Source organism: Lathyrus oleraceus, chromosome 7, assembly GCF_024323335.1.
Source record: "Lathyrus oleraceus cultivar Zhongwan6 chromosome 7, CAAS_Psat_ZW6_1.0, whole genome shotgun sequence".
NCBI classification, from domain to species: Eukaryota; Viridiplantae; Streptophyta; class Magnoliopsida; order Fabales; family Fabaceae; genus Lathyrus; species Lathyrus oleraceus.
This window is the reverse complement of record NC_066585.1, coordinates 176,002,448-176,074,536: the sequence shown is the minus strand read 5'-3', so window position 1 is coordinate 176,074,536 and position 72,089 is coordinate 176,002,448. Positions and strand designations below refer to the sequence as shown.

The 72,089-nt window shown below is 36.1% G+C and overlaps 2 protein-coding genes and 1 long non-coding RNA gene across 3 annotated transcripts; all 3 read right to left on the bottom strand.

The window, feature by feature from the left end:
• Positions 1-30,795: 30,795 nt before the first annotated feature.
• Positions 30,796-32,631, bottom strand: LOC127102615 (uncharacterized). The gene is made up of 2 exons (XR_007794713.1): positions 32,260-32,631; positions 30,796-31,545 (listed from the first exon to the last, which is right to left on the bottom strand). It is a non-coding gene; the product is annotated as an uncharacterized LOC127102615 (long non-coding RNA).
• A 4,115-nt stretch (positions 32,632-36,746) lies between these two features.
• Positions 36,747-39,258, bottom strand: LOC127100554 (uncharacterized protein C6C3.02c). Its single transcript, XM_051037779.1, has 5 exons — positions 39,033-39,258; positions 38,520-38,567; positions 38,226-38,306; positions 37,958-38,133; positions 36,747-37,121 (listed from the first exon to the last, which is right to left on the bottom strand). The coding sequence occupies exons 1-5, from the start codon at positions 39,052-39,054 to the stop codon at positions 37,023-37,025; spliced, it is 426 nt and encodes a 141-aa protein (XP_050893736.1). The 5' UTR covers positions 39,055-39,258; the 3' UTR covers positions 36,747-37,022.
• A 19,357-nt stretch (positions 39,259-58,615) lies between these two features.
• Positions 58,616-62,923, bottom strand: LOC127106498 (GATA transcription factor 19). The gene is made up of 11 exons (XM_051043782.1): positions 62,519-62,923; positions 62,337-62,432; positions 62,121-62,254; positions 61,618-61,719; positions 61,378-61,492; positions 61,067-61,123; positions 60,278-60,346; positions 59,889-59,942; positions 59,202-59,282; positions 58,973-59,044; positions 58,616-58,896 (listed from the first exon to the last, which is right to left on the bottom strand). The coding sequence occupies exons 1-11, from the start codon at positions 62,684-62,686 to the stop codon at positions 58,855-58,857; spliced, it is 990 nt and encodes a 329-aa protein (XP_050899739.1). The 5' UTR covers positions 62,687-62,923; the 3' UTR covers positions 58,616-58,854.
• Between the last annotated feature and the right edge of the window lie 9,166 nt (positions 62,924-72,089).

Genomic DNA, 72,089 nt, shown 5'->3' with positions numbered 1-72,089 from the left:
TGAAGGTGGGAGTTGGTTTGAAAGGCTTCATTCATGTCCATACAAGTCTCATTTGACATTTCAAAGATCAAGATTGAAGAATTTGAGGTCAGATGAAAAGTTTCCAAAAATAGTAAGTGACTTGTAATTTCAAATTGCCAAAAATGGAAAGTTCTTCTCCTCAAAAAGTCCAAGAACACTCATTTCTCATGTGTGGTTGGCAAGTTATGATCAAATCATTTTCAAGAAAAGTTGAACTTCAAAGTGGCATAACTCATGACCCATTTGGCCAATTTGGGTGATTCTTTTTTGAGCAAGTCACATTTGACATGTACTATCATGATTCATCATCACATTTCATCAAAAATCATCACATCAAAAGTCCATTTTTCAAGTGTTCATTTTGCATTTTGGTGGGAAAAATAGTCAATTTGAAAAATACACATGATTTTCACTCCAAACCACTTCCAACAGCTGCAAAATAGGAATTTGGACTTGCTTCAACTGATATTTCACTGTTACATTGGTTCTAATTGAAAAAGGGCATTTTGGCCAATTTAGCATAAAACTCCATTTCCTTTAATCACTTTCATTTTGCTAATCATGCTTAACAATTGGATTAGGAAGAGGAGTATATATGCTTAATTGTAACAGAAATCAGATTAACACAACACAATCTCAGATCCAAACTGAGAATCATCTCAATTCTCTCAAAATTCTCTCAAATTTTTCCAAGCTTTTTGCACTTTGTTCATCAAATTTCACCATTGCCTTTGCTTTATGCTTGATTGAATCTTCATCTACATGTACTTTTGAGCATCTGTTGCAGCAAACATTGGAAGATCATCGCAGAATCGCATCTGTTGGAGCCTTGCACCTTTCATGGCATTTTGAGATTCCTTCGAGCTGGAGCACAATTGAGCTAAAGAACCTACTTCATTCATCTTCCTCAAGATTATTGTGCATCTGTTTCAGCATTTCAGGCCTTGATCTGCACGAATTCAACATCTGCAACTTCAAGAGGTTGGATCTCGAATCTTTTAATTGCTAGAATTATGATGTGGCTTTTGTAGATCCTAGTTCATAGATCACAATGCAATTCGAATCGTGCATTTTCATTAAGAATTGAAGAAGATATGCTGATTTGAATCTTTGATGTTGAAACTTGTTTGGATCGGTTCTTTTAATACAGCTAGAATTAGGTGAAATTGATGTTAGATTAATGATCTATGTGGAAAGGCGATTCGATCCATATAGCCTTTGTCCATTTCTGTGAGATTTCGTTCATAAGCATGATGAACATGAAGAACGCGTGATGAACTTGTTCAATTTCCTTTCCAGAACGTGTTTTAATCTGTTTTGGTTGTGTTGCATGAGGATTCCGTGTTTTCCTCCCATGAGCCCTGTCATGTGATGCCACATCACTTAGTGAAACGCGGCGTTTCACTAAGTGGCGCTCCTTGTGTAATTTGGACACGGTTCGATTGCGTGTAGTAGCATTCTCTCTTTTGGACTTTGGTATTATTTCAAATAGGATCACATGTTCATCCATGCTTCATTCTACATTTTTTATTTTTTCTTCCATAATCAAAAATCAATAACTCACTCAATTTTAATTCAAATTTCATGATTCTTTTTTTGGAATGTTCCTTATCATGTCTTTGATTTTCTGGTGATTTTTAATAATATTGTGCACGGATGGATTTTGAAATTGGCTAGGGTTTGTTTTCACATGTCCTTGTGTGCACCATGCTTACTCTTTTGATCATAAAATGATGATGCTTCATTAGAAATTCTTGAAATTTTGCATGCATGTTCTAGACTCATTTCTGGTCATTTTGATATATGATTTGTGATTTTTGAGTTCCTGGATTGAGAGATATGACATGATCTTTAAAGGTGTGACAATTTGTGTCACACCATGTCTTGTGCAAATTCATGATTTTTGATACCATGCCATATGATCTTGAAATGAATTGAATTTTTTCATATTGGATCTTCTGGATGTTAACTTTGAATGTGAATTTTTCTGGAATTTTTGAATCCATTTCCCATTTGATTGGAATTTTCTTTGCTGTTTAGTCATTTGTGAACCTTTTGTGAGACATGTTTTTATTTGATTTGTGAAATTCTGGTTATTAATTGGATGGACTTGAAATTTGGCATGTGTATTATAGACATCTTGAAGTTTGCCATGGCTTTGATTTCATTCATTTATCATGCTTGGTCTCTGTTTTATGATTGCTTGAAGTGGATGCATGTTTTGATGCTTTGTATGAGCTTGTTTGAACTTGGCTTGACTTCATGAATTTAATTGACTTGCTTCCCTTGGTCCAAATAACTTGAAATTTGGTGTGATTGTCATGTTATGAATGTTGTTTGACCATGAATATTTTGGTGATTTATTGAAATGTTTATGAATTGATTTGAGTTGAATCTTTCTGTTTGGTTCTTTGAGGTTCTAAATTGCATGCTTTGCACTCTTTGCCTTATGAAATGATCTTAGTGAATGATATGAATGTGAAACCATTTGGATTGGATTCTTAGTTGATTGATCTTGATTTTGGATAAGTTTCATGTTCTGTTTTGACTTTTTGTTCTCATTTTGACCCTAGTCTTGTACTAGTGGTCTTGTGCTCTCACATTTGAGATTTGTTTCAGGTTAAGAGCACAATTGCTTATGCTTGATGATGTGCACTCAATTGGAGTTGGCTTGTAGTTTGTTTATGACTAACTTTGAGTTTATTTTGTAGGCATTGAAACTTGAGTTTGTGCCATGTGGCTTGCACCTTTGTGCATTGACTGTTGTTTGACTGTATAGTTAACTGTTGACCATTGTCTGTTTGCTTATTATTTGAGCTGAGTACTGATTATATTGGATTGATTTCAGGTACCTTAGTTGCTATAGTTCCTTTGTGAACTTGATTGTGCTTTGCTTGCTAGCTTGAGCACTGAGGTATAATGATCTCTTCTCCATGTAGTCTGGAAGACCTGGCCTGTTACTTGGCCAGGCACCTGTCTGAAGTCCTCCTTAAGAGGCAATGTTTGTGCTTGTTTATTTTTTGTCCCCAAGCAGGAAAAGACCTTTGTTAAGGCAATTGGCAGACACAAGAGGTGTGTAGTCCACCTCCTGCTATTCTGTTGAGTCGTCCCTTGGCTCACATCACATGTTGATGCCTTGTGGACATTAACCCAAGATCAGTTGAGTCAGTGTCGCAAGTGTAGAAGGGTTCCCACTTTCTGGACCCACACTTCATTGTCTGAAGCTCTCCCTGACCAGGGATAAGAGCTGTGAAGTCTAATCTTCACTCACCTTTCATCTGGCTTCATCTTGACTCTCAATGTCAAGGTTAAGAGCTAACATTACCCTTCCAGTTGGCTTGCTCTTGCAGCCTAACCTTTTGATTGAGCCCCACTTGGTGTGTATATAGTGTGTGCTATCTGTAATTGTTTGCTTTGCTATTGCATGTGCTTTAGGTTTAGCTTGCTTCCTGTGCAAGTTAGATAGTAACCTTGACTTAGGGATGATTATGCATGATAACATCTAGGCTCGAGTTAGTCTCCCTAGTTGTGTCTCCCTCTGTTATCTGGTTAGGCTAGTCCTGTGTCCCTTCGTAGGGGAACTACGTCGCCCTGATCCTCATACCAGATGAGGTACGTAGGCAGGAGATGAGCAGATCTCTCTGGGCGCCCTTTTTGTTTTGTCTTTGTGTGTGTCAGGAGATGGATGTAAGCCCAGCGATTGGCATTCCGTATCCTCTTGTAGTGTGCTTGGAAGCTGATATAAGTCCAGCGATTGGCATTCGGGTTCCAGTGTGGGTGTGTTTGGTTCGGAAGCTGATGTAAGTCCAGCGATTGGCATTCGGGTTCCATGTTTGCCCGTGTTTGTGTTGTTTTGTTTGGTGTGCGTGAGCCGAGCTACGAATGCTCTGATTCTTCTTCGTCCGAGAAGATACGTATGCAGAGGATGCGACATCCTCGCGAGCATGTTTTCCCCCAGTCCGAACTACTTAGACTCTGATGTCTATGCTTGATAGACTAAGTAGGCCCAGGATGCGATGTCCTGCCGAGTCAGTCTTGTTTGTTTTCTTGTGTCTCTCTCAGCCAGTATGTTTGATTGTGAGCAGTGTTTTAGCAACCATTTTCCATCCTATTGTGCGTGGATCCCGTCGAGTACGACGGATGCGTAGGGGTGCTAATACCTTCCCTTCGTATAACCGACTCCCGATCCCATTCTCTTTGGTCGCGAGACCATGCTTTTTCCAGGTTTACTCTGAGCGTTTCCTTTCCCTCTTTTGGGATAAATAACGCACGGTGGCGGCTCTGTTGTTCTTGTTTCCCGCCGGTTTTTCGCGTAATGCGACAGCAACTTCCTGTTGAGGAGACAATTATTTGGAAAGATAGCTCTGCAGGGAACACATGCCTATTCCGCTGGAGATTCTTACTCATGCTGGGAAAAGACAATCTTCCTCGTGAGTAGACAATCAGGATAATGAGACAAGGAATATTCTCAACTCAAAGCATATCAACTTTTATCAATATATAACGGATTTTAGGTCAGTCCACACAAGGGATGACAACCATACAAATGATAAAACAAAAATGCTAGTGCCTGATATAAAGGGATACACATCTCTAAAATATCGAGGCAAAAATTTGAACCGAAGGGATCATTCACAAATCAATCATAACCAATCATGGATTGCTAAAACTTCGCGGGAGAAACAAGTATGCATACACAAACAAACTATCGGGAATGCGTTGGATGAAAATCCATCTAGGGGAAAGCAATCCAATAAGACAGATCAATCCACTGCCACCAAGGAGAACTTCGCATACCAGACTCTCTGGGAAACTGATGATGTATTATTCTTTCTGTGCTCGCTAGGGAGACAACTTGAAATCTTATGAAGAGGATATAAGAATGCCAGAATATGAACGAATGTCTTACCCTTTGGTGATCATACTATCATTGGGAAAGCACTGAGGACATTCCCCTTATCCTTTCAGTCATTGTGAATGTTCACTTTGTTTTAAACAGTTTATTTATGAAAACTTTATTTGTTTAAAACAATGATATTCATCAATTAAAACATGCAAACGTTTGTTAAACAGAAACAAATAAGAGTGCAAAGAATTGGATAAAGGTTCAAATTTATTTAAGAGAATGGTAGTCCGTAAATGGCGAGACTCCATGGATCATTACAAATTTGAAATTGGTGATATACATGGAAAATGCGCTACATTGAACATGATGATCGTTTCTCCACCAACTTTGAATCCACTGTATTCGAAACTAAAGTTGATGATGACTGAGCGAGAATCTTTGACGAACGACAGTTGTAGAACAAAGTATTGTCAGAATGAAGTTACTTGCCAAATCCCTAATTTTTGCCTACATTGCCCTAGGGTGAGGTACTCAATCTAGCGGGATATATATATTCCTTTTTTTTCATGTCTCTAACTTTTGCCTGGACTGCCCTTTCGGGTTTTCAATCCACCGAGACGCTCATTTTTGCCTAAAGCCTCCCTTTCGGGTTTTCAACTTAGCGAGTTATTCTGCTTTTATTTTTAGGCGAAGTATTTCTTGATTGCATCTGAATTCACAGGACGAGTGAAATCCTCCTCATCCATAGTTGTGAGCAACAGAGCACCGCCTGAAAAGGCTCTCTTAACAACGTATGGACCTTCATAGTTTGGAGTCCACTTGCCCCTGGAATCGGGCGCGAAAGACAAGACTTTCTTGAGTACGAGGTCACCTTCTCGGAACACACGAGGCATAACCTTCTTATCAAAGGCTTTCTTCATCCTCTGTTGATATAGCTAACCATGGCACATGGCAGTTCATATCTTCTCTTCAATCAAATTCAGTTGGTCATAACGACTTTGAACCCATTCAGCCTCAGTTAACTTGGCTTCCATCAAGACTCTCATTGATGGGATCTCGACCTCTATGGGGAGCACAACCTCCATGCCATATACAAGAGAGAAAGGGGTTGCCCCTGTTGAAGTGCGGACGGATGTGTCATAGCCATGCAAAGCAAATGGCAGCATCTCATGCCAATCTTTGTATGTGATAACCATCTTCTGAATGATCTTCTTGATGTTCTTGTTAACAGCTTCAACAGCCCCATTCATCTTGGGTCTATAGGGAGAAGAATTATGATGTGCAATCTTGAACTCGCTACACAGCTCTTTCATCATCTTATTGTTTAAGTTAGATCCATTATCAGTAATGATCTTGTCTGGCACACCATATCGGCATATGAGTTGGTGCTTGATAAACTTCACAACCACCTGCCTGGTCACATTTGCATACGATGCTGCTTCAACCCACTTAGTGAAGTATTCAATGGCTACGAGAATAAAACAATGACGGTTCGACGCCTTAGGCTCAACCATGCCAATCACGTCAATTCCCCACATGGAGAAAGGCCATGGTGAGGAAATAACATTCAGAAGTGTCGGGGGAACATGAATCTTATCCGCATAAATCTGATACTTATGCCATTTCTTCACAAACTTGCAGCAGTCAGACTCCATTGTCAGCCAATAGTAGTCTGCTCTCAACATCTTTTTCTCCATGGCATGTCCATTGGAATGAGTACCAAATGAACCCTCATGGACTTCACTCATCAACAGGTCTACTTCGTGTCTATCCACGCACCTGAGCAGAACCATGTCAAAATTCCTCTAGTAAAGCACATCACCATCAAGGTAGAAACTGCCAGATAATCTCCTCAAAGTCTTCTTATCTTTAACAGATGCCCCATACGGGTAAGTCTGACTTTAGAGAAAACACTTGATATCATAATACCATGGCTTATCATCTTTCACCTCCTCAACTACAAACACGTGAGTTGGTCCATCCAAGCGCATCATGGTAATATTTGGGACTTCATTCCAATAATTAACAGCAATCATTGAAGCAAGCGTAACGAGAGCATCCGCCATTCGGTTCTCATCTCGAGGAATATGATGGAAGTCGACTTTAGTAAAGAAAGTTGAAATCCTCCTCGCATAATCTCTATATGGGATGAGGCCAGGCTGATTCGTCTCCCATTCACCCTTAATCTGATTAACAACAAGCGCCGAATCGCCATAAACATCAAGATGTTTGACCCTACGATCAATACATTCTTCCAAACCCATAATGCAAGCCTCATACTCCGCCATATTATTCGTGCATTTGAAAGTTAGCCTTGCTGTAAAAGGAAAATGTGTGCCTTGAGGAGTAATAATCACTGCCCCAATACCATTTCCATACTGATTGACAGCGCCATCGAACACCATACCCCACCGGGAACCAGGCTCTGGCCCTTCATCGAGTGATCGTTCATCATAATCTTTCATCTTCAAATACAGAATCTCCTCATCAGGGAAGTCATATTGCACAGACCGGTAATCTTCAATTGGTTGATGCGTCAAATGGTCAGCCAAGATACTACCTTTAATAGCTTTTTGAGCTCAATACTCAATATCATACTTAGATAACAACATCTACCAACGGGCAATTCTCCCAGTTAAAGCAGACTTCTCAAAGATATACTTGATTGGATCCATTTTAGATATCAACCAAGTTGTATGATTCAACATATACTGGCGTAAACGCTTAGCAGCCCAAGCCAAAGCACAGCATGTCTTCTCAAGCATTGAGTACCGAGGCTCACAGTCAGTGAACTTTGTGAGCAAATTCTTTACTTTGAATAAGTTTTGAATGATAGAAAATTGTGTGATCATTGTCTAATTGTTGGTTGTGCATTATTTTACATGTTTCATTTGTGTTTTTAGCCTATACTATTGTTTCGTGTCTATACATAAAGATCCACATTGATACATTTCTTAAAAGAACTCATAAAAACTGTTTTGTGTCAGTATGTATCGATACATGTTCATCTGCATTGATACATAAATTTGTTTTAAATCACAAAACGTTTTTGCTTCAGTATGTATCGATACATACGAGCTTTGTATCGATACATGCTTAGTTAAAATGTTCTATGTATCGATACATACGAGCTTTGTATCGATACATGCTTGTATTAATTCTCTAAAATTAATCAAAGCTACAGTATGTATCGATGCATAATCTTTTGTATCAATACATAATTCTGTTTTGTCTACTAACAACTTCTGTCTTTCACATATAAGAAGTATTTTGACAGCTCAGTAAAAGTACGAATTCAGAAGTGAAAAAAAGTTGAAACACAAATCAAAGGAGTGTGTAGCAGCAATTGTTTTGAGCAGTTAGAAACCTGAAAGAGACTTCATCTTCTTCATCTTCTCAATCTCTTTTCTTCAAGAACATCAACACATAATCATTCTTGTTCTTTGGATTAAAGGATCAACGAGATAACATTCAGTGGAACGATCAAGGATCTAGCTGAGGTGTTCAGTGGAACGATCGAGGATCTAGCTGAGTTGAAGGTTGAAGGGGGTTTCGAGGAAAAACCAAATGGTTTGTCCTTCAAGAACTGGAGTGTTCTTGCGGGTTTTTTAGTCACGTTTGCAGAACAGATTCAGCCGTAGCGTAGGGTTTGGAAATTGGGTAATTTTGCAAACAGGTCGTGGAACCGGTGAATTGTTTGCAATTTCTTGCAGGAAATTCTTGATCGAGCTCAGATCAAGTGGAGGTTTTATACAAGAAGAAGATCTTGGAATTTAGATTTCTGTCTTTGTATTGTAACCTTGTATCAACGAATTCGGCATTATTGATAACAACAGTTCTCAATTTCATTTGAAATTGAGAGGGAGACGTACCCACACGCGAGGACGACAGTGGGGAACTTCCTTACCAAATCTCTGCGTATCGTATTCTTTCCTTATCTATCTTTACGTTTTCAACAGTTTTGTGATTTCAGTTGGTGTATTGTGGCTGTACATTTCGTGATACAATAGTGGCAAGAAAACTTCTTTATCTAAACTCCACCATTGTTCATCATTGATCACATACACACCAATTGTTTGACAAAACTGTCAGTTGAGTTTTATTCATTGGAATTAGAATTTAGTGATAAGTGCATTTGATTTGATAATATTCTGGTGTTAATAATCTCTATCGTTCCTATTCAAATCCAGCAATAAATTCTCGTGTCTGGTTTTCTAGTAGCGGTTCAGATTAGACGGAAGTCGATTCGGGACTGTAATTTTCCGCTAAGTTTCAATAACTCTGATAAGATTTTTTTTAATCCGTTTATTTAAAAGAGGTGATCTATTCACCCCCCCCCCTCTCGATCACTAGCCACACCGTCTAACAAGTGGTATCAGAGCGCCGGTTCGCTGGTGTTCTGTGGCTTCCTGTAACGATATGGATTCTGAACCAAAGGGGGCGTATAATAGAGCGCCGATTTTCAACGGTGAAAATTACGGCTACTGGAAAGACTGCATGCGAGTTCGTATAAACTCTGTTGATAGGCTAGTATGGGCTGCCATTGAAAATGGTCCTTTTCAAATTACTATGACAAATGCGGCTGGCGCCATAGTTCCTAAACTAGAAGGTGATTGGAATGAGAAAGATGAGGAAAAGTGGTCGAGTGATTGGAGAGCTCGAAATATGCTAATTTCAGCACTTGGTGTTGATGAGTATTATCGGGTATCCCATTGCATGATAGCTAAAGAAATGTGGGATGCTTTAGGAGTTGCCCATGAGGGTACTACTGAAGTAAAACAGTCCCGCATTAACACACTCAATCAAGAGTTTGAGCTCTTTCGCATGAAACAAGGAGAATCTATCTCCGACATGCAAAAGAGATTTACTCATCTCACTAATCGTTTGAATGCACTTGGAAAACCTGTTTCCAATGAAATAGCTACTAATAAAATTCTGAGATGTCTTAGCAGGGAATGGCAACCTAAAGTAACAGCTATTAAGGAAGCCAACGATCTAACGACACTTACGATTACAACTCTGTTTGGAAAGCTGGAAGAACATCAGCAAGCATTAGAAAGTCTTGAAAAGTTTGAGAACAAAAGTAAGAAAGAAAAGGAGAAGAAGAGAGACAAAGAGGGAGAGAAGAAGCCAATAGCTCTTGTGGCCTCTAGCTCTAAGTCCTCACGAAAAGAGCAAAGTGACAATGATTCTAGTAGTGACAAAGATTCGGATGATGAGGAAATGGGACTTTTTGTAAGGAGATATAATAGATTCATTCGAAAGAATGGAGTCAAGCATTCCGACAAAAACCTCATGAAGTTTCGAAGACAATCTACAGATTCAAAACAGGAAGAGAATAAGAAGAGTAGAGGAAAAGGATCTTGTTTTAATTGTGGTAAATATGGACATTATAAAACAGATTGTCCTATGAAGTATAAGGATCAAGGAAAAGCTCCACCAAAAGGGTACAGCAAACAAAGAAGAGCTTACATTGCATGGGAAAGTGATAGTGATTCATCAAGCACACAAAGTTCAAGTGATAGTGATGAAACCGTAAATTTGTGCCTTATGGCTCACACCAAAAATCTGTCCTACCACAAGAAGAAAATCAATGATAAAAAGGTAAAACAAGCCTATTATAATAATTTCTCTTCTATGTCTTTTTTTGAACTGAAAATAGCTTTTGAAAAACTGCATAACAAAGTTGTAGATGCTTTTAAAAGATTATCTTCCGATAAACAAATTTTTTCATTTCTGGAAGGTAAAGTATACAAAGCTGAAAAAGATTTAGAATGGTTAAAAGCTAGTATTGCAGAAAATTCAAAAAATATTGACATTGATGGATGTAGTAAAGTTGGGTATTGTGAAGCTTGTCATATTTGGCAACAAGAGGTAAACACTCTCAAGGTCAAATTGGAAAAAGCTTTACAACCTAAGGTTACTTATGTCGTTGACTCTAGGTTGTTTAAGAAGTCATTAAATCCACCATATGCAAAATACTCTTTTATTCCAAAGGATTTAATGAACAAGAATAAACAAACACATCATCATGGTTTATGTCATTATTGTTGTCGTGCTGGCCATACCATTGAGAAATGCAAGTTTAGGAGATTTCTTGTTCCTAAAGGTATTTATCAATGGAAGCCAAAAGGCAACCATGTTAGCACTTACCCACTTGGACCCAATGAAAATTGGGTACCAACTTCTCTCTTTTGATATTGTAGGATGAGTGTCTTGCTTCCGTAGATAGGAGATGGTTTCTTGACAGCGGTTGCTCAAGGCACATGACCGGTGACATATCGCTTTTTATAGACTTCAAAGCAAAGAAGAAGGGATATGTTACTTATGAAGACAATAATAAAGGAGCTATACTTGGCAAAGGTAGTGTAGGTAATCCCTCTACCACTACTATTTCTAATGTCCATTTAGTAGAGGGGCTTAAACACAATTTGTTAAGCATAAGTCAATTGTGTGACAAGGGTTATAAAGTTTCTTTCACAAAAAATTGCTGCATAATTGAACATGCTGAACAGAACGTTGTGTTTAAGGGTGTAAGAGTAAACAATATCTATATGCTTGACCTTTTTGATGTATCTTTAACAAGTACTAAATGTCTAGTTACCTTGAATGATGATTCTTGGCTTTGGCATAGACGTTTAGCGCATGTTAATTTCGATTTGCTTAATAAGGTTGTATATAAGGATCTAGTAGTCGGTCTTCCAAAAATAAAATTTTCAAAAGACCACCTATGTGACGCGTGCTAAATGGGAAAACAAACGAGGGTCTCTTTTAAATCTAAAAATGTAATTTCAACTTCACGACCCCTTGAGCTTCTCCATATGGATTTCTTTGGACCTTCTAGGACAAAGAGCTTAGGTGGAAATTATTATGGTTTTGTAATCGTTGATGACTATTCTAGATTTACTTGGACTATATTCCTTCATAGCAAAGATGAAACCTTTTCTGCTTTTAAGAATTTTGCAAATCTGTCCCAAAACAAAATGAATTCCAAAATAGTTACAATTCGTAGCGATCATGGTGGTGAATTTCAAAACTATCACTTTGATAAGTACTGTGACAAGTATGGTATTGAGCATAACTTTTCAGCTCCTCGAACTCCACAACAAAATAGCGTTGTGGAGCGTAAAAATCGTGTTTTAGAGGAGTTGGCAAGAACAATGCTAAATGAGGGTGGATTACCAAAATATTTTTGGGCTGATGCAGTTAGCACAGCTTGTTATGTTTTAAACAGGATCTTAATTCGTCCTATTTTAAATAAAACTCCTTATGAGCTTTTAAAAGGAAGAAAGCCAAACTTGTCACATCTTCACGTATTCGGTTGTAAGTGTTTTGTTTTGAATAATGGTAAGGAAAATATTGGGAAGTTTGATGCAAAAGCGGATGAAGGTATCTTTCTTGGATACTCACAATCAAGTAAAGCATATAGTGTATATAATAAGCGTTTACTTACTGTTGAAGAATCTGTCCATGTTTCTTTTGATGAGTCTTATCCGAAAAGTGTCAGAAAAGGTATTTCTTTTGATGACGCAGGTGTATCTACAGAAGACATACTCAAGGAAGCTGTTACGGAAACTGATCAGCCCAGAACAGTTGCCCATGAGAAGGAGGAAGATACTAGTCATGAAGAAGATGAGGAAGAAAGGACAGCTGAAGTGAATGACCTTCCACCAGCTTGGAAATCTTCAAAAGACCATCCTATTGACAACATCTTGGGAGATATTTCAAAGGGAGTAATGACTCGTTCTAAGATAAGTAATTTTTGTTCTCACTTCGCTTTTGTTTCACAAGTAGAACCTAAAAATGCCAAAGAGGCCTTGATTGATGAATGTTGGCTAATGGCCATGCAAGAAGAGCTTAATCAATTTAAAAGAAATGACGTTTGGGAACTTGTCCCTCGTCCGCGAGATCATCATATCATAGGTACTAAATGGGTTTTTAGAAATAAGCTTGATGAAAACAGAGTGATAAATAGGAACAAGGCACGTTTAGTAGCACAAGGGTATAACCAAGAGGAGGGCATAGACTATGAGGAAACTTATGCTCCAGTTGCTCGCCTTGAAGCTATACGTCTCTTGCTTGCCTATGCGTGTTCTAATAATTTTAAGCTTTACCAAATGGACGTAAAGAGTGCGTTTCTAAATGGTGTCATAAATGAAGAGGTATATGTCTCACAACCTCTTGGTTTTGAGAATGCTGAAAATCCAGATTATGTTTACAAATTAAAACGAGCTTTGTATGGTCTTAAACAAGCCCCTCGGGTTTGGTATGAAAGGCTTAGCAAATTTCTAATTGATCATGGATATTCAAGAGGTAAAGTGGATAATACTCTCTTTATTAAACACAAGGGAAAGCACATTCTTTTAGTTCAAGTTTATGTAGACGATATAATTTTTGGTTCAACTAACACACACTTGGTCGAAGAATTTTCTAAGGTTATGCAGGGTGAATTTGAGATGAGTCTTATGGGGGAGCTGAATTACTTCCTAGGTCTTCAGATAAAGCAACTTGATAAGGGTACAGCAGTATGTCAAACAAAGTACTGCAGAGAACTACTCAAGCGCTTTGGAATGAACGACTCAAAATCAATTGACACCCCTATGCCTACCAACAGAAATCTAGATAAAGATGAGCATGGTAAGAGTGTAGATGTCAAAAAGCTTAGAGGTATGATTGGGTCTCTTCTGTATCTTTCTGCTTCTAGACCCGATATCATGTTTAGTGTTTGTATGTGTGCACGATATCAATCAAATCCTAAGGAATCACACCTGAAAGTTGTTAAGCGTATATTTAGATATCTTCATGGAACATCTAAATATGGGCTTTGGTATTCCAAAGGAAGTGATTGTAGCTTAGTAGGTTACTCCGATTCTGATTTTGCTGGCTGCAAATCAGATAGGAAAAGCACGAGTGGTACATGTCACTTGTTTTCAAACTCCTTGGTAAGTTGGCATAGCAAAAAGCAGGTATCTGTGGCTTTGTCAACTGCAGAGGCTGAGTACGTTGCAGCCGGTAGTTGTTGCGCTCAGATTTTGTGGCTAAAGCAACAACTACAAGACTTTAACATTCAACTCAAACGTATTCCAATAAAATGTGACAACACTAGTGCCATAAACCTTACTAAAAATCTTGTTTTACACTCACGCACTAAACACATAGAGATTAGACATCACTTTCCTCACGATCATGTTGAAAAAGAAAACGTTGTATTTGAGTATGTTGATACTAAAAACCAGCTTGCTGACATTTTCACTAAACCTTTGGCAACGGAACCGTTCTTCAACATTCGTCGTGAATTAGGGATCTTAGATCTCTCTCCATTGTTGTCTTAAGCATGTTTGTTATTATTTATATTATGCCTCACCTTGGTTGATGAGATTTGTTTTAGATTTCATTTATACCTCACAAGGTTACATCAACAGAGGTAATATCACTCCTTTCTATATCTCTTTTAGAACTATGTGATTGTGTATGTTAGAACAAAATTCCTTATTTTCGTTTATGTGAATTTCTTTGCATATATTGTTTGAACATTAATATCTGATTTGTGAATTATACTTGGGGATCATTATCATGACATACTTCATAATGCATAACCATACTGCATAAAAATTAATTAAAATTTGGTTTGGCATCAGTATGTATCGATTCAAAAATGTATGTATCGATTCATGTCTTCTTCATTTCACATCTGTCAAAATTGGTTCATTATGTATCGATTCATTCGTCGTTTGTATCGATACATAGACCCTTTAAAAACCAAAAATGCGTGACATGGATCGATCCATTCCCATATGCATCGACACATACTGATTGTTATTTGGATTAAATGCATTTTATTTCACTCATGGATCGACACATCAGCAATTCTTATCACATCTTTTCACAAACTTGGTATCAGCAGTTCCCCTACCTCTCAAAACCTGCGGCTAACCCTAATCTCCTTCATCATCATTCTCTCCAAAACCCTAAATTCATCTCACTTTTCTTCAATTTTTCATCACCATGCCTCCAAGAAACATTCCGGCTAGAGCAAGGGGAAAAGGAAAAGGAAAGGAACCGGTTGGCACTTCTCAGCAGTTACCAGAAATTCCTCCTAATGCCTTAGATTTGCTTCATCCTGCAATTGCTACTGAGTTTAAGGATTCTTTTAAGACAAGGTTAGTTATGAAACCCCATGTCTTCGATAAACATGATGATATTCATCTGCATCTCAATGATGTGGTTGAACTCCTTAATGCACAAAAACTTGGTTCATTTTTTACTACAAAGGATGATTACCATGAGGATTTTATCCGTGCATTTTATGCTGGCTTACAGTCTGGTAAAGGATATATGTTTAAGTGTTCTATTGGTGTCAGAACCTATACTTTTGAGGCTACTGATTGGGAAACAGTGTTTCAAATTCCGCTTTCGTCGCATAATTTCAAGACTTGGCATGACTTGAAGTTTGATACTGACTTTAACCTGAAGGAGTTTACTCTATCTATCTTGAAATTGGACAGACCGCTGGGTGAGGATGAACAGGTTACGTCTGGTATGATTAAGAAAATTCCTCGTATACTTCAGTGGATTATCTCGCACATTCTGCGTCCAGCAAACAGTGGACATTCTAGGTTAGACAGGGCAGGCATTCATCTCTTGTATACTCTTCAAAATAAGGTTCCCTTGAATTGGGCAAATTACTTTGTGAAGCGTCTCTTTTTCGTGTGTAACAGTGCCAATAATGTTGCTCTTGGTTATGCGTCTCAAATCATGAAAATTCTTACGTTCTGGAATGTTGCAATCCCTTTAGTTCCTCTCATATCACCATCTGCTGCTCAAGAGTTTGACTCTTCCACTTTATCTCATATGGGATATCGGTGGGACAAGGAACGTCAATGTTTCTATTTCTTTGAAAGGAAATCCAAAACAAGGATCTATAATTTTGATGTGCCTTCTGAACAAATTCATGTAGTTGAAGACCAACCTGATGAAGAAATGCATGATGTGAACGAAGCAGATGTGCCTGCAGCTGATGACAATGCTGGTTGGGGTGATTGGGTGCCACAAAGGTGGTCTCCAACCAACTATGTACCTGAACCAACGGTTCCTCCGTTCTCCGGCGGTGCTTCATCTTCAACACCTACTGCGCACCTAACTCATATGCTTCAACAAATGGAGCTTGCCAACCAAGAACGTCATGAAGAGGCACGGTCTTGGCATGTACAATAAAGTGAGTGGCATAAGGAGCATCGTGAGTGGCATGACGATCATACACGGATGTACCATAACCAACACTCTTGGCACACAGACTTGGTTAAGTGGCACCAAGTCTTCTACAATGAAATGTCTGGTTTTATGGACGACTACCGTGCCAATCCTGGTATTATGGACAGATTCAGAAGTGTTGAAGTTCAGGACCGGTTCAGGCACTACACCTTCATGGGCCACAATCCAGATGCAATGCCTCCTCCTCCGCCTCCGCCAAGCTTCAGAGATCCTGATAGAGATGACGAGGAGTCCTGTGGTGGCTATAATCCACATTAAACCATCATCATTTCATTTCACTGCATTTCATTGCATGTTGCTTGAGTTTTTTTCTTTTCAGATTAGTTGCACCTTATATGTCTTGGCTTATGTAATTTTTAAATACTTTCTACTAGTTAAATGCTTATTTCCTTCTGCTTACTTCTGGTGTTATTGCCCTTATTTGTCATTCTTTGTGAGTAATTCTTTACTTTTTAAGCTTCCTTCTTTGTGATTGTTAGCTTCTTTATCATTTTTGATGTGTCCTGCTACAACATGTTGCCTTGATAAAACTGTTTTTTTCTTCTTTTTGATGTTGACAAAGGGGGAGAAATGCAGATGTTGACAGATATGCACAAACTCAGGGGGAGTATCACACATCTTGCTAAAAATTTGCCATCATCAAAAAGGGGGAGTTTGTGAGCAAATTCTTTACTTTGAATAAGTTTTGAATGATAGCAAATTGTGTGATCATTGTCTAATTGTTGGTTGTGCATTACTTTACATGTTTCATTTGTGTTTTTAGCCTATACTATTGTTTCGTGTCTATACATAAAGATCTACATTGATACATTTCTTAAAAGAACTCATAAAAACTGTTTTGTGTCAGTATGTATCGATACATGTTCATCTGCATCGATACATAAATTTGTTTTAAATCACAAAACGTTTTTGCTTCAGTATGTATCGATACATACGAGCTTTGTATCAATACATGCTTAGTTAAAATGTTCTATGTATCGATACATACGAGTTTTGTATCGATACATGCTTGTATTAATTCTCTAAAATCAATCAAAGCTACAGTATGTATCGATGCATAATCTTTTGTATCAATACATAATTCTGTTTTGTCTACTAACAGCTTCTGTCTTTCACATATAAGAAGTATTTTGACAGCTCAGTAAAAGTACGAATTCAGAAGTGAAAAAAAGTTGAAACACAAATCAAAGGAGTGTGTAGCAGCAATTGTTTTGAGCAGTTAGAAACCTGAAAGAGACTTCATCTTCTTCATTTTCTCAATCTCTTTTCTTCAAGAACATCAACACATAATCATTCTTGTTCTTTGGATTAAAGGATCAACGAGATAACGTTCAGTGGAACGATCAAGGATCTAGCTGAGGTGTTCAGTGGAACGATCGAGGATCTAGCTGAGTTGAAGGTTGAAGGGGGTTTCGAGGAAAAACCAAATGGTTTGTCCTTCAAGAACTAGAGTGTTCTTGCGGGTTTGTTAGTCACGTTTGCAGAACAGATTCAGCCGTAGCGTAGGGTTTGGAAATTGGGTAATTTTGCAAACAGGTCGTGGAACCGGTGAATTGTTTGCAATTTCTTGCAGGAAATTCTTGATCGAGCTCAGATCAAGTGGAGGTTTTATACAAGAAGAAGATCTTGGGATTTAGATTTTTGTCTTTGTATTTTAACCTTGTATCAACGAATTCGGCATTATTGATAACAACAGTTCTCAATTTCATTTGAAATTGAGAGGGAGACGTACCCACACGCGAGGACGACAATGGGGAACTTCCTTACCAAATCTCTGCGTATCGTATTCTTTCCTTATCTATCTTTACATTTTCAACAGTTTTGTGATTTCAGTTGGTGTATTGTGGCTGTACATTTCGTGATACAATAGTGGCAAGAAAACTTCTTTATCTAAACTCCACCATTGTTCATCATTGATCACATACACACCAATTGTTTGATAAAACTGTTAGCTAAGTTTTATTCATTGGAATTAGAATTTAGTGATAAGTGCATTTGATTTGATAATATTCTGGTGTTAATAATCTCTATCGTTCCTATTCAAATCCAGCAATAAATTCTCGTGTCTGGTTTTCTAGTAGCGGTTCAGATTAGACGGAAGTCGATTCGGGACTGTAATTTTCCGCTAAGTTTCAATAACTCTGATAAGATTTTTTTTAATCCGTTTATTTAAAAGAGGTGATCTATTCACCCCCCCCCCCCCCCCCCTCTCGATCACTAGCCACACCGTCTAACAAACTTTTTACTCAAGTAGTATATTGCATATTCTTTCTTTCCTGATTCATCTTGCTAACCAAGGACACAACCCATGGAATCATCAAGCACGGTCAAGTACATAATCAATGGTCTCCCTTCAACAGGCGGAGACAGAATCGGAGGTTCGGACAAATACTCTTTGATACTGTCAAAGGCCTTTTTGAAATCCTCAATCCAATCATGACATTGATCTTTCCGGAGGATCTTGAATATAGGCGCACATGTTGCAGTCATGTGGGATATAAATCTCGAAATGTAATTCAAGCGGCCAAGAAAACCTCGGACTTGCTTCTCAGTTTTGGGCGCAGGCATCTCTTGTATCGCTTTGACCTTGGAAGGATCAACCTCAATACCTCTCTCGTTGACAATAAAGCCCAATAACTTGCCGGAACGGACTCCAAATGTACACTTGTTCGGATTCAAGCGGAGTTTGTACTTCCTCAAATGTTGGAAAAGCTTCAACAAGTGTTCTACATGTTCAACTTCCGTTTTCGACTTTGCAATCATATCATCGACATACACCTCGATCTCTTTGTGCATCATGTCATGAAACAAGGTAGTCATAGCACGTTGATACGTGGCCCCGACGTTCTTCAAACCGAAGGGCATCACTCGATAACATAATGTTCCCTAAGGTGTGATAAATGTTGTTTTCTCCATATCCTCGGGTGCCATTTTAATCTGATTATAACCGGAAAATCCGTCCATAAATGAAAAGACATTGAATTTAGCCATATTGTCTACCAACATATCAATGTGTGGTAGAGGAAAATCATCTTTTGGACTAGCTTTATTCAAGTCACGGTAATCCACACACATTCGTACTTTTCCGTCTTTCTTAGGTACAGGCACAATATTGGCCACCCATTAAGGATATGTAGAAGTCACCAGAAACCCCGCATCAATTTTCTTCTGAACTTCTTCTTTAATCTTCACTTCCATATCAGGATGAATTCTTCTGAGCTTTTGCTTCACACGCACACACTCAGGCTTCAACGGCAAGAAATGTTGCACAATATCAGTATCTAGACCAGGCATATCTTCATACGATCAGGAAAAGACGTCAACATATTATCGTAGCAACTCAATCAACCCCTTCTTAACATACTCTTCAAGGAGTGCCCTAATCTTCACTTACCACAAATGCAGTCTTTAGACCCCAAGTCGATTGTTTCCAGATTCTCAAGATGTGGCTGAATGATCTTCTCCTCGTACTCAAGTAGATGGGTAATCTCATCAGGAATCTCTTCAACATCATCTTCTTCTGCTTCAAATACAGGGAACTCAAAGTTGGGAGATGGTGTTGGATCATTATATTCAATGGGTTAGATTAACCTGCATAATGATTTTAAGTATAAAAGAGATTTCAGAATTCAAACAAGGCAAATCATTATGCAGATGTAAAATTGATTTTATTCTCTCTTTTTTTTAGGGTTTTATGGTGATCACCAATTTCATGCGAAAAACAAAAAATGAAAAATAATTTGAAAAACAAACTTTTAACGTGCGATTATTGAATGAATATCATTGTATTAATCAATTATGCCAGCAATGTCTTCACTTCTCCCTTTGGCATGGGAGAAGGGTTTTTTAAACAAAATGAACATATTACGTTGACTTATGGATAACTGTTGGAACATCAACAGCGGCCCAATTATTGCAGATTCCTCCAGGTATGACAAAGTTATTGAGGTCTTCCTCTTCATCTTCTCCAATTATGGCAGCCGCCTCTTGATCTTCATTGGTGTGGATGAAACCTCCACTCTAAAACAGTCCAAGATCATTAGAAACACCGGAAGAGTACCCTATACCAGCCCGGGATTTATTATCTTCCACCTTTATCATCTTCCCCAAACCACTAGTTGTGCCATGCTCGATATCCAACTTCGCATCATTATAGGAGACAAATGAAGAAAGTCATTTCCTAGAAGGCTCAGCAATAGATAAGGCTTGGAACGGAGTTCCAACCTCATCCTCGGCATCAATGTAGGAAAAGGAAGATAAATGGCTGACCAAGAGAGCCTTCTCTCCCCCTATCACCACCAACTTCTTGTTCTTGACGAACTTTAACTTTTGGTGTAGAGTGGATGTCACGGCACCTGCCTCGTGAATCCATGGTCTACCAAGTAAACAGTTGTATGACGGATGTATGTCCATAACTTGGAAAGTGATCTGGAAGTCACTAGGTCCAATCTTGATCGGGAGGTCTAATTCACTGATCACGGTCTTACGCGATCCATCAAAAGCTTTTACTACCACTCCATTCTGCCTCATGGGAGGCCCCTGATACGAAAGTTTGGCCAGAGTGGACTTTGGCAATACATTAAGGGATGACCATGTGTCCACCAACACATTGGACAGGGCTTTATCTTTATAATTCATAGAAATATGTAAGGCAAAATTGTGGTCTTTTCCCTCCTCAGGAAGATCATCATCACAGAAGCTCAAATTGTTGCAGGCGGTTATATTTGCAATAATGCTATCAAACTTTTCAATCATGACATCGTGATCCACATATGCCACATCTAACACCCTTTGCAACGCTTCACGGTGTGGCTCTGAATTCATCAGCAAAGATAGGACAAATATATTTGATGGAGTTTGAAGCAACTTCTCCACAAAATTGTACTCGCTCCTCTTGATGAACCTTAGCATCTCATCACCATTCTCACTCAATATGCCAGACTGGCCAACCAGGATAGGAGCTTTATCAGCTTTGACAACAACAGGGTCAACATCCTTCATAGCAGGAATAGAATGATTTGAAGAAGAAGTCCCCACGGGACCGGAAGGACTGACAACATCTCTCTTCACGACGTCTTCGGGTCACTCCACTAACATCGGATATGCTTACAACAGAGGTTGAGGGAAACGGCGCCTCCTTCCCATCTTCCAGCATGACAGCATTATAACGGTACGGAACCGCTTTGTCTGACACATACGGGACAGGGACCGCTGGCTTAATCACAAGAGTTGGCACCACCTTCTTCTTGCTGCCATCATACTTAATGACAACAAGATCAGGAATATTGAATACTGGGGTAATAACATCGACTTCATCCTCATTACGATTCTGAAGTATCTCAATCATCCCTTGGTCTAGTATCTCTTGGATGTCCTTTCTTACTTGACGACATCCTCTTTCATTGATAGTGCACACATGGCATCTATCATGATCATGCTCATAATGAATGTGCTCACACAACAAGTTATGCATCTCTACCAAGGATTGCCTTATGTCATTCACATAAAGGACTTTATATTTGCCAGAGCAACCCTGAACCATATTGACAATCGCTTTCCCATGCTCGGGCAATGGGTTCTTCTTGACATTCGGGCCTACATCCTCAAAGAATAGTATCCCACTCCTCACAAGGTCTTGCACATTGGTCTTCAACGGAAAACAATTCTCCATATCATGTTCGTGTCAAAAGTCACCCTCTTCCTCTCATAGTTGTTGGTGTTGTTGTTGTTATTGTTGCGAGGCTGGTAAGCATGTTGTTGACGAGGTTGTTGTTGTGGTTGTTAAGCTTCTCTGAAAGCAGGTGCTATATGAGCCACCTGGTGTTAGTTGACGACCAGCCGGACTTCCTTCCTCCTCACAAAGGGTCTTCTTCTAATATAGGAAGAAACAACATGAGTCTCCCCTTCTTTCTTCCTGGAAAATCCTCCATATTTCTTTGCCGAATTATCATTGCGGGACAGACGTCCTTCGCAGACTCCCTCTTCTGGCCTCATCCCCATATTTACTATTTCGGTAAAGTCCGAGGGAGCACTAGCAATCATGTGCTCATAGTAGAAAGAGCTCAAAGTCTTCATGAAATTCTGGTATCAGATATGAGATGTCGAAGGTAATGTCGCGACACTAATATCTGAGTAATGCAAACAGGATAAAGATAAAGAATAGTAATGCAATAGACACAAGCAATTGTTAACCCAGTTCAGTCCAACTCACCTACATCTGGGGGCTACCAAGCTAGGAAGGAAATCCACTAAATAGAATCAGTTCAAAGACTCTCCGTACATTTCAACAAGTTACAGTCTTTCTCACCTAATCTCTACCCGTGCGACTTCTACCTAAGCACTCTTAGATATGAGAACCCACTCACTCCCCCTCAATCACACCTGTGATTTTAAACAACAATTCCTTGTGAAAATAAGGCACTTTTCAATAACACACACTTGATTTTGCTTAGCAGCTTTAATCAAGTAGACACACACTTGATCTTGCTTAACAGCTTTGATCAAGTAGACACACACTCTTGCTTATAAGCTTAGAGTGACAAATTACAACTCACAAATCAGACCAATTCAATCATCTATGGATGAATTGAATAGCTTACAAGTCTCACGACTAAACAAGACACAAACCCTTGCTCTCTCTCAATATTTCGCTCAGTATTGGTTGTGTATCAAATCAGGTTTTCTAAGTCCCTTTTTATAGAAGCTTTCAGCTGGGCTTGGACATCTTGAAAACCCTAAAACTATTTTCCAATTAAATCTTCTCATGACAGCTGGTTAGATCTCTTTGGAAAATAAGTAAATCAGGTTGTAATCAATGATTGAATGCGCCTGCAAATCAGATCTTCAATCATACATAGATTGCCATTAAATGCACAATCACAAAACACATAACATTCTCCCTGAATGTTCTGTGTACAGGATGTCATGACATCGGGTCTGACATCTTGGAACAATCCTGCATAATTCCATTTATAATTTCCAGCAGGTACATAATATCAGATGCCACGACATTGTGTATGACATCCTGAAACAATCCTGCATAAATTTGTAATTAAACTCCAGCAGGTACATAGATATCTTATGTTAAGACATCACATGCAAAATCTTGTGAACACTCTTTGTTTTACCAAAATTGTTGCCAACACTTAGAACCAATACTTCAGAAAGATCTTTGTCATCTCCTTCTCCTCCAAGGGTGGCACTATCTGAGTTGCCAATTCCCTCCACCTCTGGGCGTATTCCTTGAAGGTTTCTTTATCTTTTTGGGACATCGCCCTCAACTGATCTCTGTCTGGAGCCATGTCCATGTTGTATTTATACTGTTTCACAAAAGCCTCTCCTAGATCATTGAAAGTGCGGATGCTTGCACTCTCTAGCCCCATATACCAATGGAGCGCAGCACCTGTCAGGCTATCCTAGAAATAGTGAATCAGCAGTTGATCATTATCTGTCAGGGTTGACATCTTGCGAGCATACATCACAAGATGACTGAGTGGACACGAATTTCCCTTATACTTCTCAAAGTCAGGCACTTTGAATTTGACTGGGATTTTCACGTTGGACACTAAGCACAGTTCAACAGGAGGTGGCACAGACATGACCGACATAGAAGAGAAAGTGGGAGCGAAACCCTCTAGCACAAAATTGGGTGGCATTCCCCAAGGGAATCCAACAGGCAGATTAGGAGTGAAGTGGGCGGTGGCAGCAGGCATTGTTGAGGTAACCACTTCGGAAATGACAGTCCTCGCGGGAGGAGTTGCAGGAGTTGGAGAAGCTTGACTCTGTGCAGCAAGAACTGACTCCATCATAACAGTCAGTAGGGAAATCTCCTCTTTCAGATCTCGGTTCTCTTGCTCAAGGTGTTCCATGATCTTCTAATGATTTGCTCGAGTGTCGTACCGGTGCATCAGCTTGTCTTTAAAATAAATGAAGAGCAAAGAGTTAGACTACTGTATCAAGGGCTCGGAACCAAAACATGCTTATGCATATGATGCATACAATGCTTGTGCATATGATTTGTTTTTTATCGGAGGAACTTTATAAAGATTTATTTGCAAATGTTTTGAAAATATTGAACCCTTTTAAGACATATGTGGAATACTCATAGCAATGTAATATTTGGAAACTTTTTACACCAAAGAAGTAGTACAGTCTTGGTAACCAAATAAAATACAAGAGAAAAGTAGAATAAACATCCTATGGAGCCCTAGAAGAAGTCGTCCAAAGCCTTCGAGATCGGAAGATACGTCGCAAGAAACCTCTTCACCTCTCTCTCATAAGTTGCTCCCATGTCGGCCTTCTCCTTGGCGAGCTGATCATATCTCTTCTGCCAAAACCTAGACGAGTAAGGTAGGAGAGAAGTAACCACATCATCGGGCTCATCAATAACCTGATGCTCTATAAACTCTATCATTGCATCCTTATCCTTGAGCTGTTGAAGAAGCTCCTCACGCTCACGAACCCAAGCACGCGAACGGTCTTTGTCTCTCAACTCCTCTACTCCTTGATTAGGGAGGGTTGAAGGCCCAACCATAACCATAGGGGTAGGTCTCGGATATTCGTACGGCATACGATACTCGAGGGCCCTCTTCCTTACCCAAGAGGTGTAAGGCTCCAAAGCAACACAATTCTTCGGACCAAGCTCATTCCTCCCTTTCCTATGAACCTTGCACCAGGCGCGAACCATCCTATCCTTCAAGTTTTGGGGATCTTTACCCTCTTGAAAGAATAAGCCTTCCAACGAAATGTTGTTAGGTTTATCCTTTAAGGGGAACCCAAGCTGACAGCGAGCCAAAGTAGGGTTGTAGTTAATTCCACCACATGTACCAAGAAGAGGTACATTAGAGAACTCACCACAAGAATCAATAATCTGAACGCCATCATAAACACGATTATACCAAGAGATATCATCATTAGTGAGAGACATAAGTCTCGTGGACCACCGTAGACATCCTTTGTTCTCCTTGAAGGCAAGCGTCTGAGGCAAGTGCGAAATAAACCACTAGTACAACAGAGGTAGACAGCACACAATGGAACCACCACCCTTCGCATTCCTCATATGCAAAGAGAAATAAGTGTCACCCAACAGAGTCAGAACGGGGTTAAGAGAAGAGAAAATCCTAATAGCGTTCACATCCATGAAGTTGTCGATGTTGGAAAATAGCACTATCCCATAGATGAGGAGTACAAATATGGCCTCAAAATATTCCTTACTCATGGCCTTCCCAAACAAAGTAGCTTTGGCAATCAGAAAATCAGACGGGAGACCTTGAATTCCACCCTTGGTAGTCATATTGGCAACAATGTCGGATACCTCCAAGTGAAGCATGTCAGCAATCTCTTGGGAAGACGGAATCTTCTCCAAAGCACTGAATGGCAATTGGTCAAGAATTGGTATATCCACATGATAAGCATACTCCTCTAAGGTAGGCAAAAGCTGGAAATCCGTAAAAGTGAAGCACCGATACAGAGGATCGTAGAACTGCACCAACACACTCATCAGACCCTCATCCACCTTGGTAAAGATAATAGCTAGAAGCTTCCCGTGGCGAGCTTTGAATTCCAAGGGCTCTAATACATAAGAAGTCAGACGCCTTAACTCTTTCAAGTCGGATTGTCTGAAACTGTACTTCTTCGTATTCCTTCTTTGCTTATCCATGTATGAAAATTTGCAAATAGACCTTTTAAGTTCCTTGTAAAAATCTTTATTGTTGATGACATGAGTGCGGATGAATGCATGGATGCATGGATGCAAAAAACACACTCAAGGATCAAGCAAGTCACACCACACAAAGGTCACGGGATGGCTCAAGTTATCGTTAATATCAATCATCCATTTTGGTGGATTATGTTTTACACCTTATCAACACCCAAGTTCCATTGATTTTGAGGATATACGAGAACGGATCGACCGCGAATCAAGGGTTTATTGTGAGTCACGAGCATGGAGTCTCGGTTAAGAACCACCCAACGGGAGTGTACTATGGTTAAACCTGACAATCATGTTCTAAAAGGGTCCCATAGTCATCATCCCATCTTTCGGATATTATCGGATAAAACGACTACTCGTCCTCCAAAAATATTCTCGAGAGGGGCTCTTATGAGTGTAGTATCACATAACAATCGCATCAAGTCTTACACTTGAACGACCTTCGCACTACATCCTAAAATAGGCCAAGATGGGCTAGGTATCTAAGGTCCTTGGTTTCTAAGGTTCCTATTGGAAACCACCAAGCATACAAGCAATTAATATATCAAGCAACTCATACATTACAAACAATACATCCATCCCAAATTTGCACAAAATATGCCACAAATAAATATAAACATATAACACATACAAGCAAAAAGTAGGCTAAACCCACTGAGGACTACTCCCTAGCAGAGTCGCCACTTTTCTGTAGCGGGGTTTTCGTTACCTTTAGGTTTATTGACTAAACCAAAAGTCAACATACAATTCGAGTCGCCATCGCACTTTTATTTGTCCAAAGGAAAGACTAAAAAGCGAACAAAAGCCAAGTAAGAAGTTTTTCAAATCAAAAACTAATAAAAATTTCAGAGATCTAGGTAAGGGGGTTGGTTATGAAATGGGAAGGTTTTACGCACCCAAAACATCCTTAGTACTCTAAGGGAACCCTTTTTGCAAATATGTGTTGTAGGTTGGTATTTGTGAAAAGATTTGTGCAAAAGATTGGAGGGATGAGAAGAGAATGGATTATATTTACAAATTTTGTTGTTTAATGGATGAACCCATTGCCTACGTACAATCACAAAGGAGGATTAAAACCTTTTAGTTCGGGGTAAAAATTTAAAAGATTGGTGAATTGATTTTAATCAAAAGCCTTAAGGTCTTTTGTTATCAAAGGGAGAAAACTCAATCTAAACCAACAATCCACCATGTGAGGAAGGCTTCAACATGCTAGTGAGGGGTTAACCCTATAATAAGCATGGAATGCTTATAATCCAACACAAAGGATGAGGTGAGATTTACATCAACCACTATGATAACTCAAACCTATGACTAATGTTTTAAAAAAAAGGTTTTAACAAAGTGGCATTGGAACCACAAAAACAACTTGAAATGGGTTATATTTACAAGTTAGATTTATTTATAAAATACGGTCAAAGTTGGATTAAAGTTTATTTACAATGAGTATTTATGAAAATGGTTTTGAAAAAGTCAAAGGCCTGAGGCCTAGGTTTCTAATTTGAAATAAAGTCAAAGTTTTGAAAATGATTTTTGGTTGGGTTAGAGTGGGGAGAAGAGAAGAAGGGATATTCCTAAAGCATACAAAGATAAGAGGGGAAATATAAAACCCTTGGAGTTCCTTTTCTTGAAGTCATAGAGATGACTCAAGATGCTCATTTCCTTTGGACTTAGCACACAAACAAGCAATCAATAATTTAAATTCAAACTCCTAGGATCTCCATTTGACTTGGCTCTTAATTTGGCTACTCATGACAATGGTCCTCTTTTCACAATCTCAAGATGGGATCCCTATCACACAAAAGCAAACATCAAAAAGTTCACAACACAATAAAGGGAATGGACAAAGAATAAGTTTGGAGGAGAAGTCCTTTTGAGGTCAACTTTGAATTTTAGCATTCTAAAGGCATGAAACCTAGTTTCTCTTCAACATATTTTGCATTCTAAAGGCATGAGGCCTAGTTGCTCTTGAACTCCTTTAAGCATGGGTAAATCCTAATTCTAAGTCCTTTCTCCTTTTGCATTTTTGGTTCACATCAAAACAAACATAAACAACACAAAGTGGCAATATATTTATATACAATAATGGGCTCAAATAAGCAAAAGAAAAATGACATAAACATAAGATATGTGCTCAAATGAGCAAAGATAAAAATCAAGACGAATAATGAGCAAGAAATAAATGACATTAAAAGTAAATGACAAGAATTTAAAAGCTCAAATTAAAGTTAGTAGTTAGTAAGGTTATGTTAGCTTGTTATAAGACAATGGAGCGCTATGTTAAGCAATCGTAAGTGGACTAATGTAGTAGTCACACCTATCTAAGGTCGGTCAATAAGAGGGGAAGGGCATTGTATTGACTTTTGGGTATTTGCTTGACCAAGAAGCAACCTATCTTGGACACAAAATAACTCACTTGATCATGGATCAAGTTGAGTTTGGTTTGGATCAAAGAAGGTTAAGCTTCTCATTCGTCAAGACCAACCTCAAGACTTTAACTCATTGGTCATTGATGGAAAGAAAGGGATGAAGATGAAAGGGAGGGGGGGAAAGTCAACCACCAATCCCAATTGATCAAAGTTAAATCGAATCAAACTCAATCAACACCAAACAGAAGAGAAATGAAGATAACAAGTTAAAAAGTCAAATATATTTTTTTGGCATTTTTTGAATTAAAATAAAATACAAATAAAAAATAAACAAATAAGGTTGAACCTCAAATTCAATTCAAAGCAACTTCAAAAAGTCCAATTAAATTCTCTTAGGTTCAACATAGTCAAACAAGCTTTAACTAATTTTCTCACAAATTTTTGAAATCAGAAAGCAATTAAAAACAATTAACAACAATCAAAAAATAGCATAATATGAATTAAAATCTCAAATAATCTCAAAACAATCAAGAAATTGTTGAGACTATTTTTCATTGACTTATCATGATCCATAGATGCTATGAAAATATTTTTGTATTTTTTAAAAGTCAGAAAGTATTTTAAAATGAATTAAAATCATTAAAAACCAAATAATTCATAAATAATATGAAATTAAGTCACAAAAATAATTAAAAATCATAATATGAAACTAGATTTTTCAAGAAAAAATTTGGAATTGGTCTCATAATTTTCTGACTTCAAATGAATTTTTAATGAATTTTTAAAAATGAAATGAATTAACAGAAAATAAATGGAAAATGGAAATAAGCGAAAAATGCACAGCCGTCTGATCCAGTTCATTAATTGATGTGGCACAAGGCAATGGTTCAGATCTGATGATGCACGCTACACTTGAGTCAAACGCGAAGCATGGTGCATTAAATGAAGTATTTAAAATGAATGAACAAGATTAGATCGTGGCATGGAGATCCGAGGGCCCTAGCGTGCACACGTGGTGGTGGTGGTGGAAACCACCATCTTCTCCAGCGAAGCAACAAATTCCGGCCACCAGTTGTAGAAAATAAATCTTAATGAAAATTAAAAACAAGGCCATAGAAATGAAGCTCGTGTGATGGAGATCATCACTGTACCAATGGATTTCTCTCACTCTTCCTATATTGAGAGAAATGTGAAGGAGAAAATCATAGTTTCCACACGGATTGCTCATGAAATGGTAAATTAAATGCATCAAAGTCTTGCCTCAAGTATGAGGACTTCAGAAAACCACAGAAACACAAGCAAACTACATTGAATTAAGAGATCCAGATCCAAAAAGTTTGAGATTATAACTTTGAATTGATGAACTTCTGGCCATGAATTCTCCAAGATCTTTGCTCCTTTTTGATCTATGAATGTAATGGAAGTGATTGGCTAAGGAATCGGGCTTTAAAAGTCAGCTAATGATACTGAATTTCAAGCTCGAAAGTATGAAAAAATTTGAGTGATTCCTTTGGTGAGGGCTATGGTTTCACTTCTGCAACACTTGGTATCTCCAAAAGGTTATTGAATGAAGCTCATGGCACCTTTATTTATAGGTGAATGCATCAGCTGATCACACTTTGCTCATGTGCATGGAATTTGAATTTTGGATTGCATGGGCCTGTGTAGACGTGTGGAAGGCCCAATGATGGCTGAAGCAACTTGTTGAGTTCACATGAAATGCATTTGGACATACACTTTGTAGGGAAACAGCTTGCATTTCAAGTTTTAGCATAAAAATACCAAAATGCACATAAATGAAAAGAATTTCGAAACTTACAAATGGTAGATCCAAATGAGTATTGCGTGTAACGGTTGGAAAGCTCTTGAAATAAGAAACAAAAGTCATGTTGAGCAAAAAATCATTTGGCATGTGCAAATTGATGAAAACTGGTTGGGAAAATTCAAGTACAAAACATATTCAAGTCACTTTGAAAAAGTTCACCAAAAGCAAGTTTAATCAAACCCCTTTGTTTTCATGATGCAAGCTTCAAATGAAAAATATTCAACATCAAAGTTGTAGATCTTTCCAATATGGTCAATCTAGACTCAAAGTTTGCATCATTTAGATTATCTATGACAAAGTTATGGGCATTTGAAGTTGGGTACTTTTTCAAATTCAACGAATTAGGTCCAAGATGACCTATAATGTTTTGCATTATCACATGTATTTATTTTAGGATTATGAAATTTCTTCCAACATAACATTTGAATTAGACATCTCAAACTTTCCAAAGCATTTGGTATCACCTCAAAATCACAAAAATTAAGGAAGTTATTTCCTTGGTAAGATGACCTAAAATTAGGGTTTTAGTCAAAATGACCTATAATGTTCTGAAATGAATGATGACCTTCCAATTTTCAAATGGATTTTTTATGAACATTAAAGTTATTCATATGGTTCTTAGTAACATTTTTTCTCTTGGGGTCATCTTCATTTGACAAATACATCAAACGTTATATCTCACTGATCCTCAGTTTAGTCAGATGACTTGACTGGTCAACTTTTCAAGGCCAAACTTCCAATCTTGATGAATAAATGATTGAGGAACCTCAAATAGGCTCATATATGAATAAAATGATAAATGAAAGAACTTCCCTTGATTAAATTTGATCAAAGGTTGAGATTGCTTCATGGACAAGGCACAGTTAAAGCATAGTGAAATTAGGGTTTCCTTGGGAAACAATCTTCAAGCCCTTTGGGTTATCTTTATCAAATTGGCAAGTTGAGATACTTGGGAGACATATATGATGATTAGGAACTTTGTGGACCATTGTCATTCTTTTTCTCATCTTCATCTAGCCATTTCATTGGGCTTAGGAGCCTCCTAGAAGCATATGATCACTTGAGCTTCAAAACAAAAAGAGTTAGTGACATATTTTTGTGCTTTTGGTTAGTAATCAAATAAGAAAAACAATAATATACAATACAAGCATGTTTGGTGGTCTCAAAACACTCAAACAAGTCTCAACCCTAGGGTTGATGAGTCAAACATGCTATGATCCTTGAGGCAATGCACTTATGCAATAACATGATGCCATGAGGGATCTTAGGGTCAAAATTAGGGTCTTACACTAGGGAAACACAACAAACCAACAGACCACATGAACTTTGCAGCCAAAAGCATTTTGCAGCAGACTTAGTGCAATCTAATTCAAACCAACTAGTCTACATCTAACCAAGGCATGCCAAATAAAGCATCAACCAGTTGAACAACATTCTTGCAACATCATACACAATAAACCTATAGCTTTATAAGCCATCCTGAACCATACCAACATCATGCATCATCCTGCAAGCAAATGAACATTCAGACCAGTTAAGCATCATTCATACCACCATAAGAACATTCAATATGCACCAACATGAATAAGGCACATAAGCAATTTAAAACCCAAAGCATTTCTAGTTAACAATCATCTAACATAACAAATAGTGGCTTAACATTTTTCCATTTTAATCCAGATTAACAACAAGCAACATCAGCAGGGCAAGTACATCGAGCATAGCATATTAACATCTGACATCACAGCTAAATTCAGATCCACAACTAATTAAAAACCACTTGACATAAATTGGCCAAATTGAGCGACTCAGTTCAACACAAAATGCCACTTAACTTTTCACTTAACAAAATTGCAAAAACAACTAACTCAGTTTATCCATAACAAACATTTTCCATTAACTAACTAACTAAGTAATTGAATCTAATTGTTAAACTGACTATATGAATTCATCTAACACACTCTTCACTTTACAATCTAACTTTTTCAAATCAATTCAGTTAAACATCCACTATAAATTTATTCATCATCACTCTCACGATTCACATTACACACAGTTACAATCACATTACCATTCTCAGAGCTTGCAAGCTTCACTTTTTGACTCTCTCTCTCTCTCTCACGCGCGTTCACACAAAATCACAGTTCATAGGAAATAGAAGAAGTAGAAGAGAAGAACAAAGAAGAAGAATGAGTTTCAAGAGGATTCGAAGATTTCATACCTGACTCTGGCGTTGCTCCGGTGAGTCTTCATCTTCTTCTTCATCATTTAACTGTGTAAAAGTTACTGGTGTGTAGCATTGGGTTAGGGGAGTCGAAGCCATGACCTCTAGGGCTTTGACTCCGAGAGAGTGTGATTTAATTTATGCTTAAATGCCTAGGGTTCTTCCACCTTTTATTCTTGAACTCTGGACGTGAAACTGGATTAAATGATGTATTAATTCAGGCCATTTAGGTACCTTTGCCGCCGGAGGCGACCTCCAACGCGACGGAGGAGAAACGTGGTTCAGGTGAAAGGAGAGTGTGTTTGGAACTTACTTCTGAGTTTTATTTTAACACGTGAACCACGTGTTTTATGTGTCCATTGACTTACTTAATCCAATTGCTGGTGTGGCATTGTTGAGTAAAGTCTCACTCACCATCTCCCTTCAGCTTGTTGGTTTGGGCTTTTTGGCCTAATTTTTGCTACATGAACCCTCTCCAAACATTGCACCCCTGCTTCCATAGCTGGTTGACAAGTGTGGGCCTTGCCTTCGGCCTTTGTTGTCTACACCTTATTTTGCTATCATTGCACCCCTGCTTGAGTTTCATTTTTTTCCTTTTATTTCCATTTTTTATCTTTAACTTTGTTTGATATTTTTTAGTATTTGTTCATGAATTGACATGGAAATTAATTGTTAGAATTTAATTAATTTTTTACATGATTAGTTAGTTTGAAATAATTGAGTAGATTAATGCATGACTAATTGATTTAGTTAAAATTAATTTGACATGGTTTAATTCTTGATTAATTGGAAATTATTAAGAACACATGTTCTAACCTAGTTTATATGATTAGGTTTAGATTGTAATTGCATGATAATTGTTGCTTACTTGATTGGATGTGATTATTAATTCTTTCACGTTTCGATGTTAGTTCTAAATGATTAGGGTTCTAATTGGTGGAATTAATTTTGTTCATGAATCTCTTAGGTTTATTTTGATCTTGTAAATCATTTATTTCTTGATAGAACCTTGATATGATTTTCTCTGATTATATTGCACCTTAACCATGGCATGTTCCCTTAGACTTACGTGTTCAGAATTTAATCCCTAGGGTTTTCCTAGTCTTTATTTCTTTGAGCATGAATTTTCAACTGATTTTCCCCCGATTGATTCAGTTGATCAAAGTTCGCTTTGATCAATTAAATCCTTTGACTGTGCATATTTCCCATGTCTATTCAAGTGATCAAAAGTCACTTGATCACTTGATAAGACCATTTTCTTGTACTGGATACACTAGATCTCAAGCTATCATCAATTTCAAGACTTCCAATTCAATACAAGTCAGATATTAGAGACAGACTGGATTGCAGCTCAAGCACTACAAAGTTTCAACTTCAACATTCGTCAGTTATGATGAAAATTGCACGTCATAAGCCTTAAGTAGTAGAGAAGGGATGAGTGAGAGCATTCATATCCTTTTTCTGAATATTTTTAGGTATATAACGAATGACACAGTTGCTCATCGTATTCACCTCTACTCATAGCTTTAGTGCAATTTAAATCGAATAATTGACAAGTCTTTCTACATATATGAGGGATGCAGACTGGAGATCAAGCTTTCAACCTGTTAGGGTTTCTTTTCCCCTTTGTTTTCTTTGTTTTAGTAAAACTAAAACCAATTTTGTGAATAAACTCAAAAAAAAAATTAAAAATACGATTAGAATTGTACGCCACGAGCCTTAAGCAATGGAGAAAGGGTGAGAGGGAGCATTCTTATCCTCATTCTGAATATCTTTGGGTACGGGACGAATGACCCAGTTACTCATAATATTCATCTCCATTCATAGACTTTAGTACTATTCAAATCAAGACTTTCTCTTTAGAATAAAAGCAAACTCAACTCATCAAACTTAGTTTTTTCCTTTGGACATCATTTTCCGTTCAAAACCTTTTCAGAAAGGACATGTTACTTTCGTTCTACCGTGAGCGGAGTTTAAGCCTCCATGAGTGAGCATACAAGCAATGTTTAACTGCTAGAGTATCATCCAAGTGCATCCATTCTATCATAAATAAATAAACGCTTAAGTCTCTCATGCTCGAGCATACAATCAAGTTGATTGTAGAACGTGAACGTTAACACTGTTCATTAAAAACAATTAACGCGTCTGTATTTTCTACCATGAACTACGGAGATCTGATTTCCTTATTGTACTATAAGGATACGTAGGCATAAGTTCCGCAATTCTCAGCGAGCATATTTATTTATTAAAACATTTTTTCTCCTTTCACGAGTAATCTTTAGATAGTAACACCCCTCCGAGCATAGAGCAATCAGAATGGTTCCCGTTGAGTACAACGAATGTTAATATCTTCCCCTTGCATGACCGACTTCCTTACCATGTTTTCTCTTCCCTCGAGTTTTATCGATGTTTCCCTTTCCTTCAGGAAAAAAAAGTTGGATGGTCACTTTGTTGTATCTTTGAGTGTGTGTTGCGCTCAGGTATATTTTACGTAGCTTCACCTTGTATATAGCAGCGTTCACTATGTTAAACCAACACTTTTATTAGATGAGTTTATTATGTCATATTTGATTTGAGTGTTTTATCAATCCCTCATTAACTAAATAACCTTTATAATTGGATTAGTATTTTCTAATATAAAAAATTAAGTTATTTTAAGAAACAACTTACATTGATCAAAGTTTATCAAACTTTCTTCTTTACATTTTATGCAACTTTATCCTATTTGAGAGTTAGAATTTGATTTAATGTTTGTAGTTCTTCAATCAACTCTTTATTCTTTACTAGTTCAATGAACTAGTAGAGAATGCAGTGTTGGTTGAATAGTCACAAGCATTGAACTCAATTCTAACACTTAAAAAAGTTAGCGAGATACATAAAATAAAAGAAAAAATACTAAAAAACATTGATCATTGTAACATGTTATTCTAAATATAACTGAATTTTCAAATTATTATTTTCTATATCATATTGAAAGGTTATATGTTTAGTGAGTAGTTGATGAAATAAGCATTCTACAAATATAATAATAAACTCAAAAGAGTATATCACCACGGTTGAAAGCTAAAACTGTAGTGAAAAATTGTTTAAACAGCAAAAATAGTGTTATTGGGTATCGAATTCAGGACCTTTATACTTTTCACTATGATTATAAAATAATTGTAGTTATAGATAGCGCACTTTTCAATTTTCTATCACAGGCAATATACCATAATTGTAAATAACTCACATACAATCACACTCTATCTCACAACGGCTGTTCAACCGTGAGGGTAACCCTTTACGAACCGTTGTGAAATGTATTTTTCCTAGTAGTGTTGATTTTAACCACCTTTTTATTGTCGATGTGGTGCAAGAGTTTATCCAATTTGAATTTTAGAACAACGGGGTATCATTTGTAAGCCTAAAATCAACCGAAGAATTCACACCATTGAAATACACAAATTTGAAATAACAAATTTGAGATATTAAAGTATTTTTATTAACATATGGTGCATATTTATATAAATTTTAATTATGGACAGATAAAATTGTTGATGCAATCACAACCCTACAAAAGTGTCAGCAAAATATCAATCATTAAAAATTAACCCGGCCGATTTTTTCAAGTGTGGCAAAAAATTTGATATTTCAAAATTTAAGAAAACGGTGAAAATTACCATAATGAATTTTTGAAAATATATGTAAAAATGCATACTTAATTTTTTGTATGGCTTACCGGATTTTTAGCTTCTAAAAAAAATTCACCGTGTGCTTAATGACAAAAACGATAAGGACATTTTTAATATTACGAAAATATGAAGGCGTTGAGTATATGACTTTAGAGGTGTCACCAAAATTCACCACAAAAAACGATCATAGCATATAACACTGCTATTGTATTAGTTGAAATAGGGTTATGAATTCTTCTTTTCTAATAAAAACGAATTTTACCGTTTTTTCATTGGATTTGATTAATGGTTTTATATTAAATCAATTAAATGTTGAACACCTAAATAGAAGAAAAGGGAGAAATTTCATATATTCAAAATATGAATGAAGAAAATGTTTTACTTATAAACATATTTAGTAAATAAAAAATGGAAATATTTGAAAACTATGTTTTTTCTTAATATTTACTATTTATAATTTAAATATAAATTTATTAATAAAATATATTTAAAATATAATTATTTAAGGCTTAAATAATTGTCTAATTCTATAAGTTAACGAATTTTTTATTTTAATCTCTATAATTTTATTTTTTCAAAGAAAAATCCACACATTTAAATTAAAAAATGAGATATAGAAATCTAGAACAACACATAATAATTACAAGAACCAAAAAAAAAGGATGACTATATATATAAGAAAAAACGTAAAGATTAAAATATATAATCTATTAAATACAAAAATGCATACTTCAATTCAGTTTTAGAAGCCTATAATCACAAACAAAGCAATAAAATCAATGCACCCAAACGTGAATGAGGAAGCATGCAGAATAACAAGTCCAACAAAAATCTTAGTGTATATAGATTATAAAGTTTAACTAGATTAAATTTGTGTATTTTGAATGGGGTAAAAAAAGTCACTCCACAGCAATTCAAAGTTCTCTCGTGCCAACAACCAAGTCTCAATAAGAAATAAGACAATAGACCGGTGCAACTTTCACAGTTTGTCACCAGTCAAATAGAAATTTATTGGATTAATATCTTTCCCCAGTTGTAAAAGATCTAAGATGGAGAATACAATAATACTTCAAAACATGCCCGGGGCAGTTACATGCTCAATGAGGATCCAGAGTTCTTTCTGCATTCTGATAGCATATCCAGGTAAAACTGGCATTTGCTAATATCACTTCCGTAATTGTTCAGGCACTGCACAACCACACAACATAATCTAATCAACATGAGTAAAAAATTACACTAAAATTGTAATGAACATGAGGAGGTATGATTGGTTTAAAAGACAACTAGACAACCGCAAATATAGATATTTCATTAACATGACAACACCAAGCAAGTGCTTGTGTAATAAATAATGGCAGACTCAAAGTGAGCAGAAAGACGGGTATTCCTCACTCATTATCAGGTACTTATTCAGAAACCCCATGTGGGCCTAGTTGTTTGGATTTCCCATCTCGTAGAAAACCCTTTTGCTACGCTTTACCCGTCCATAAACAGGACAATTTTATTTCTAAAACACACATATCATGATGCTGCTCAATTAAAATCCAAGAATGTCAACATTACAAAGAAGCCAAATAGGACAAGGAGAATAAAGATGAGGCTAATATCAATATATACGTAATAAAATAGTAACAAAGATCAACAGTGCCAATACAAAGGCAGAGTAATACAAAAAGTATCATATGATGTTTAGCCAATGTAAAATTGCCATCGGCCACACAAAAAAAAGACAACAAATACAATCTTTACATAACACAATTATATAATTAACATCATAAATGCCAGTTGAGTTGCAAAAAGAATAGAAACTGGATCATATCAAATAATAGCAGCCTGTTATAGTGCCATTGGTTTGAAAAAACACAGGACAATATATTATACTAAGTGGAAAAAAAATCTTCCAGGGTTGTGATTAATTTGTTATTATTAGACATATATTCATTGTTAAACAGCAGACTAAATATTTAACCAAAACTAATAATAAGGAATTATCAAGAAATAACAGAACTAGGGAAAAGACATACATCCTGGAAAGCCTTTGAATGGATATTGCATGCATCACCACCAAAAGAATTGGCCGTTGGTGCAGGGGCAGCTGCAGCAGCCTCATTAACGACAGCTTCATGTTGAATAGTTCGAGGACCCATGACAGCATCCACAGCCCTGTGTGCCACAGCACTTCCAGTGCCAAAAGCCATACCTGCAAAGTATTGAATATTTAGTACCAAAACGAGAACGTGAATATTGCTACGGATCTATATGGCAAAAACAACTTAGTTTTGCTTTACATACCTTGAGCTATGGTAGAACCAATACCACTAAGCATAGATCCACCACCATTCTGAGCATTAGCTGGAGGAGGAGCACGGTTGACTGAACCAAAACGTTAAGACAATGTCATTAGAAAATATGTTGTCTTGGATGATAATAATAACAATAAAAAATTAATATCTTGTTCGAGGAACAAAAACTGTGTCCTGCTTAAAGCTTTGCTGTTATAAGCAAAGTTAACACTGCATTATAAAAATCAATATCTTGGTGTTTTAAGCAAAGTTAACCCTGCTATTAAATTGTATTAATGCATACCGGGGGCAGGGCGTGGTGCAGCACGTGGAGCTGGACGAGCAGATCTTCCTACAGTAAGAAACAAATCAATAAAGTCACATAAAATAAAGTAGAAGGCAGAGCAAATTTGGTACAATCATTAGTTTACCCAAGATCTTCAACAAATAGCTCACCATATGATCCATATTAAACTAAGTTAAGAATGCAAATACATTTGGGCTAAACTATTGAGTTAAAACAAAAGAAAACTAGACTACTAAACTATACCTCTATAACGTGCATAACATGAAATATTACTCCAAGAAAATTCATAACTTGACAAAAGATGGATCAATCGTTTCACACATACACGTTAACAGGAATAAAATCCACAATTTTCCTAAACAATCATCAAAATCCGGAAGAAGAAAAAAAAACCCTAGAAATCAATGGTGGACAAAAACACAGCATAAAAATGGTAGGAGATACTACTGTAAATATGATAGGAATCAAGCACGAAAACTACAAAAAGAAGATCTGAGAACAGAACGTTACCACCGGTGCTACGACGGGCCATGGATGAAGTTTTAGGGCAAAGCGGCAAAAGAGGGCAGAGGGGATTTTTAGAGGCGGAAGAAAACGAGAAAACTTATAATTGAGGATTAGTTTGTTACAGGGTGTCTGAACGGTCTATTTAAACCCTAGAAACGATTGAAATGGTCTATGAGGACGTGTCGCGTTCTCGTTGGCATATTCGGATCTTACTCGAACACTCTGGAATTGAATTCGTTTTACGTATTCGCCAAGTATATGTTATTAGGAATTAGGAATACTATTATCTTGACACATTCTAGAAAATACACAAGGCGTACCTGGTTAATAATGCATTAAATAATTTATGGTCGGTTTTAGCTTAAAAAATCTATTTTTTCTTATATTTTAAAATATTATAAGTATTTTAATATTTGTTTTTTTTAAATTGAAAAACTAGTTTTGATATCTTAAAATATAAATATATATATTATTAAATATCTAGACATAATTGAATTCACAATTTTTTTTTAAAAGTTATATTTAAAAATAAAATAGTTTTAAAATTAAATGATTTTTTAAAATTTTAATATTTAAAAAAAGTTTTAATAAAATAATGAAATATATAAAATAACATTTTAAGATTCAAATCAAAATTCCATTTGAAGCTTTTATAAAAAGTTTTCTTGTAATTTTTTTACATAAAATGTTAAAATACTAATTTTAGATGTAAGATGCTCCGACTATAAAAAGTTTTCTTGTAATTTTTTTACATAAAATGTTAAAATACTAATTTTAGATGCAAGATGCTCCGACTTTCTTTTCTTAATTAGTTTAGAAAGATAGTTTTAAACTTACTATTTTAGGAAAGTTAGTTGAAAGGTGGTTAAGCAAGGTTGTCAGTGGAGTTAGTTACACATGCTTATCACCTATATAACCTTTCATATTGTATCTTTTGATGGAGTTTCTATGGCTTTTTGTTCAAATTTCATAGCTTAATCATGAGCAATTTTAGTTCTTAACATGGTATCACACGCCATATCGATCTACCTATTCTTCTTCATCTTTTGATTCCTTCTTCTTTTCACCTTTGATCTTTTGTTTTCCATTGTTCCTTCTCCTTGATCCTTATTATTTTTCAACATGTCATCTCGTCTTGATCCTTAAGCTGATGTTACTAGTCCCTATTGTGTGCATCCAAGCGATGGACCTTCATCTGTAACGGTCACACCAGTTCTTGAAGGATCAAGTTATCACACATGAGTCTGATCTATGCGCAAAGCTTTGGGTGGAAAGATGAAGTTTTAATTCATTGATGGCACAATATCAGTTTCTGAAGATGATTTTGATCCTTCTTATCGTGCATGGAATAGGTGTAATATGTTGATTCAGTCATGGCTTATTAGTCTTGTATCTGGATCTATTGCATAATCTATAATTTTCATGGAAAATGCATTAGATGTTTGGAAGGATCTCAAAGAAAGGTTCTCACAAGGTGAACTTGTTAGAATCTCTGAATTACAACAAGAAATTTACAATTTGAAACAAGACTCTAGATTTGTTACTGAATTTTATTCCAATTTGAAGATTCTTTGGGAAGAACTTGAGATTTATATGCCTGTGCCAAATTGCACTCGTAGAGTTAGATGTTCTTGTGAAGTTATGAGGCAAGCTCGAAAAAATCAAAATTTGCTTCATGTTGTTAGATTTTTAACTGGTCTAAAGGATAATTATGTAGTTGTTAGATCTCAAGTATTGCTCATGGATCCCTTACCTAGCATGAATAGAATATTTTCTATGGTTCTTCAGCATGAAAGACAAGGCAATTTTGCTCCTGTTGAAGATTCTCAGTCCTTAATCAATGCAATAGGTTCCAAGAAACCATATTCTAAGCATAACAGTTTTGTTACTCCTTCTAACACTTCAAAATCCAGGGCTTGCACACATTTTGGAAGAACTGGCCACACAATTGAAGTTTTTTAATCAAAAACATGGCTTTCCTCCACAATTTGGTAAAGGTTCCATGGCCAATAATGCTACCACAGTTGATAGTGGTGATGGTAGTTCCACTACTTCAGCTCATAATGCCAACAATGGCTCTTATCCAATTACTTAGAACCAGTTTGAGACACTAGTGCATTTCCTTCAGAATTTATCCATTAGCCGAGGTAATATCTCTGCAGTTTCTAACCAAGTTGGTCATCTTCAGGTCCTCCATCTTTGTATAGTGAAGGTAAATCCTATTGCCTAGCTTATAAATGTTGCTCCTACAACTCCTGGATCTTTGATTCAGGAGCTAGTGATCATATTTGCTCCTCTTTTTCCTGGTTTCAATCTTACAAAACTACTCATCCAATAAATGTTACTTTCAAATGGCCAAATTGCATTAGCTAAGCATGTAGGTTCAGTCGAGTTTTCATCTCGTTTCATCATTGACAATGTGTTATTTATTCCTGATTTTTTTGTCAATTTAATCACAATCTCTAAATTGTGTAAAAATTCCAAGTATAAAGTTAGTTTTACTTATTCTCATTGTTTTATTCAGGATCCCATAACAATGGAGATGCGGTACCACTTGATCCTCAAATAAAAGCACGGTGATCATCATGCTACCCTCCATTATTCACTATGCACTTTGCTTGGCAATGCTCAATGGCATTTTAGATTAGGACACATTTCCCCTACTAGGACGCAGTCCTTTCATACAACTTTTCCTTTCATTGTTATAGATAAAAATGTAGCTTGTGATGTCTGCCACTATGCCAAACATAAAAGGAATCCTTATCATTCAAGTTTCAATAAATCCAAACAAACTTTTGACATTGTTCATTTTGATATTTGGGGTCCTATTGCCATTAAATCTCATCGTGATCACTCTTATTTTTTTATTGATGTGGACGACTTCAGCAGATAGACTTGGATCATTCTTGTGAAAGCTACGTCTGAAACAGGACAAAATGTTATCAATTTCATCAAAATGATTTAAACACAACATAATTCTCACCTTAAGACCATTAGGAGTGACAATGGACCTGAATTCATTATGCCTCATTTTTATGCTTCTGAGGGCATTACTCACAAAACCAGTTGAGTTAAGTCCCCCCAACAAAATGGAAGGATTGAAAGAAAACACCATCATATCCTTAACATTGCCCGTGCCTTATTAGTCCAAGCTAATATCCCTAAAATATTTTGGTCTTATGTTTTCACTCATGATGTTTACACCATAAATAGATTTCTTAGTCGTATCTTGAATAACAAGTCACCTTGCCATATGTTGTTCAAAGAAGTTCCTGATTTACATGTGTTAAAGGTTATTGGTTCCTTAGCATGTGTTACAACCCTTCGATCACATAGGACCAAGCTTGATTCTAGGGGCAAGAAATGTGTTTTCTTAGAGTTCAAGCAAGGTACCAAAGGAGTGATTCTATTAGACCTCAACAATCATGACATTTTTATCTCTAGTAATGTTGCTCATCACGGGCATATCTTTCCCTATAAACCCAATTGGAACTATTAAACAAGTTTGAAACTTACCACTGCTCTCAATGATCTTACTCCTCACATCCCTGTCATTCCTAATCTTAAGCTTTTGCCCCTCACACCTGATCCTGCTCATGTTCTCAATCCTTCACAATATGATTATATTGCTGGTGAAGACCAACCTATCCATATTCAACCTGATGAAACATTTCATCTCACACCTGAGCCTGACATTGTAACCTTTTCTTATAGTTCAGTTATACCTAGTAGAACCAGAAATCCCACATCTCATGTCAATTATTATGTGTGTAGTTCTTCAAGTAATCAGTGCATGCCTTTCTCTTCAGATTTATACCATCCTATTTCCTCTTTTCATTCTTTTAAGTTTTTGTCTCGAAGTCATAAATATTCCAGCTATCATGTCACATTTAATTGTGAGTAAAACACTTATGAGGAAGCGTGAAAAGATAAGAATAGGTTACTGGGCATGGATTATGAATTGTAAGAACTAGCTATCAATGGCACTTGGAAATTGGTAGACTTGTCATCTAATGTCAATCTTATTGGAAGTGGGTGGGTATACAAGATTAAACACAAGGTTGATGGCACAATTGAGAGGTATAAGGCGAGACTTGTTTCAAAGGGGTACAATCAAGTATAAGGCCTGGATTTCTTTGACACATTTTCCCCTGTGGCAAAGTTGTCCATAGTTAGAGTTCTACTTGTAGTGGCCACCATTAAGAATTGGAATTTACATCATCTTGATGTGAATAATGCTTTCATGCATGGTGACCTATATGAGGATGTTAACATGAGTGTTTCTCAAGGTATTACATGTAGCAAGCCAAATCAGGTATACAAGCAAATCAAGAGCCTATATAGATTGAAACAGACCAATAGGAAATGGTATGAGAAACTCACATCATTGTTGACCAGTCTTGGTTATACTCAGCCCAACTTAGACTATTTTATGTTTACCTTATTAAGGAATAACCATATCACAATTCTTCTTGTTTATGTTGATGATGTCATTTTGGCAGGCACATCATTGTCTGAGTTTGAACATATCAAACAGGTTCTTCATAGTGCTTTCAAGATTAAGGACCTAGGTATTTTGAAATACTTCCTTGGCCTTGATGTGGCTCATTCCAAAGAAGGAATTTCCATTTCACATAGGAAGTATTGTATGGATCTACTAAAAGACACAAGATTGCTAACTTTAAAACTTATTAACACACCTCCCAATCCCTCAATCAAATTGTACCAAGACAATAGCAAACCACTTGAATATATCACAATTTATAGAAGGTTTATTGGCACGTTACTTTATTTGAACAATACCAGGCATGACATTACACTTGCTACACAACAGTTGAGTCAGTTTCTTCATTATCCAGGTCAATCACACTATCTTGCCGCATGTAGAGTCATTAGATACCTAAAGGGAAATCCTGGCAAGGGTTTGATGTTTCCTAGAAACTAAACATTGCAGATATTAAGATATTCATATACAGACTGGGCATGTGCATTGATTGAAGGAGATATACATCAGGTTACTATTTTTTCATTGGCCCATCCTTTGTTTCATGGAAAGCCAAAAAAGCAATAAACCATTACTTGATCATCTTCAGAGGCAGAGTATAGAGCCATTGGTTCAGCAACTTGTGAATTGATTTTATTACTCGATATTTTGAAGGATCTCAACATTACTTGTTCCAAGATTCCAACCTTGTACTGTGACAATTAAAGTGTTATTCACATAGCATCGAACCTTATCTTTCATGAGAGAACAAAACACCTTGAAATTGACTGTCATCCTGTGACAGAAAAGATCAAGAAAAAAGTCTTAAAGTTGCTTCCAATAGCCTCTTAAGAACAGCTAGTTGACTTCCTCACAAAGCCATTAACCACAAGCAAATTTCAGAATTTCATTTTCAAGCTTGGCATGTTAGATATCTACCATGCTTAAGCTTTAGGGAAACTGTTAAAATATTAGTTTTAGAAGCAAGATGCTCCAACTTTCCTTTCTTAGTTAGTTTAGAAAGTTAGTTTTAAACCTACTATTTTAAAAAATTTAGTTGAAAGGTGGTTAAGCAAGATTGTTAGTGCAGTTAGCTACACATGCTTATCACATATATAACCTTTCATATTGTATCTTCGTGTTTAAGAAAGCAAAAACAAATTTTCTACTTCATTCTTTCTTCTTTCGCAAGCTCCTTTCATGGAGTTTCTATGACTTTTTGTTCATATTTCATAGCTTAATCATGAGAAATTTTAGTTCCTAACACAAAATCATGTAATAAAATAAGATATTCAATTTTGACTTTGTAGTAATTTATAATATTGAGTTTATCGATTTTAACTATGTAAACTCGTAGTCATGTCGAGTTTGTAAGTGGTTAAGATTTTTATTTTTATTTTCTTCTTTTAAGCCCATTAGGTTCTATTTGGTTAAGAAAAGAATGTAGAAAGAAAGAATGTGGATGGAAAAAATCTAGTAAAAAGGAGATGATGTTTTCATTGTTTGGTATAAGAGAAAGTAGAAAGAAAGAATGAGAAAGATAATGGTTTGACATAAAAATAATAAATAATAAATATTTATACTTCTAAAATTAAATAAAAGACCTTGTGTTAAAGTTGAATATAAAAAATAAATATTATTATTTGTTATTTTTAAATAAAGAAAAAATGCATTAATTTTTTTCGCATTATTATTTTTATATTATCAATACATAATATAAGTGTAAATTAATAAATAAAAAAATTACCATTTTAATATAAATAAATAAAAGAAAACAATATGAACAGTATGGATCAAATAAAATTAGCCAACAATACCACTTGCAAGATAGCTAGATGGCACGTGAAAAATTAAACTAGTGTTCAATGTGAGAGAAGATAAAATAATGGGTATGAAATAAGAGCAAAGATACAATACTTGGAGATGAACTTGATATATGGTCTTTGTATTTTGAACAATATCGTTTGGAATATTAGAATTTTTAGCTTAGACATGAACTTGTTTAGGAGAAATTTCTTATTAAAACTCTATTTTTTTTATATATTTTAGCTTGGCTCTTTTAAGTTGCTTAGGCTAGTTGGGGTTTGTTGGAAATTTCTTTTTTAGCCTTTTTTATTTGTAATTGGATAAGAGTACCCCTTGTACTCTATATAAATGGATTCTTACTTTTAGAAATAAAACATAAATTCAAAACAGTAAACATAAAGAATTCGGCATCCACGACAATCCTTCGAGCAAGCAACATCCAGTACTCCTCTACCTGAGCATCTGCAATACCAATATAACAAAAAACACAACAACAAAAATGGGAGATGAGAATAATTTTATAGATGTTATCGGTGTATTAAATAACAATGATAATTTCAAATAAAAATTACATCAAAGTGAATATTAGTTCCCAACCACAATCAATTACAATACAAATGAAATGTTATGTCCTTCTCCTCCATTATGCATGTGATACCAAGGTTTAGATGTCAGAGTTATATTATTGAATTATCCATGCCTCTGGTTCCTCTCTAAATCGTGACTTCGTTGAACCGAAGTCCTACCTAACTTCGATATACACGAATGCATGAATGACAACAAGCAGCAATCACGAAAATTACTCAACAAGACAAATAACATTCACATCTCATTCTTAACAAGGTTCCTCTTTGAATCCACAATTATGCCAATGTAGAGACAACTTTGTAGTTTCTCTCTGAACTACTCAACTCAAAATATGTTATACAGTTATAGCTCAATCATATAACATTCAAGCATACTCATCGATAGAGAAAAATTATTATTCATGTAAGCCCGCCAACAGGATAAGAAAACAATTACTCACAGGCAAAGTCTAGCCTTATCAAAACAACTTTGAATTTATCGAATTACTCAAATTTAACTCTAACAACTCAAAATATAACATTTTTTGCTTGGCAGACTTAATTAAATAAAAATATTACTAAAAGAGAAGCCTTATAATGTCAAAAGGCTTCAAACTCAACTCAAGTGTATTATATACTCTCAACTCCAACTCTAAAACACTATAAAACAACCCTGACAACAACTATAACAACTCTAATGTAACAAATCTGACTCTTAAACTTATCAAAAAGGTAACGAAAGATCATTGAACTCAAAATTGCTCAATAACTCGTAGACTGGACAACAAACTCGAAACGGCGACACGTCGTCCGCCGAACTTCTGTCGAGTCGGGGCTGCCGCCTCCGTGCGAAATCGCGCCACACTATTGCATCATTGTACCACGTGCTCTCCGACCTTGCATCGCGCGCGCCCTCGCCGCCACCGTCGGGGCCTCGCGCCATTGCTGACCAGGCGCGCCATCATGTCATCGCCTGTCAGACGTAACCTCCCGCCACCGCCAATTTCGGCACGACCCCTACTGTCATTGCACTCTTTTTTCATCGGTAGTCCGTCCTCTTCTTGTTTTCCACCATTTTGTTTCTTTTGTTTATGTAAAGTGAAAGTTTAAGACTCTGTTGCTTTATTGTTTGAAAATGAGAGAGTGTTTAAGAGAGTGATTTGAGAATAAGATAGCAGAGTGAGAATAGAGGAGAGTGAGAGAGGAGAACGGAAGATGAGGAAAAAAGGAATCTAACTTTTTTTTTTGTTTATATCCCTTTTATTTCTTTTGTTTATTTTTGTTTTATTTTTAATAAAAGAGAGTGTCACACCATTTTATTGGTGTTGGATTTGAAATATGGAAGGATCATGTACATGACCCCCCCCCCCCCCCCCCATCGTTACAACTATGGGGTGACTTGGATCATCGTTTGATCTTGATCATGAGGCTCTAAATAACAAGATCTTATTGCCTCATGAGAATAGATCAAGACCGTCTGATCTTAATTAGACGGTCATGAGTGCCCCATGCCCCCATTTTTATTTTTATTAGTTTTTGGGCCTTAAGCCCATTTTCTTCTTTTTTTACAAGCCTTATATATATATATATATATATATATATATATATATATATATATATATATATATATATATATATATATATATATATATATATATATATATATATATATATATATATATATATATATATATATATATATATATATATATATATATATATATATATATATATATATATGCGTGTGTGTGTGTGTGTGTGCACCGTGAAAAATACAGACTCGCCACCAAATTTTATTTATTCCAAAGGATAGGAAAAATAGCGATAAAACCCCAAGAGAATGGTCTTCGCAACCAAGAGCGGATTCGGAAGTCGGTTATGCAAGGGAAATGTATTATCACCCCTCACATCTATCATACTCGATAGGAACCACTAGCTTGTATCAATGCGTATGGATGTTGTTTATCTGAATGTTACTTGCTATCGGGTTAAATGAGATGAAAGAATAAGATGGGAAAGAAAAAAGTTTTAAATTAGTGTGCTCGCCAAGGTTTCGAACCTTTGTGGGTATGTATCCTTATTCGTGCAATACAGAAGTTGGAGCTCCATGGTTCCGCTCATAAATGGAGTATGTGTTTGGTTGTGTTTAATGAACAATGTTGACATTCACGTTCTATAATCAACTTGCTTGTATGCTCGAGAATGGGAGCTTTAAGTGTTTGTTTATTTATGATAGAATGAATACACTTGGATTGAACTCTAGCAGTTAAACATTACTTGTATGCTCATGCATGGAGGCTTAAGCTTCATTCACTGTAGAACGGAAGTAACACGCCCTTTATGAAAAGGAAGTGAAATATGCCCTAAGGCAGGAATTAATTTGATTGGTTGGGGTTGATTTTAGACTTGGAGACAAGCATCTAACATTTGGCTAAGTACGACCAAGAATCTAAATACTTGCATCCTAACCACTCTTTTTCATCCAAGGGAAGTTTTGATTTGTGAAATGATTTGGCAAGCTTAATCATTGGTACTTAGAGGGAGACAAGTATTTAACCTTTGGCTAAGTACTGCTAACAATCAGAATACTCGGGATTTGAGAGGATAGAGGCATTCTAACAACTCTTTTTCTCTCTCAGTGCACCAGATTGAACTCGTTTTATTGTTAGATATTCTGAAGAGGAAGTCAAGTATCGGACCACAAGCTAGGTACGAACGATAACCCAAGTACTTGAATATTGTGTACAAGTACGTACACCTTATTTTTGCATTCCAGATTATTGAGAAAAGATTTTGAAAAGACATTTGACGTTGGATCAAGTGTTTGGAATTTATTGTGAAAAAGTGTGTGTGAAGAAGAATGGAGGTAAAGATAGAAGTAGGTTGATAAGAGATATGAGAATGATATGGATAATGGAATGAGATACTTGATGTTGGATCAATCACCCGCGTTGCTATGAAGTGAGTTTATTTGGAAAACACTTGATGTTGGATCAAGTGTGCTTTTTGTCTTTTGAAAATTGTTTTTTCATCGTTTGGTTTTATCCTTTTTAGTTAGCATGCATGGAAAGCTATAAAAGCATATGAATATAAGCTATTACACTTGCATGGGATGGGGGGACATGTGACCCACAATGTGGGATGGAACCATACAATACAAAAGGTAAAGTAATTGAAACATAAAAGTTACAATCCAAGCACCATGCCTAAAATAATCAATTGACATGATATCCTCAAACAATACAAGGCAAATGATGATTAAAGATCATAATAGGAAAGCATCTTGGATTGAGCTTGAAATATCAATGGTTCATGTAATCACACAAACAAATGGATTTAGTATGGATTAAAACTAGTGAGAATAATACATCAAATGGAAGCATGTTTAATGACATTTTATTAATTCACATGGGAATGCATCAATATGGGCAATTAATCATGAATAAACCAAATTATCAAGGTGGAAGAAAGTGACTCATACAAGGCATACATTTATCAAATTGAAATAAAATTTTAAATATATATGATATTCAAAAATTAATGAATCAATTAAATGGACAATTAAAACTAGGTCAAAAAATTAATCTAACATGGATGGATCAAATGAACCAAAGGCAATCAACATGGATTATGGATCACATTAAGAAATGGGAATCAATCATGGACAATCATGCAAATGATAAAATTTGAATTAAAAATCAACCAAATTTTTAAGTAGAATTTACACCTAATGTCAAATTATATCACATTTTCATGGTAAAAAAATATCGCAATCATAGTAAAATAAATGGTGCAAAATATATCAAGAAAACATACCAAAAAAACAAGAAAATAAGGTAATTAAAATGGGGTTTGGACTACCACAAGGGGATGCCAATCATAGCTCTGGCGCATAGGCCTTTGAACCAAGTCCAATCAAAATCATAAGGAAACCAGGGGATGCACAAGCCACCACATGCATTGTTCAGCAATATTGCAATAAGCCCAATACCAAGGCCTACAACATAATCAACCACATGGATAATTCAGCACATTCATAAAAATGGAAGGAAACTGATAGGGTGTACAATGATGTGGTCATGGAGTCAGCAACATGCAAATATGTACACTAAATGTGCTTAAATGAATCATAAGAAAACGCACATGCAAAAAAAAGAATTCAAATAAAATCCAGGACTTATAGTTCAAATCAAACACATATCTCCCTCCTCACTCAGTCCTGCTTTGTTACTCCCTCCGTCGTGCCAGAGGCAGTATTTGGCGGCGGAGGCTCTCTAAAATTCAAATAAACAACACCAATTCTTTCAGAATCAAGCACTGATCATGAAAATGCAAGTGAATCTTCTCAATTTCACAGGGGCGATGCAAATCGAAGGGGAGTCTAATGAACCTTAATTTAAGATTCTCAAATTAAATGGCAACGGAAGGGAATCAAGCCACCTCATGATGGGGCTTTGATTCCCCTCACGAAGACCTACATTATGGTAACGCCAATTTGCAAAATAATAGAGAATGATCGAAGGCTCACTAGAGTGCTCACCGATGTCAGGTAACGATTCTCTCTCTCTCTCTCTCTCTCTCTCTCTCTCTCTCTCCCCTTCGTTCTTCTCTTCATCTTCTCATTCTTCTTCTTCTGTTCTTGTTTTGAAACTTTCTTATTCGTGAGGTTGAAGGAGAGTTGAAGGTGATGAAAATTTGTTCTGAGATTGTTCAAAAAGTGAGAGTGAAGAGAGTGATTCTAGTGAAATATTGTGAGAATCTAAGGATTGAGTTTGGTGAGTGGATTTGAGAAAAAAATGAGAGGGATTGAGATTTTAGTTTGAGAGCAAAAAATGAGAGAGCTCTGAAATTGGGATGAGTTCTAATTATATAGATGATGATGATGATGATGGTGATATTGTTATGCTTCTGAGTTGGTTAGAAGTTTTTGTTACTATTTGTGAAGTTTGTTGCAATTTGTGTTATGATTCAGTTATCACCTTTTGTTTATATTATGGATTTTACAAGTGGTTAGAAAACAATTATGGGCAATTCTGAATTCAGTTAGGTTATGTGTATGGTTATAGGAGATTAGTTGTATAGTTGTTAGGTTTTGTGTTGTTAGAAGTTCTGAGGTTATTTATAGTGTTATATGAGTGAAAAGTTCTGTTAGGAGGAGGAGAAAGAAATATGAGTGTTTTTTAGTTTTGTTGGTTCTGAATTTAGTTTGTTGTTGCATTGGCTTTTTGCAGGTATGATTGAGGTTTAGATTTTGGAGGCATGCTTTGGATTGAACATGGTTATGAGGTGCATTAGATTGTTCTTGGATTCAGTGGAATGCTTTGAGTGATGCTCGATGGAATAGTTTTTGACTTGTCATGTTTTGGACCTTTGATTGGAATTGGATATTATTTATAGGGTTTATGTTTGGATGAATGCAATGTACTTATAAAATTGTATATATAGAAATGGATTTTTAATTGGAAATTGGCTGTAATGGTGAATGTGGCTTTGGTTGAAATGGTTGTGTAATGAAATGTTGTAAATGGTCAATTGGAAACTTTGAATAAATTTAGAATTTTGTATGAGAGTAAGTGTGATAGCCTATGTATGGCATTTAATGATTGAATGAAAATTTGGTTAATGATTTATTGGAACTTGGCTAGAAAGTGGTATTTGGATCAATGGAATGAAAACAAGTTAAAAAGTGGAAAAAAAGATATAGGTCCAAAAGGATATCCAAAATTTGGTCTGACTAGGTTTTGGACCTGGTCATGGACCAAGTTCCTTGGTCCAAAAGTTGGTTAGACCAAGAAATGGACCAACCCCATAATCATGCCAAAACAATGACACGGTGATTTGATGATGAAACCTGATAAAATGTATAGAAACAAGTATTTAAGGGTCAATAATGATGAGTTTAATTTGGTCAACTTGTTGACCAAAAAGTCAATATTTAACCAAAAGTCAACTGTAACAAAATTGGCCAAACAATGTAATCTTGCAATGAAAATGGACACTTGTGATGGAAAGTACAAGTATGAATGGAAAGAGTAATTTGAGTCGATTGAAATGGACGTGAATGAAATTGAATTGAAGACTTGATTGATTATCCAATGAACCAAACACAAGACACCAATACCTTAACCAAGGAAATGAATGATATGGTTTTGAAACTAGTTGAATAGAAAAAAAGCCAATGGGTGAGCTATCAAGAGTGGAAATGATCATATGAAATGATTAGATGGAATGATAGGACTTGAAATGGATCAAATCCAACCAATGAAATCTCATATGAACCAAAGACAAAAGGCCTTGACTAGAGCTTGAACAAACCAATGCACCATACACAAAAGAATAGTGATGTCCCATATGAAATTAGGGTTAAAAGTATCCACAAGAAGGAAAAGTCCCATATTAGGGTTTTGCTTCACCAAGAAACGACAAATGAATCATCAACTCCAAGCACACACACAAGGACCAAATGTGCCATCAATTAGGGCTTTGATTGATTGAGCAACCTTAAGTTTCTAGGAAACCCTAGCTTCCACAAAGTGCAAACAACCATGCTTTTAATCAAAGATACTTGTCCTCTTGTATTAAACCAATGCTTATGGAAATGAAATGATTAACCATGAAGATATGCACATGATTAGGGTTGTTGACCTAGATGATCATTGTGAATGGTAGGGTAAATTTTGAGGTATGATAGTTGCCTCTATTTAATCTTCTCGGACATGCATGTATGGATAGCAATGACTCCCGGACATTCGAGGTAGGAGGGAATTAAATACAAAAATATCGAAAAATTTATCCACCAAGAAAAAATGTAATGTAATGTGAAGATATGTTTTAATGAATTTCTTCACTGGGATATGGGATGAATGAGTTAGGTTCTGTATAGGGCAGCTGTTTGGAATTAGCTTGAAATATCTGTGGGGAAATGGGTAGTTGTGAAAGAAAGGTTAGACATGCATGAAGTATGCAATATGCTAATGCAGTATGATTGATCTTCTTTCTCTTTTCTATCTTTCTCTTTTCCTTCTTTCTTTTTCGTTTTTTTATTTTCTTTTTCTTTTTTGGTCTGCCTCCATTGACAAGCTTTGGCATGTACTGATAATTGAGGTATTCCCTCAGGATTTCGCGAAGGTTAAATATTATGTATTTGCGAAAGGCAAGTACTAAATAATATAGAGGTAAACTGAAATTTTCTGCAAAAGGCAGAGGAAACGTCTTACAAAAGGCAAGCACAACTTAACTGGTAAATGATTTAATTTCGTGCCATAAAAGGTAGAGAAGACGCGCAAAAGGAAAGCAAAAGGGTGTAATATTTCCTCATGCAACAGGCAGACGAGGAAATCTCAGCAAAAGGATAAGAAAGCACACGAATGTGAATGTAATCTCGCATGCAAAAGGCAGTGATCACCTTTTAACAAAAGATTAAGAAGAAAGATGAAAGTGAAGGACGACTTCACTGAGGATATGGTTTCTCGTATAAAAGGTAACAACGACTCCTTAGTAAGAGAAACGAGAACTTCTTATCAAACAGATGGGTTTCTCATGCAAAAGGTGATGGGAAGCTCCTTGACAAAATGTCAAAAAGAAAGCTAGGAGTGAAATTCTCATACAAAAGGTAGTGAGAACTCCTCGACAAAAAGGTTATTGGGGATTGAAATTTCTCATACAAAAGGTAATGAGAAAAAATTATTAACAAAAGGTTAAGGAGAAAACTAGAAGGGATTTCTCATACAAAAGGTAATGAGAAAACTCCTTAGCAAAAGGATAAGAAGACACATGGAGGTGGAAATGGTTTCTCATGCGAAAGGCAATGAGAAAACTTCTTAACGAAAGGTTAAGAAGACAGTTTAAAGGGATTTCTCATGTGAAAGGAAATGAGAAAACTTCTCAACAAAAGGTTAAGAAGGAAGCTGGAAGGGTTTTCTCATACAAAAGGTATTGAGAAAAAACTTATCAACAAAAGGTTAAGAAGACGCATGAAGATGGAAATAATTTCTCATGCGAAAGGCAATGAGAAAACTTCTCAACAAAAGGTTAAGAAGGAAGCTGGAATGAGTTGGCGTTTTCATGCGAAAGGCAGGGATAATTTCTTAGCAAAAGGCTAGGAATACTCGTGAAGTAAATAGCAAATGCAATATTTTATGCAAAAGGAAATAAGGGTATCTCTCGTGCAAAAGGCGGAGAGGGCTTGCAAAAGGCAAATACAGGATGAGGTAATTCTCTTGTACAAAAGTTACAAGGGACTTACAACAAGTAGGTGATCAAGGAAATTACCATGCAAAAGGCAGGGGATACTTGCAAATTGAGATGGAATTCCTCGTGCAAAAGGTCGGGGGTACTTACAAAAGGTAAGTGAGGAATAAAAGGGTTTTCCTCTGCAAAAGGCAGAAGGTGCTCACAAAAGGTAACCTGAAAGAGTACTTCCCATGCAAAAGGTAGGGGGAACTTACAAAAGATAAGTGAAAGAGAGACGTCTCATGCAAAAGGCAGGGGATTTACAAAAGGTAAGCTGAAATATAGACTTCTCATGCAAAAGGCAGGGGAACTTACAAAAGGTAAGTGAAAGAGAGACTTCCCATGCAAAAGGCATGTGGAACTTACAAAATATGGCTACCACTCTGGGACTCACCAAACCCACGTCGAGTACTTCGAAGTAATCAAGAATGGAGTAAGTCAGTTATACAGTCTCTTATCTTGTGCTCAAGGTGAAAAGTTTTGTCAAGAATAAATTTCTCGTGCAAAAGGCAACAAGGACTTACAAAAGGTAAGTGAAGAGACATGACTTCGTGCAAAAGGGAGCAAACTTTTTTCCATGCAAAAGGCAAGGAAAAACTTGCAAAAGGAAAAGGGATACTCACAAAAGGTAAGCAACTGAAAAACGGTCACAATTATTTGCAAAAGGTAAAATAAAAGGTTTGAATATGATTTTCTAGGTGAAACCTAGACTTTAAAAGGATTTTCCAGACAAATATGGGCTATGTCATGCTCTGATAGATGGGGACTTTGTGATAGGCACGAAAACCTCATTATGTCCCGCATGCGCAATAGAGAGGATGAAGTTCTCGACCAATGGTTACCCAAACCCCGGGACTCACCAAACCTACATCAAGTGTCTCAAAAAAGAGACAACGGGGAGACTTACAAAAGGTAAGCACCGAGACGTGATTTCGTGCAAAAGGCCACAAAATAAACTCACAAAAGGTAAGTTGTCTCACTAAAATCTTCTCCATGCAAAAGGCAGGGAGAGCTGACACAAAGCAAAAGGGACTTACAAAAGGTAAGTGACTAACGAAATGTCAAAATGTACTTACAAAAGGCAACATGAAGAAGAGATATTTCGGAAACCCGCCAGGAATGCTACTCAAGAGCTTCATGATAATATTGTCAGATGGGGAAGAAGAATTGTCTCAAAGGAGAATTCTTTTATGCTTTCGAGAAAGACTTTCATGCAGTTATGCATGTTTGATTCTACATGGTGTAATGCTCCATCTCGATGGAATATGATATGCGTTTCATGATGCAATAATATGCAATGAACAATTGCTTATGCAAGATGATGATGCAATTTATGCAATGGTTTGAGGGTCTACAGATGCCCCAAGTTTAGGTCTGGTATGGTGGACACCAAAGGAGATTGCTTGGTTACAAGGCTTCTGGTTAACAGGGTATGGGTGTGTCTAGCATGACTTCCCAACATCCTGGTTCTTGGTACTGCTGGAGGATGAACCTGGTATGAACCTTCAGATGCCCCAAGCTTAATCTGAGCAAGTAAATTGTAAGTGATTATTACGGCGAATGACGATTCTCGTGATCTCTTAGGTTAAATGACCTTCATGATCTCATGTCTTTAGACACTGTATGCAACAATTGGGTGTCGTGGTTGTCCCTTCATACACTTTAAGATCAACGTAGAAATCAAGTTTTCTTTCAGTGCTTTTATTGTTATTCCCGAAATTTTCAATGCACTATTTATTAGAAATAATAGTCACATTTCGTAAACAAGTAGAAAAAGTAAAACGAGGAGCACTTTGGAGTGAAAAATAAATTTTATTGATTGAAAATTGGCCTGTGAATGAGCGATTACATAAGGAAGCAATTCCTAAAAGAGGCAATTGCGAAAAAAAAACATAGAAACAAATTGGCAATGTGAAAATCTCGGATTCCCATTGAATTTCAATTTTGCTATAGCCTTTATGTCTTATAGATCCTTGTACTCTGCTTCTGATGAGAGTGACTGGATTGATCCCTTCCGTTCGAGATTTCCACTAATGGAATAATGGATTCACAGATCCTTGGCAGCGCATAATCTATTGTCATCAAAATCCCTAACTTTTGTATACAATGCTCTTTCGGATTTTCAATCTACTGCGATACCCTTTTTTGCCTAATTTTCCCCTTAGGATGTGTGTGCAAGTGGGCGTGTGTTTGTGTGTGTGTGTATGTGCACGTGTGTGTATGTGTGTATGTGCATGTATATATGTGTGAGTGTGTGTGTTTGTGTTTTTTTGTGTGTATGTGTGTGTGTGCGTGTGTGTGTGTGAGGGTTCAAGGAACAGATCGACGATCTTATAGTTAAGTGAAATCGATACCTGGAGGATAACTTTGTTACCTTTTCTTCGTGAGATACTTTCAAACAAACTTCATTTTCTACGTTGGACGAAGATTCTTTAAAGATTCTACCTGAGGTTGACTCTTCAAGATTCCTCCTTGATATTAAATCTTTATTATTTATAGAGACTTTCTTGTCCTTTATTCTCTCAAAGATTCTACTAGATGAAGTTCTTTCACATCCTTTTTTAGATAAAGTTCTTTCATTCTCACTCGCATATTATTCATCATTTTTTCTTATTAATTTCTGCGTTGAATGTTAACCTTACATGTCTGCCAACTTCGTTACATCAGAAATATCGCTCTACCATAACAAGACATAACTTCATTCCATCATCTTTCATTTCTAATTATTTAATTTTTTTAATATATATAGTAATATCTGAATTAACATGCGGAACTTGATTGTATCTTGTGAATTTGAGTTGGACAAAATAATTGTGGCTACTATGGTCCATGAGAAACCACGACACACCTCATTCATAATCTCTTATGAGAGCATCTCTCATCCTACTTCAAATGTGTTGTCCTCGTTTGTCTTTTCCTTTTTCTATCTTTGTATTTGATTATATCGAAGAACACATATAATATCTTTTTAATAAATTCTCGTTGCTCTTCTTCATAACAAATTATCTATTTTGCTCTTATTCTTCATAACAAATTGTCTATTAAAGATAATATCTTTGTTTCATCTTTCTTCATAACAAACTATTGTCTATTGAAGATGTTATATTTGTTTCATCTCTCTTAAGGTGTCATCCACACCTGCTAACTTTTTTTTTACCAAACCACACCTGCTAACTTAAATCATTTAGGTTTGTTTTAAATGTACAATTTGTGGTTCCCAACTCTCTTTGGCTTATGAGACGGTGTAATGATAGAAAATAATTTATAGTTAATGTATCGAGAACTTTTCTCCCACATTTTTTTATAAACTTAATATGCTCTGCAAATAATTATGAAAAGTAATCTTTCAAATCAAAAATTAAATTCAAACTCAAACTCAAAATCTCTAATTAAGTTGAAATAGATTTTTGTCATCTCATTCGGTTTAATGTCATTTTAGCTGTGCAAATTAATATTTTAATGCTGGTGTAAAAGTCGAAAATCAGGTCAATACCCGACTTCTCTCTTATTCCCCTTTCTCACAGCGCGATCTCGGGCGGTCTGGTTGAAGCGGCCACCCACCACACAAGAAGTAAGAGGCAGAGTGCTGTTTGAAAACGCGAGAGATGAAGAGGTAGAGAAAATACAGATAACAACGAAGAAGATGAAGTGGTGGGAAAATATATGGATAAAAATATATAATAGTGTTAAATTTAATGCATTGAAAAGAAAACCAAACAATAGTATTAAATTTAATTCATTGGAAAAAGTCTTTAAAATCACATGTGTACATTTGTGTAGGGAGTGGATGGAGTACCTTTCCTCTTAGGCATCTTTGATAATTTTAGGTTAAATACGACATATATAAATCAATATAATAAAATATATAGATGAGAGATAATACTCCCTCTTTCCTAAAATAAGAATCTTTTTACCTAACAAAATTTGTCACAAAATAATAGTCTTTTTATGTTTTTAATGTATCATTAATTAATTTTTATCAACTTTATCCCTAATAAATATTATCTACACTATTTTTAAACTATTACATCATTCTATACATTTATAACAACCAATTAATTATTTAATAATTTTTTTTTTAATCCATATACAACAACCTTATTTTTATTTTAAGACGTAGAGAATATTTATTGGAGTGAAAAAGGAACAAAGTCACCAACGGTAAGGGGCTTTAAAGGTATAGAATCCCAACCCCAGCTGTATAATATATTGCAACAGTTAAGACTTTTAATTTTAAATTTATTATAAAATAATGATTATTTAATTTATTTAATATCATAATTTAAAAATTGTTTTATTCATTTATGATAATTTTTATGTATGTGTATATAATTTTTTAATTCGTAAAAAAAATAATTTATCCCACTATTCAATTTTCGAAGTCGACCGCTCCGTTATAAGAGATTAATAAATATGCTTCTCCCATTCAATTATAACTTGAAAAAAAGGGTTAAGGATTTCAGCAAAGAAAGCAAACTCAGTGGGCATAAGTGAAGGGATAAGAAAACTGAACTATTCACATTATATATAAATTAAATAGGATCGCATGGGATGTACAAGAACTATCATGTATGAAGATTATTAAGTCTCTACGGTCATATATTTCACAGTGCTTCCAGAAATAGTTTGTCTATACAAAATAAACCATCTCCAAAAGTCTAGAGTTAGTTGAACCAGTGCCGCAATATTCTTTCCATCACAAACTAACAATGCCTCGGCGCACAGCAATGTCTTCAGATCACAGCCAGAAAGTCCTCAGGTTGGGATCATCAATATCAACCTGTGTGTCAGAACTCGTGTCACAAAATTTTTAACAAGTAATTGATAGCTAAAAGCTAGCAAGATCTGATGGATACCTGATCATCAAAACCGGCAGGAATCTCAAATTCGATCCCAGAAGCATCAGCAAGATCCTCCATTGTCTTATCCTGCGATCCTCAAAAGTATAAAACATGAATTATCAAATAATGTCTTAATACTAGGGCTGTTATCAGCTATCGCCTTAGCCCTTTCCATGATTTTCCCCTGTCCGAAGGATACATCGTTTGAAGAAGGGAAAGTAAAAAAAAAGTAAAAGAAAATTACCTGCTCATGCAGATCAAGAGCATTGTTCTCCACTTGGATGGACAAGTTGTCAATAACTGCTTCAGCAGATTCGAGCATATACTGTAATCATATTATAACTACTCAATAAAATGACATAATGTTCAACATTGGATTTTAAAAAATCAGGTATGTTCTTGAAACAACAACACTTTGAGATCCCAATAAAAATATTAGAATGCCAAAAGACTAGACAGAATTATCATCATCATCCACATGGGGCTAAAGACAGTAATTAAGCATGAAATACACTAATCCAAAAACTTGCATTCTTGGTAACATGAATTGGACTCAATTTTCTGGAAGAAACTAACTAATTGACTGGCGGCTCCTGATAGAAAATGAATGGAAGAGAAAAAGAAAACTAAACTTGAGTTGAGAACTTCATATTATGAGACTTAGGTATGCTCAAGTGATATCTGCTTCATTTAGTTGAGTTTTACAAACAAATTTTAAGAGGCCACAGAAAATATGTTATTACATATTTTGAGTTCTGCAAAAGTCGATCAGATTGTTATTTTTTGCATATTTCAATTATCTAATCTATTCAATGTATTGAATTACATAATCCCGTGCAAGCAAGCAAACAAGTCAAATTTCCCCATAATAGCCTTGAGGCTAGTTTAATTTATTTAACTCAGAAAATATAATGATTACACTAATACAAACCTGCTCATCTATCATCTCAGGAGTTTTTGTTTCCCGGAGGCTTTCCTTTATTTCCTGGGGATTAAAAGCACCATAACAACATAAAATTAGCATTAGTATCAGAATCCAGACATGCAAACAAGAGTACTCAACTATTTGAATAAAAATCAGCAAATGATAGATTGGAAAAACAAAACATTTGTGTCATGGACCCTCAAGGAAAACAATATATTGACATGGGGTTGCGCTACTCTTCCGGGTATTCTGAACACCCGTAAAAGAGACTGGAAAAAGATAAAGGGACACAACCAATGTCACAAGAAAATAAGAAGTAAGAGAAACAGCTACATCTTTTGTACCAACAAAATTGTTCATTAGTTTCAGAAGAAAAGTTCAAGAGAAAAAGATACCTCCTTGTCCTGCGCTGCACATGAATTTTCTGGCTCTGTTGTTGAAGGCTTTAGGTCAGTTGAAGTATCCTAAAAATAAAAGGAATACTATTAGCCTTGAAATTCCAAGCATCTTTAGTTGAGAACAAGTCATGTCAACAAACTTCAAATTGGTGACCACTAGCGGATTACACTAATTTTCATTGGATGGATTACACACTAATTTTCATTGGACTTGAGCAAGTAATCCAAACAAAAAAGGTAGAAAATAGACAGAAGTTGTTTCTAAGTATTGGGAAGATCACAAGTCCCACATTGGTTAAAGATAGAGCCTTAAAAGAGTTTATACAAAGTGACACCCGTCATCTTATAAGTCGGTTTTGTAAGGATGAGTTAGATCAAACTCTAATATGGTATCAAAGTCTATCGATTGGACCATAGACCGCCCACCATTTATATCCACGCATGCACCGTTTATAAACATACTGCAACTATTTTTCAAAGGAACAAGTTCATATATAACATTCGAATATATGCTGGTTGGATTCGGATCATCGCATGTGAGATCATCACATGATCGATTCAATTGATGAGACGTTTGATGTTTCTTTTTCATCAAATGGTACAGCCATGTGATGTTAGAACCCAAGAAGATCCAAAATCCTGGTTACACACAAACATGATCTGGGCCTGGTAATATGAATGGCAGACATGCCCTGGATATTCTTGTAATGTAGGATGAATAACATATTATCTTGGTTATTTTCTAACAGATGAATCCAGTGACAACATGCAAAATGAAAAATATACCAATTCATTCTGTTCAAAAGCAATCCTTCCTGCTCTGTTGAGATCTCTCAGCGTTCCCTTCATATTAACAAACCGTACAAATGAAGATCAGTAATTGGCAAGATGGGAATATGAACTTTGATGATACTACAAGGGACAAAAGCTCTTGTTTAAGCCATGGATTCTAGTTTGTATAAAATAAAGGTAAAAAAAAACTATACAAAAATGAGAGATGATGTAACACCTAGTTCTGGAGCACAACAGTTGCAATAATTAATGACAAAAATATAATCCTAAGCTAAGCTAATAAAAAGATAGTAAGTACTAAGTACCTTATTTGCCCACGTCAGCCCACAGGCATTGCATAGAGATCTTGGACCAGCCGGTCCTCGGCGCATTACTGGAGTAGACTTCTCACCAATTCCACAATGCTGACATCTACGCTCACTTGAAAATGGCAGAGATGCAACAAAACAATAGCCGTGTTAGCATATATATTTATAACTTTAACTGAAAAGGTAAATATTATTGATCCTTAACTTTCAAACAAATTATATAACTTTGTAACTCACGTAGATTTTGGGCAAGGTGTACCATTGTTAGAATCCTGGTTTTCAGCCGGAGAACTGTACTCTTCCTTCAATGATGAAAACTGTCCATTCTTCCGTTGCATTCTATTAGATAAATTAATATCATCAATCTCAAAAGCATCCAATGTTGAGACGACAGGCATATCATGTTGGCGTCTAAAGTAAAAACTCCAAAAAGAAATCCAGAAATCCCACATATTTTAATGCCGTGCAAGATAGGAACAACAAACATTTAGAGACATAATGCTACATTCCTAATTACCAAGATAGACTTTATTCAACATCAATACAAGCTTAGTAGTGAAGCAGTAGCACGAATGTGAACCAACTACTTGCTAAATCTCAAATTAGCTGATGACAAATATGTATTTTTTACCGGTTTCAAATTTCCAAATGATTGTAATTGCCACACCAATTTACAATACAAAAGAAGAAAATATGAAACAACAATGTCAACAAGAAAACATCAAATGGATCCCAACTACCTCTGAGCAACCTCTTTACGGCAAGTGTACCGAATTTTCTTCTCAAAACATCTGTCTTTTCGTTTTTCACGGAACCTAACAAGTGACTCAAATCTCCGCGAAAGCTTTGAATTACGCGAAGGATCATTTATTCCCTGCATACATAAGTTTAAAAAACTCTTAATAACATGTTAAGAAGCCATTAGTACTGAAATGCATCTTTTCGAAATGAAATACCCAAATGTCGTGATAGTTTTGCTGCACCAAAAAGTCAGCGGTGGGGATGCTATTGGGTGTCTCCTGCCCTCCTAAGAGTAACAATACAGCCTGCACCTACATTTCAGTATAAAGGGGTGATGAAAGGCTGATTACAAGGTCTTCTCCATTAACTATGATGATGAATTGAAGGTAAAAGGAACCTTTTGTGGCGTAACGGAAGGGAAAACATAGACCTCGCCTTCAAAGGAAATGGTGAGTTCACTGGCACGTGTAACAATGGGGTGAGGTTGTTCACCTTCATCAGAAAGCGAAGCTCCATTGGAACAGTGTGGCATTAACCCATCCTCACGTGAATTCGCTATTTCCATTACTGAAGCATCAGTGATCACTGACTTGGTCGAGAAAAATTGAGTGGGTTTGGGATGGGAAAACCCTAGAGTAGAGAATATAATATGGAGATAAGTGAATTAGAAAAAACATAAGTTGAATGAAAATGGAAAGAAAAATTGAGTTGTGGTGTGGTGTTTCCTAGACAAAGAGTCAAGGGAAGACTGCCTTACACACACGCACGCATTTCAATAACAATTTCAAATCTTTTCTTTGCAGTCTCTCGTGGGTTACTACTCCTTTTAACGACCAACTACTAGTAAATTTTATTTGCTTATGCATATATAAATTTAAAATAAATTATTTAATTATAAAATAAATAATGATTATATTTTTTCAATTGTATTAAATAATTATATAATTTTTTTTGAGAGATTGGGAAAGAAGAAAAAAAATAAAATGTTGATATTTAAAATTAAGAATTTTGTCTTTTAAATAAGGACAATTGAATAAAATAAAATAGGTATTACGATAATAATGACTAATAAAATATAGCATTTTATTATCGTATTTATATATTAATTTTTTTTGTCCGTAGTATCCATCAACTATCTAAAAATTTAAAAATACAAAAATAATTTAGAGAAATACTTTAAAATAAAAATAATAATCAACAATAGTTATAATATAAATTAATTTCTCCAATAAAAAACATTAGATAGAATTATAAAATAAATCTCTTTAAAATTCTTAAGATTTTGTAAAAAATATTATTGCGTGACTTGTTCCAAGCATCTTATTCTTTTATAATCATCTAATGTTTTATATCTAGATAAATGAATGAAAATATGAATAAAAAAAATTTATGTGATGAAGTTTTCAATGTCTAATCAGAAACAATATTGGTCAAATCAAGATTTTTGACTATATTTTGGTCATGAAATAATTCAATCTCACGCTTATCCCAACCTAAAATAATAACATTAATCCAACCAAAAACTTATAAATTAACTTATCCTTTCATATTTTATTATGTCGGATTAGAGAACACAAATTTGAAATCACATCATAAAAAAGAAAAATACAATGGGTAAATTGAAAAAGTAAATTAAAAACATTATAAAAAATCAAACAGCAAACAGGAACACGTTGATCACGTTTATTCAGGTTTAAACAGTTCAAAGTTATTGGAGACCTAATGTTCACACAAACTACGTCATCTCCTTCACCTTTTCATCCTAAGTCCGAAAAACATGTCCATATCCCTGATTCCTCCTAAACAATCTTAATCGAAGAAGTATATACAAGAACCCTAAGTCTTATATTTAAAACTAAATCCCTAACCTTTAGAATCAAAGCCCTATAGGTTAGGGCTTTGATTCCCTTAATCCTTCTCTACACCATGGTAACCAGCATGAGGTGAATTGTTGAAGAAAAGTAGAAGCACTCACCGGAGAAGATGTCGGAAATCAGGTACAAATCTTTGAATCTACGAATCTTCTTCCTCTTTGTCTAATTCTTCTTCTTCTTTCTTCTTTTGAGACTTCTTCTGTGTTTCTGTGTGAATTGTGTGTTGAGAGATCGTATGAATGAAGAGAATTCGAGAGGGAAGTGTGAGCTCGAGTTTGCGTGAGAGAGTGGTGAATTATTGGATGAATGAATAACGATTGAACTCTGAGTGAATGAATGATATGAATTGTTTTTATAGGAGGGAGGATTAATAGAGAAATCTAACTCTGCTAAATAGTTAGTTCATAATGTGAATGAAAAGAAATTAGGGGTGAAAACAGTGTTGATTAGTTAGGTTAGTTATTTTTATCTGATTCAATTAGAGTGAATGATTTAGCTATAACTGAGTTTTGTGAAGGAGTTGAAATGAGCTAATTCAAATTCTATTAATGGAAAAAATGTTCAGTTATATTTGTTTTGTTGTCACTGATTTGGAATGGAAATGTTAGTTAACTGATGTTAATTAGTTAGATGAAAATGGAAATGGTTGTTAGTGAAAGTTAGTTGGTGTTTGCTCGTTTGATGTTAATTAATTGGTTAATGGGGATGCTAAGTTCAGCTAAAATGTTAATTGGTCTGCTCAATTTCACTCTGCTGCTATGAGGTAAGTTGTTTGCTCGATTATTATTGATTAATCTGTGGGATGGAATAACTAATTTGATTTATTTTGGATGCCCTGCTGCTGAACTGCTATGCCTTGAATTTGGCCTGTTATTGTACTGTTTCTCGATTTGCTTGATCTATGTTGTTAACTCTTGGGTGGTAGCTATTGCAGGAGGTTGTTGCATTGGTTTGATAGGTTTGTTGGATGTTTGTAATAACCTGCATGATTTTTAGTTGTTGATGTTGGCATTGTGGTTGTTGGATTGTTGTTATGCTATTTGTTGTGGAAATGCTAGTGGTTATGGACTATGAAGGCTTGCTGAAATGATATGGCTTGAAGGAAAATTGCGATCCAAAACGCAACGGAAATTAAAAAATTCTTCTTTATAGATCCTTACGAATGAGCATGATCAGTGATAGACATTGTTATCTCTTGTGGCGATTGAAACCTTTGATGCAAATCTAAGGAGTGATCACGAGCGTTGAATGGTGATAACGCATCTACTCAGTCCATACTAACAGATTCCTTCAGTCTCAGTGCTAGCTGCTATGTATGAAGGCTTTGAGTGAGTGAGTGAGTGAGAGAGAGAGGGGGAGAGAGAGAGAGAGAGAGAGAGAGAGAGAGAGAAACGAAATTTCATCTAATGAAATGCTTCTGAATAGAACCACTTGTGTAGGCTGCAAGCTAAAAAACCCACTTAAGTGTATGTGGCCCATATCTTATGATATACCAGAAATCACTTAAGCGTGTGGTACCTTACCGTATTTCATATTCTATTTAAGTGCATTGTACCTTACGATGTTCTATAATTCACTTAAGTGAATCGTAGCTTACAGTGTTCCTTATTTACTCTATCTCTCATCAATCTTTTCTTTTGTGTGTGATCCTGTAGGTTTTTGAGACATTGACAATTATATTAAATCACATATTTAACATAATAAGCAGTGAGCGGTATCTAGCAACACATCATTGCTACCCAAGACACGAAAATGTCATGTGATTTGACAAATCCCTTTTTCTGATAATACTTGTGTGTACAATTATCCTTTTTGCCATTGTGTCTATACTAAACACAATGCATAGACCGTGTCATCCTTGTCCAGTTCAATATTGAACCCTTAGACATTTATCCTATTACGCAGGATGGGCAAATTCCATCTAGGTCACTCAAGTCTCTCAACATGTTTCGTGGAGTATCCATCAACTGTATTTAGGGTCATCCAGTTACGAACAATATTTGATCAACAATAAGGCACTCGACTCTACGTCTAGGGTTCATAGTGGTTTCAGGTCGAAGGGTGGTATACACCACTATCACCATGAGAATAACTTATGATACTTTACATAACATTCTATGTAGTATTCTCATAGCGGGTCAATCCAGTATAAATATTACTCCTAATATTCATACTTATGTTTAAGACTTGATAACTCCTTATCCATAACCCATGAGATGTGATCATTGTAAGAACAAAAATAGTTCTACAATAGATTCCATGATTTTGATGATAACAAAGGATGAAACCAAAAGTGGTACCCTAACGAAAAGTTTCTAAGTGTGCAGGGTTCTAAAGAAAGAAGAAACAAATCTGATGATGTCATCAGATGCAAAACAAGATCAGATACAAAATCTCAAGTATCGGAAGCATCTAAAGAGGAATCTCATTCAAGAAGCTCTAACTCTGGACAAAACTGCAAGTATCAGAAGCATCTGTATATGAAGTAAAGTCTAGAAGCTCTGACTCTGAACATATGCCTTCTGCAAACTCTGAAGTTTTCAGCGCCATCTGAACATTCAAGAGATAACATCAGAAGCAAGTTTCTCCAGATACACAAAGACTCTAATCAGAATTGTTAATCATGATGAAGTAACGTTTAAGCCAAGTTAAAGCTCTGCAAATGGATTTCCTCAATTAGAAAGAGACGTTAATCTCCACTTCCAAGAGAAAAGATACTAATTGTGGTAAGTAGTCACTTCCAAGAGAAAAAGTCTAATGCAGAAGCTATTAATAGAATGGCGTAATTACATCTCAATATCCAACAGATTCAACGCTACTTCAACTCTACTTCAACTCCTATAAATAGAGAAGAAATCTCATTCAGTAAAAACGAAGAAATCACTAGCCAAAACTATACTGAAATTATATCACGCTCAAGAAAAACATCTTTGTTCTTCAAAGATTTTTCACTAAGCTTTTGCTTATCAAGTGAAAAATTTGTTCTTAAGTTTGTAATATTTGCTTTCTTAGAAGCACTCTAGATTACACATCTTATATCTATTTTTATTTGATTTCCTCAAGTGACTCTTTGTAGTCTGTAGACTTGAGAGGACTAAGAGATTTTTTTTTCTCTTAGGGGTTGTTTGTAATCTTTCAAGATTAGTGGATTAAGTCCTTGTTGAAGGCGAAATCACCTTGGCCGGGTGGACTGGAGTAGCTTTGTGTTATAAGCGAACCAGTATAAAATCATTGTGTGATTTTTATTATTGCAAAAGCGCTTATTTTTTTCAAACAATTCAAACCCCCCTTTCTTGTTTTTCTCACCTTCAATTGGTATCAGAGCTCCGGCTCTGTTATTGATTTTCAAATCAAACACTTAACCGTGTAGAGAGATCCAGTGCGAGAAAAACAATGGCCCACTCAAATGAGAAAGATTCTTACAATGCCAAGCCTCCTGTTTTTGATGGAGAAAAGTTTGATTACTGGAAAGATAGAATCGAAAGTTTCTTTCTGGGTTATGATGCTGACCTCTGGGACATTGTCACAGATGGATACAAACCTCCAACCTTAAATGGAGCTGAAGTTCCCAGAAGCAAAATGTCAGAAGATCAGAAACGTGAGTTCAAAAATCATCACAAGGCCAGAACAATACTTCTAAATGCTATATCATACAACGAATACGAAAAGATCACCAACAGAGAGACGGCTAAAGATATACTTGACTCTCTGAAGATGACCCATGAAGGAAACTCCCAAGTCAAGGAGACGAAGGCTCTGGCGTTGATCCAGAAATATGAAGCCTTCAAGATGGAAGATGACGAAGCTATAGAAGCTATGTTTTCCAGATTCCAAACTCTTATTGCAGGTCTTAAAGTGCTAGACAAAGGATACACTACTGCAGATCATGTTAAGAAGATAGTCAGAAGTCTGCCAAAGAAATGGAGACCAATGGTTACTGCTCTGAAGCTGTCAAAGGATCTGAACAATATCAGCCTTGAAGAACTTGTTAGTTCTCTCAGAAGCCATGAGATAGAACTAGAGGAGGATGAGCCTCAGAAAAGGAACAAGTCAGTGGCGCTGAAGTCCAGACCTGAAAGACGGAAGTCAGACAGAACCAAGGCTCTTCAAGCAGAAACTGCAGACACTGATGACTCTGAGCCTGAAGACTCTGATGATGAAGAAGAGCTGTCCCTACTAACCAGAAGAGTTAAGCAACTCTGGAAAAGAAGGAACAACAACAACTTCAGAAGATCAAGACCCAGAGGGGATAGATCAGAGTCAACTTCAAAAGGTAAACCTAATAAAGATATTACTTGTTTTGAATGTAAAGAAACAGGTCATTATAGAAATGAATGCCCCAAGCTGAAGAAAGATAACTCTAAGAAAGAAAGCTTCAAGAAAAATGCCTTCAGAACAAAGAAGGGATTAATGGCCACCTGGGACGATAGTGAATCAGGATCATCAGAATCTGACTCTGATGAACAAGCCAACGTAGCATTCATGGCTACCACATCCAGCAGCTCAGATGAAGAATCTGAAGAGGTATTTTCTGAACTTTCTAGATCTGACTTAGAATCATGTTTATCAGAAACTCTTACCTCTCTTCAGAAACTAAAACAAAAAGTTAAAAGCATTAAAGGCCTTCTTAAAGCAAAATCTGAAGAATGTAGTGAACTTGAGACAACAATTCTAGCACATGAAGATACAATCAAATCTTTAACGTTAGAAAGAGATGGAGCTAAAACAAAAAGCTTAAAATTAGAAGAAGCGTTGTCTCAAGCACCACAAACTTCAAATGAAATTATTTATAAATATGAAGAAGCCTTTCAGAAGTTTCTGAAGAGTGGAATAGATAGGAGTATTATGGCATCCATGATTTATGGAGTAAGTCAGAATAATAAAAGGGGAATTGGGTATGATTCTGATTCTGATAAAACTTCTACTAGTAACCAGCTTAAATCTCCTTTTTCATATCATTACACACACACACAAGAACAAAAATTTAAGAATGATAGAAGACCCAAAGTTGTAAGAAACTCTGGGAAAACTAATCTAAAAGGACCCAAGAGATTCTGGGTACCGAAAGATAAGATTATCTATGTTGCAGATATCCTATGCAGCAAAGTTCAGACACCAGTCATGGTACCTGGACTCTGGATGCTCGCGACATATGACGGGAAGAAAGTCTATGTTCCAAAGCCTGGAACTTAAAGACGCTGGCTTTGTAGGCTTCGGAGGAGATCAGAAAGGAAGGATCAGAGGCTCCGGAACTATTGGTAATGGTACTCTTCCCTCTATATCTGATGTTCTTTATGTAGAAGGATTAATGCATAACTTGTTATCCATAAGTCAATTAAGTGATAACGGTTATGATGTAATCTTTAATCAAAAAACGTGTAAAGCAATTAGTCAGAACGATGGCTCTGTCCTTTTCACAGGCAAGAGGAAAAACAACATTTATAAAATAAATCTTTCTGATTTAAAAGATCAAAATGTTAAATGTTTAATGTCAGTTCACGAAGAGCAATGGGTATGGCATAGACGCTTAGGCCACATTAGCATGAGAAAACTTTCTCAGCTAACTAAACTTGAGTTAGTCAGAGGCTTACCTAAACTGAAGTTTTCTTCAGATGCTCTGTGTGAAGCTTGCCAGAAAGGAAAGTTTTCAAAAACATCTTTTAAAAAGAAAAATGTTGTTTCTACCTCCAAGCCTCTGGAGCTTCTTCACATTGACTTATTTGGTCCTGTGAAAACAGCATCAGTCAATGGAAAGAAGTATGGACTTGTAATCGTTGATGATTACAGCCGCTGGACATGGGTAAAATTCCTAAGGCACAAGAGTGAGTCTCACTCTGTATTCACTAGTTTCTGTTCTAAAGTGCAAAAAGAATTTGACTCTAAAATTATTAGAGTCAGAAGTGATCATGGTGGAGAATTTGAAAATAAAGATTTTGAAGAATTATTTGATTCTAATGGAATATCCCATGATTTCTCCTGCCCTAGAACTCCACAACAAAATGGAGTTGTAGAGAGGAAGAATAGGACACTCCAAGAAATGGCCAGAACCATGATCAATGAAACAAATGTAGCAAAGCACTTCTGGGCAGAAGCTGTAAATACAGCGTGTTACATTCAGAATAGAATCTCTATTAGACCTATTCTGGATAAGACTCCCTATGAACTGTGTAAGGGAAGAAAACCCAACATTTCTTATTTTCATCCTTTTGGATGCATTTGCTTTATATTAAATACTAAAGAACATCTGAACAAGTTTGATTCCAAAGCACAGAAAGGTATTATGTTAGGATACTCAGAACGCTCTAAAGGCTACAGAGTATACAACACAGAAACCAAAATTGTGGAGGAATCAATTCATGTTAGATTTGATGATAAGCTTGACCCTGAAAAGTCAAAGCTAGTTGAAAAGTTTGCAGATTTAGAGATCACTCTGGTAGAATCTGAGAAAACTCCAGAAGCAACTGTCACTCCAGACTCTGAAGAAATTAAATCTCCAGAAATTCCAAGGAAAGTCAAGAGTCGTAGCAACGTATCTGAAGATTTGATTCTGGGAAACAAAGATGAACCTGTTAGAACCAGATCTACCTTCAGAACTTCTGAAGATATTCCTCTGGGACTAGTGTCTCTGATTGAGCCTACGTCCTGTGATGAAGCTCTTCAAGATAATGATTGGGTGGCAGCTATGCAAGAAGAGTTAGATCAATTCTCCAAGAATGATGTCTGGGATCTCGTTCCTAAACCCAGAGGCACTCATGTCATTGGAACCAGATGGGTTTTCAGAAACAAACTGAACGAGAAAGGAGAAGTTGTCAGAAACAAAGCACGACTGGTAGCTCAAGGTTATAGTCAACAAGAAGGTATTGATTATAATGAAACTTTTGCTCCAGTCGCAAGGTTAGAGTCTATTCGTCTTCTTGTATCTTTTGCTATTAATCATTCTATCAAATTATACCAAATGGATGTCAAGAGTGCATTTCTTAATGGTTATATTTCAGAAGAAGTGTATGTTAATCAACCTCCTGGTTTTGAAAATTCAAACTTTCCAGAACATGTTTTCAAACTTAAAAAATCTTTATATGGACTAAAACAAGCCCCCAGAGCTTGGTATGAACGTCTGAGCAATTTTCTTCTGGAACAAAATTTTATCAGAGGGAAAGTTGATTCTACACTCTTCTGTAAAAATCATGAAAATGATCTCATGATATGCCAAATTTATGTTGATGACATTATTTTTGGTTCTGCTAATATCTCTGTTTGCCAAGAATTTTCCAAGTTAATGCAGGCAGAATTTGAAATGAGTCTAATGCAAGAACTAAAGTTCTTTCTGGGAATTCAAATCAATCAAACTCCAGAAGTCACGTACATTCATCAAAGCAAGTACATTAAAGATGTTCTGAAGAAGTTTGATATGTCTGAATGCAACTCTGCAAAGACTCCTATGCACCCAACTTGCATTCTGGAAAAGGAGGAGGTAAGCAACAAGGTTTGTCAGAAGCTCTATCGAGGTATGATAGGCTCTCTTCTCTATCTGACTGCTACTCGTCCTGATATTCTCTTTAGTGTCTGTCTTTGTGCCAGATTCCAATCAGATCCTAGAGAATCTCATTTAACAGTTGTTAAGAGAATTCTTAAGTATCTGAAAGGAACTCCTAACCTGGGCCTGATGTATGAGAAAACATCAGAGTATAGGCTTTCTGGTTATTGTGATGCAGATTATGCAGGAGATAGAATAGAACGAAAAAGCACATCTGGAAATTGCCAGCTTCTGGGAAACAATCTGATCTCCTGGGCTAGCAAAAGACAGTCAACTATTGCTCTATCAACTGCAGAAGCAGAATATATCTCAGCATCACTGTGCACAACTCAGATGCTCTGGATGAAACATCAGCTAGAAGATCTATAAATCTTTGAGAGTAACATTCCTATCTTTTGTGATAATACTGCTGCTATTTGTTTAAGTAAGAATCCCATTCTACATTCCAGAGCCAAACACATAGAAATTAAACATCATTTTATTAGAGACTATGTTCAGAAAGGGATAGTAACGCTGAAGTTCATTGATACAGAACATCAATGGGCAGATATCTTTACTAA

Coding starts and splice junctions, on each gene's coding strand:
- LOC127106498 (XM_051043782.1), bottom strand. CDS start 62,686: ATGGAAATAGCGAATTCACGTGAGGATGGGTTAATGCCACACTGTTCC. Junction 62,433..62,518: donor CTTCCGTTACGCCACAAAAG/GTTCCTTTTACC, acceptor ACTGAAATGTAG/GTGCAGGCTGTATTGTTACT. Junction 61,720..62,120: donor CGTAAAGAGGTTGCTCAGAG/GTAGTTGGGATC, acceptor TTTATCTAATAG/AATGCAACGGAAGAATGGAC.
- LOC127100554 (XM_051037779.1), bottom strand. CDS start 39,054: ATGGCCCGTCGTAGCACCGGTG. Junction 38,307..38,519: donor TGCACCACGCCCTGCCCCCG/GTATGCATTAAT, acceptor GTTTTGGTTCAG/TCAACCGTGCTCCTCCTCCA. Junction 37,122..37,957: donor ATTCAAAGGCTTTCCAGGAT/GTATGTCTTTTC, acceptor GTGGTTGTGCAG/TGCCTGAACAATTACGGAAG.